The following is a 71,241-nucleotide window of genomic DNA, read 5'->3' on the forward strand; positions in this document are numbered from 1 at the left end:
TTGTCGTCTAATCTCATGCACCTACAGTTTTGCCCCATCAAAGTGGATGAATGACCAAACATAGTGGGCAAATATGACTGATTTTGTTCATTTATATAGATGTTATTGAACGTAGCGCTAACCAAAACAATCACTTCCTGGTATACAATTGTAAAACTAGCCAAATTGTTTTTATTTTTGACTGATTTTCAGTCCTAAATTTCGACTAACCATGGAACTTTTATTGGGTATGATGGTAAGTCTGACATTTAACGAGACCTATATCAATCTGGGTTTGAAAAAAGTGAAACTGAAAGAAGATCATCTTTTTCCAACCCACCGTCAGTGTCCTCTCATTTTAAGATTGATATACGACTTACTGAAAGATTAAGGAACTTGTTAAAAGATGGTGCTAAAATGACTCACTACAAAAACATGACAGACCTCTAAAGCAACCCTTGACACACACTCACAGTCATGGAAGAATGTGAGCTGCCCCTATAATTTACCTGTTACAAGTTAATCGTCTCTCTTGTGGAACATGTTTTGTAGTACATTATCTACATAATAACTGATCACAATCAAATGTAATTTATTATCGTCAGTCCCACGCAGGAACATCAAAGAGAGGAACGCCTCGGCCGATGACAAACACGGGCGGTGACAAAGTAAGGCGAGGAATTAACCAGATGATTTACTCCGGAAAGCTCTGCCTCCTATAATGGGTTGGCCTGAGGGATGACTCTGATCCTCGCACAGAGAGAAAGAAAGGGAAAGAATAAAGACAGTAGAGAGCCTCGATTTCTCTTCATTGTTTTCCTCCGATGTTAAAATCCCTATCTGATGAAGAGGTAAATCCCGCCAGTCTTTTATTCGGGGCTAGATACAAACGAGCCTGAGAAATCCTTCCTACACCTGCACGGGGCGTAATGCCGCCATCCTTCTCCCTTAGGGTCAAAGAGGCGGTAAATCTCTTTCAGCGGCCTTATAGCAGATACAGTTCTTATGAAGCTCAAAACTATAAAGGAACAGAAAGAGAAGCATAAAATAAAGAGGAGGTTAGAAGCAAAGTAGGATCTTTGACGTGGTTTGTTGGTATTACCAAGAAGGAAGTGTGTGATAGTGAAAGCATACATGAGAATGATACATAGATACATCATAGAGGCTTAAGTTATGATCTCACAGCCATTTCCCGCTGGCTAGAAGGATATGTGTGTATACCTTTGTCTGATCTACATGGCATTGTGTTTGTAAGTATAGTATGTGGATGCTTTGTGTTGGATTTGCAGGGAAATGTGATTTATGTTGTATAACGTTGATCCTCTACAAGTCTTTGGGCTCTTCTAGGCCTCAGCTTTCATTCACGATGTGCCTGTTCAGAGCGTCCAGAACAGGTTTTTATTACACTGGTGTGTTGGTCTTTGGAGACCAACGATTGGATCTCATGGGATCATGTTACTTGACGAGAAAACCAGTTCTCTAAACAGCAGCTGAAATTCTTGTTAGGGTTTATTTACTGGAAGTAATAATGCATTTGTATATAAGTGCATGTCTCATTTGCTTGTGTTTACTAGCACCAACACGAAGGACTGCTAACACCAGAAATTAAGGCTGAGGCTAAAGCTTTAAGTCCTGGTAGAAAAGTCAGATCCATGTTGAAGACCTTGAACTGCAAGGTAGAAAAAGGTTGAAGCTGTATTCCAAACAGTGAAGTTTCCAACCAGTCATTTACCTCTTTCTTATTTAATTCCGGATGCTTATATGAAATCATGTCTGCAGGAGTAACACAACAGCTATTAATGTTTGAGACCGTTCCTTGTTTTGTATTTTCAAGTATTGTGTTTACCTTCTTAACTTCATAAGACAGAAGACTAACAGATGTTTGAGGAAAACATAACGTTAGCTTTGGTAGCGACTGGACTGGGGTTGCTGGAGTGTAGTCCACACGTGCATGGGTATTTCTGAAAGCTGGTTTTTACTTCCTTTGTTCTCAAAATAGAACTGTACATATAGAAAACAACATAAGTGCTGTGAAGAGGATGCCACACTAACAGGTGGCATTGTAACTGTCACCATTAAGCCATGTTGATCAATCAGAAGCAAGAAAACAAAACATTAGCACAAAGCTATAGCCTGCAGTTGCACTTGACAAAGGGATTTGTATTTTTATGGTTGATTGCACTTACTCTATAGTGCCTTTGGATAAAAAGTCAGCCAAATGTAATGTTATATCGTGATGAAATGTGTGTGTCTGTGTGAGTGTGTGTGTGTGTGTGTGTGTGTGTGTGTGTGTGTGTGTGTGTGTGTGTGTGTGTGTGTGTGTGTGTGTGTGTGTGTGTGTGTGTGTGTGTGTGTTGGGGGAAAGAGTCTGTGTTTCTCATTATGTTTGGTGTAATAAGAAATGATGAAATCGCTGTTGCTGCCTGCTCTCCAGGTGTGTGCATGTACACACACACACACACACACACACACAAACACACACACACACACACACACACACACACACACACACACACACACACACACACACACACACACACACACATAAACAGCTGTGTTTTAGGATGAGGTCACCGAAAAATGAGAACACACACTCATAATGTACCACATAAGGTTAAGATTGCTGAAAAACAAGTCAAACAAATTCAGATTTCTGAGAAAGGTCAAACACAAATCCCTTTCTCTACTAAAATGAGCAGCAAATCTGCAAAAAAACATCTGACATACTCCTTTCCCATTACCAGTATACAGGTCTGGCTTTCTGTTTAATTTTCTGGTGTCTCATGTTTGACGTAACAAATAGAAAGCAGGTTTAGTGAAATGTAACGGTGGTTAAAACATTTTTGATGATTGATCAAAATTTGATGAAATGATTTAGTCTCTCTTTCAAAATTGTCGAACCAGAATTTTTGATTGTTGAAATGGTGAAGACTAACACAGATGGTTTTGCTGAGTTTTATTTGGTTTCCTTTGGGTTTGAATTAAGTTTTTTGGGCAACTTAAAAGGAGTGTTTATGTCGTTGGAATCTGATGGCTTTGAGTAGAGAAAATGAATTGTATGTTTCCTACATAATACGATTAAATCTCTGTTGATTTAGTTCAATTAAAATATACTCACTTCAATGCGAGTCGACAAAGAATTGATGAAAATGTGTTTCCATCCATTTCTATTTCAGATGAAGCAGATAAAATAAAATGGATTTTAGTAGTGTCATTTGTCCCTGGGAATAAATGCAGATTGTAAACTTCTCTACTGAAGACCAAAGCCAGATGCGAGTGGGTGTTATTGGGTTTTTTGTCCGGTGGAAAATACACTAAAGACATGAAAAACATGGTCATATCCTTTACATAAACAAACATGCATACATAAACTGTATATACCCAATAAGTAGATAAATGCACAACCTCTCTGGTCTGATTCTCCTGAAAAGGAAGTACTTCTGCAGCTCAAGATAAGGACGTGTCTACTTTGTGACAACCATACATATTGTTTTACTCAATTTGTACCTCATCATGTAAAAGGAGACAGAAACATTGAGATTCTAGGCTTTGCAGATCATTTACATGCACAAAAACCTAAATGACATACCACAGGAAAGGGAGACCCCTAATAAGCATTATAAGGCCCCTTAAATCTAATGAAAAGACAGGTTGATACACTTTAATTTCCTCCTGTCTGTCATTTTCCCCTTCGTAAAAAGTCAGGCACTATAACAGAAGAAGAATTCCTCCCTGCAGGCCCGTTGAAATGAACAACCTTGGCCTGTCCATGGATTTGGTTTTAATAGCAGCTCGCGCAAACATTGTAAATTTACAGCTGCGAACCGCTCAATGAAAAGAACCTCAACTTTGCCAAAGCCATAAGTCCAGTCAGCAGTCTTTCACTGTAACCCAGTCTCCATCCTGTTCTCTCTTCAGTGAATGAAGACTGGTTTGTTAATTATTAAGTCTGGTCACTCAAGCCTCTTGACCCTCACATGGCTTCGTTAGCTTAGCTCTGGAGATGGCAATGTTAGTTGGTCCACCACTTTTGTTCAGACAGAAATATCAAATATGTCTGTCTAGTTTTACAGAAATGTACTTGATGTCCGAGTAAGGAAAATCTGAATTTTTTTATTCCAAATCGATCAAAAGCAGGTTAAATTCCAGATTTTCCTTTGCTGGATGATTCAAATGCAGAATGTACGTCTGTGTGACGATTAAGGGTATATTCATTTCTTCTTTCTTCCTCATGTTTTTTGTCCTAATTACCAAACGATAATATGCTAACAGTCAACTAAAAAGGTGATAATGGTCATCTTTATACTTCTGAACATCAGCATGTCATTTTGAGGATGTTAGCACGCTGACGTTAGCATTTAGCTCAGAGCAGCTTTGTTATTGAAAAGAAACAAATAATGTAGTCAAACAACATTAAAGTGATAGCGAGTATCTTCAATAGTTCTAATGCATTTACGTTAACATAGTAATCTTTCTGTAACATCCCCAGTGTAGCACCCTGTCTATACTTTAAAAATATCAACTTTCTAATACAGTCAGTCCCCTGAGAAGAAGACTTTGAACTTACTTACAGATGGAGTGAAATGCAAAATAACTTGTAGGAATCCATCATCACTTAAACAGCCTTGGTGAGAGATCAGAGGTATTTCTTCTTTCCTTTTTCCCCAACTGCTTTTCTACTTTTTGACCACCCATGGTGAATGAAAAAGCGCACCTAATCTCTGTGAATCACTCATACTTTTGGGGTTAAAAGACTCAAGTGTGAGTTTTTCCATATAGAAAACGTGTGTTTGAACCACAGAAAGCCAGCCAGCATATTTGAGCTCCAGAAGGAGTTTTCTCTGTCTTCTCTCTCTGCTGGCAGCTGGAGGTACTCAGCACTGACTCTAACATGGAGCTTTGAAATAGCAATCAATGCCTTTATACTGCAGGGAGGGCTCGTAAAAGTGTCGTTGGGAGGAATATATGATGTCGTAATTCACCCTTTCCCTCCCTGTTTTTAAACGCTGAGTTATGGCTAGAGAAATGTGTACCCATTAAAGGTGATATGATGTATTTTCTGCCTTGTTCAGAAACTCATTCATCACCATGGACCAAAAAGAAAACTGCACTTACTCTTTCACCCCTTCCTCTCCCATCTTCCCTCCACTCCTCACCCCGACACCGTTCTTGTACGCTGTCTCCAGTTATTTACGACACCCCGGCAGTGCAACCTTCTGGCAGGAACTGCAGGAGCAGCTTGCTCTCCTTCCTGGCAACTAAATAAGCTTTTTATAAAAAGACCAAACTTGGCCAAGTCATCTGCTGCTGCACATTAACCAGGACCGAGCCGGACATGTGGAGACAATCCTTCACACTCTGCTTTCTCGGGGTTATCGTGCCGATGTACTGCATGGAAGCAAAGAAAGGCCAAAGTAATTTAAGTTTTATAAACAAATTCTGTTTATAATATTCAAATTATTAGGAACTCAATTTGATTCTTTCCAGAAAGGGATCTTGAGTTTTGGAAATAAACACTTTTTTTAGGTCTATATATTTGTATAAAATGCTGCTGTCTGAATGTGACCAGTAAAACTGACATTTATTGACCTAGACTGCTTTTTGAAAATGTCTATTATTTACTGATTTGGCAACTTTTGTATTTTGGAAACTTGAGTAATTTGTCTGAACTCTGACCCAACACAGTTCAGAAACTTTCTTTTGAGTTAGGGTTAGGGTTGGGGTTGCAAACAATTCTAAATATTGATTTTGAGTTTGAAGTGTTGTGGGTGGTCACATTTAGAAAGGTTGTTTTAAAAATAGATACACATTTGAAATCTGTTGCTACGTAGTCTTTACATTTCTCATGGAAGAATGTAGGAGTGTAATATATCACAGATTACTAAATACTTTACTGAATATTTAGTACCTCGTCAACGTAATACCACTTTTTATATTTGATAACTCAAAATAACTAAATACTAAAGCTAAAAAGTAAATTTAAACCTTTTAAAAGATTCTTTTTATAACTTAAGATTGAACCTGACAGAATTCAATTTATACCCCACATCTTTTTACCATAAATGGTGTATTTGGGCTGTAAACTGAAGCTTTATTTTGTGACTAGTTACGTACATTTGCTTTTCCCCCGACCACGTTAATTGGATTTGAAGCACTTTTTATGATAAAGTGTGTGTGGCCTGGCTTTGCTTCCATACCAGAAATACCATGTGAGAATGCATTGAATACTAAATTACACAGGACCTGCTGTTTTCCTCCACTGTCTGCTCTTTACTCATCTGGGTGTGTGTGCAACATTTGCTGCATGATCGTGCCTCATAGCCTTCATTGCCTGCCATATAATTTATTTTTCCACCCTTGCCTATAAGTTACCTGGCGCTCTATCAATTAAAGCTGAAATAAATCAACACAAGCTGTAATTATTACCACAGCGTTGTTGCCCGTGCTGTTGCTACTGCGATGTGTTGTAGTCACCAGTGTGTGTGTGTGTGTGTGTGTGTGTGTGTGTGTGTGTGTGTGTGTGTGTGTGTGTGTGTGTGTGTGTGCTCCCAGTGTGTGCAGACAGAGGATTAATCTCCCCAGCTGAGGCAGTAGCTAAGGTCAGCAAGGGAAATATTTCATAAGTGTCAGCTTGGCCCGTAGCCCTCGACGCAGAGTTGGAAATGAGAATGCGCGGTCGCATAACAAACGTCCGTGTGTGACTTTGGGAGACTCACAGGGGGGGTGGGGAGGCTGCATGATATATGACTGCTTCACTTTCATGTATTCATCTGAGCCGGTGAATTACTGCCAGGGACAAGCAGGGTGCTTTGTCACCACAAGGACCCTGTTGAGAGAAATATCTTGGCCACGCGAGGTCTGTGTCTGGATTGTGTTTTCCATTACCGCCTGTTCTCCTGCTTTTTTAATTAAGAAAGGAGAATTCATAAAAGTAATTGTTAAACTTCTGCTTTACTACGCTTAGTTAAATTCAATAACAAAACTGAAATCCAAACCACAATTCAAGAAGAATTTGAAATAAAGAAAAATTATGACAGCTGAAATAACAATAACATAGCAAATTTCTATTTGTTATATCACCCTGTTCCAAAGAAAATCCCTAGCCTGACTTTTATAAGCTTCTCTCATATTTAAAGACTTGATGTGTAAGAAAAAAGAACAATATTCACTCACGGGTCGTCCAGTGGTCATTCTCCATAGAGCCCCATGTCAAATGCTGAAGTAAAAAGCAAAAATAATCATGTTTACAGCCTGTAAAGAAAGTCTTTATAGCTATATTTCTTGCGTGGGGTTAACATTTCATTAAACTCACCTGTATACATCTGAGCCGGAGAGTTATGTGTTTTCCATTACTGCTTCTAAAAATCCTGTTAATTTAAGGGGAATGCATAAAAGTAATTCCCAAACCTTTGCTTTACCAACTTTAGTTCAATTCAATAAATCTGTAAAACACTGCATGTATTGTTTTCCATCATGTCTTAAAACTGGTCTTATAAATTGACTTGGTCATTTTCCCTTGGTTTAATTCTCTAGCTGTTGCAGGTTTTTCTGCTCCTGCGGTGACCCAGGGTTGGCAAGCACATGCAGAGAGATTAATGGCATGGGCGGGCCACTTCAATAACCGTTTGTTTGATGTGTCAAGCCTGAAAGGCGCTGATTTACTTACACATTGATAGGCTTTTAATTGAGCTATGCCATCCCTTGTCACATCAAAGCCGTGGCAGCTGACATGACTGGGCCTCACTGCGGGCGGCAATGATTGACGTGCATCGCCGAGCCCCGCCCGTCCCATCCTTCAGCGTCACCCTCGGATATGTTTGGCAGGAACTTTGCGGCTACTGCAACCTCCAGTCACTTCTGTTGTTTATCAGCTCATGAATGTCAGACAGAGGAATTATTTTAAATAGGCTAGCGGGGCTGTGTTTGAGACGTGGATACGATAACACTTAGCTCTCTGATCAAGGATGTTACACATTGCAATGACTAAAGACGATATGTCCAAGAGCCTTCCACATACATTAGACCTTTACATTTGAGGATTGACTGGTGCACAAAAGAGTGCTTCAGTCTAACCGTAGTGAATCGTGGGAGCCTGTATCCGTATTGAGCGACTGTCTTTTACAAAACTTGATTATTCTGATGAGAAATGAATTTCAAAGACAGCATGTACGTTCCCAGCCGCAACAAAGGTTGGTGATGAAGACACAGACGGTGGCCATGGTGCAGGAAGAAGCATTGACTTTAACAACCGTGAGGAATGTGCTGGGAAGATTTTCTTTGCACGGCCTGTTGTTGTTCTTTTCACCAGACCTGTCACGGCTGCAGCTCGTGAATACCTTGATTGTGCTTCTATCAAAATGACCCCCCTCCGTCATGAGGAAAAAGAAAAAATACATCTTTTGATGTCATCTGAAATTTCACACAACAATGTAGGACGATCTGATTTGAGGCAGACGCTGTCTGGCAGCGCAGGCCCATCCTCCCTCCTCTCTCCGTGCTCCTGATAACTTCTCCGTGTGGAGGACAAAAGCGGCTTTTGTTTCCGAGTTTGGAGCAAAAACTCAAGGTTGCACGGGTGTGGGCGTTGTGCAGCCTACGTGCTTGTCTGCGAATGCGTTTCAGGTGTAGCAAGCACGACAAGGTGGAAACCTGCACGGTGTAGGTTTCGGAAATAAAAGTGCCAATCTGCGAACAGAGAAGGCAAGCCTATTATCCCGGTGTGATTATAATGCAGACAGATAGACGACAGGTAGGCAGAGTGGATAAGAGCGTTAGATTGTGATGAGCTGACAACAGAGACAATCCCCCTCCCAAACTGGAGAGATAAGGTTGTCAGCTGCAGCTCTGACACACACACACACATTATGTTGACAGTCAGATAGATGGTATAACAACTACAAAAAAATCACTTTTAAGAGTCCTGTCTGTTTGTGTTTGTGTGCACAGGATGCGTTTCTTCATGAATGTGCACGATAAAACTGTGAAAGGATTAGTATGTGTATGTCAAAAACAGAGGGAGAGGCAACCACAGAAAGATAAACGAGGAAGTGTGAATACAACTGTGTAGATATTGTTTGTGGACCTTTCAGCTCAAGGAAATCCTTGTTTCAACATTCTGTCCTGGCTGGAATGTAGCCTGCGAGGCTCTTTTTAAGTGTTTGGGTCTAAATGCCATGTCGGCTACACCCCATGAAACTGTCTTAATCCACTCTTTTTTCCTCTGGTTTTATTACTGCTGGAGAAAACACTAGGGGTAGAGCAGAGCCCGAGCCTCAGGCCTCTATTCCCATTCCACACACCCCATAAGTCAGTCACAGATAATTAAATAGGAGTTATTTACACTCGTTTTCCCTCCTCTGCCTCTCTGGCGCTTTTATCATTTCTCTCTCCTTCTCTTTGTACAGTGCTGCACGCAGCCAGGCCTTGTCAAAGTCTGGCTGACACCAGTGAAGGCCTGTAGAAGTATAATAAGATGAAAAAAGACTCTTATGAGCTCACATCAATGTCAGCCCCTCATTAAACAATCACACAGAGCATCTACGCAACGCTAATCCTCGTGTGTGCCACAAAACACCTCAGCACTCCCAAACAGAGCCGAAGACAAACGAGCAGATGAGGATTCGCTTGAGCCAGGGTCTGAAGAATTCAGCTGCCTAATGTCAGCGTTATATATTGACTCTGGAGCTTTTCAACACAGGGATGAGTTAGCCCCCGCCACAGAGCTTTGGCGTCCATTACAGGCCTCAACGGCTCTATAAATCACAGGATCACAGGGGCATGTGGGGTCCACCTCGGCCCCTATCAGCCCCGTCCTGGGGGTTTTGTTTGGCTGCTGCTCCAGCCAAACCCACTGCTTTGATACAGCCATGGAAATGTCCCGAGGGCCAGCGGGACCTGGCCATGCTGAGAAGCCTCTTTAACGGCGAAAGCTGTCCTCTTAAAATATCCACAACAGGAAACAGCCATCAGTCATCGACACGCCAAAACAGCTGTTACCAGCCTACATCAAGGGGGCACATGAAAGGAGCTGCTCCCTGTTGTTTGAGCCCTCCCTTGTTTCTTTCTCTCGCTGCCTTTGTCTGGCTTTTCCCAATGCCCTCCTCTTTGGTCTCCTTTTAAACATCCCCCCCACTCACTCTTCCTTATGCAACTCCACCCACGGCGACTTACCCACTCACCCTTTTAACAAGTGGATGACTGTGATAAACAAGAGCGCCATCGGAAACCTCACAACTTAACTAGCGTTGTAAATAAATGTTTGAAATCCTGTTTAAGCTCTCGGCGTTACCTTTAAATCTCACAGTTGTTACGCGTCACCTGTTTATATGTCTCGCCCGAGGTGCTGACAGACATTTTTAAACAAACAGGCGGATTTAAAAGGAGATTGTAGCGCACTTAGCTCGGCGGTGCGCGCGTCTACGTTCCCATATTCCTAGATCTCCGCAGGTCATTGAAGCGTGAGTGGCAGAGCGCGGGTGATGAGTGACAGCTAAGCCTAATGATGACAGGTCAAACAGTGAGGCCGTTGAAAGATGCCAACGTGACTTCATCCTCATCTCAGATGCAGCCATTATAACCGAGAAGCAAGCGGATGGAAGTAGAGTCAGATAAGGCTTGCTTGTGTTGGGAGATGTCAAACAAGTTTACCTATTAAAGCTCAGAAGAAAGGCTTGTTCTGGTTTTCTATAGCCAATAATCAACGAGCCATGACACCACTTTGAAAACACTGAACAGTGTGTTGTAATATTTTGGATAATGGATCACACCATCTGATTATCTGAAGCGGGTTGGAAATCCCCCTGAAGCAAAGCTAGTTGGGCTTTGTGGAAAATCTAATTAAGTTATTTGGCTTCACAAACCAACAATAAAGTGGTTAACATACCAGAAACGATCAAAGACAGTGGATTATTATTTGGACTGTATGAAAGGGATGTTGTTGTTTTTTGCTTCCACATCTCTTCTTTCAGACTGGTTGCAAGAAAACCTCCAAAGTGCATATTAAGGTGTTTATTTTTACTAACTTTTTCTATCTGCATCAGTAGATTTCTTGTTATAAAAAATAAATTGTGTGTTTAGGTACGTTTTTCACCCTAATGTGTGTACGAAATGTATCAATTTACATTAGATGCTGTTTTGTTGCATTCAGTTTTTTATCATATCTTAACCAAAAATCTCCACTTCAGTAGCGCTTACATACGCCAAACTTTTAAGTGTGATTCCTATCCACATTATGAAGGTTTCTGCCCAGAGGTTTGTGTGGATATCCTTTATAGCCTGATTTATATCACCATTTAATCCTAAAAACCTGGCGAAATTATATATTTGTATGGCTGTAGACACTATTTTCCTATTAATGATAGTCCAATGTAAAACAAAAAACATTGATTCTAATATATTAACAAAATGAAACAAGAATTTTTAACCTGGCTTTATCCAATTATCATATTTCTGGAAACTTATGTATACAGGAAAACGATCACATATTTAGTTAGATAATTCCTCATTTGCAAATTTCAGCATTTTATGAGAAAAACTCGAGATACCAAAAAATAATGGCCTAAATGTAAGTATTCACCTGGACGAGTTTCATGGGGATTGTTTAAAATGTGACCCTACGGTGCTCATGGAGGTCAGTGACACAGATTTCCATGATTACACACAGCCCGGGTATGAGGGTGAGGCCAGGAATACAAACCTCGCCCCCTCCCTTTTGTCCCGCCCCTGCTTCTAGATGCAGGCACTTGTGATTGGACCGTGGCTCTTCGCTCTTAAAGCCCTCCCCTCCCGTCGTTAGTATTGGAAGAAGTGAGGCACTGCTGCAGAAGGACATAGAAACACACGCCGGAGGACTGTGACACACCAACCTCTGCGGGGATATTCCTTCACTTGCACTCCGTAATATTTTTCAGGAGCAGCGACTACATGGTGTTTTTTCACTCTTTTTACCAACACTGGATTTATTTAGGAGTATTTAGACATTGAAGAGCCCAATAGAGGATCACATTTGGGCAATTTGTTGTTCTTTAGAGACTGCTTTGGGTCTGACACTGAGGACGCGCACTGCTGCGTACATGCCCTTCCGGATTACCGCACTCTCTTCTGTTTAATTTATCATCATGAAACGTGCTGGTGATTGATCTTTTTTACCCTGCGTCCACTCGTTACATGCCATCGTTCCTCTCCGAGCTCCGATCCAGATGAGAGAAACCCCCGGTGGACCTGAACAGCTTTTACGCAGACAGTCCCCGGAGCGCAGCAGGGATCATCCCCGGACAGGAGCGTGCGTTTTACCCGCTTCTTGTCCTCCTACGGATCCATTTCGGCAGGCTAAAAGGCTTCCCATCCGGATCGTAAAGATGTTGACGGCGCACAGCGGCCACTTGCTGCACCCGGAGTATCTCCAGCCACTCACATCCGCACCAGTCAGCATTGAGGTACATTTTAAAGATTAAATAAAATGTCTTCACATATCTGTTATTATCATCTGATGCCGTTTTCCTTCTGATAATAATCAGATAATATTTAATGCTTGGTGTTGCTCGTTACGATTGTTATTCTGACAAATATGCCAGCATATGCGCCATTTTACGCACAGCGATTTGTTGGCAAGTTTGCCAGGCTCCAAACATTTAGAATTATTACGTTTAGAAGATTATTGTTTCAAGAGTAATATAACTGCTTTATTTGTTTGCCAATCATTTATAATTACGCGTTTCTCTTTTCAAATGATAATGGCATCTTTCTTGAACTTTGACTAAGGTTACTTCTTGGGACTTGTTTGTTTCATCTTGTAAATAAATCTAAAGTTGATGTGGACTTTGCTGTTGTTTCTGGCAAATATGTAGTCCTATATTTTATTTTATTTTTGGAAGGTGTTGAAATTGTACTTAACACTATCAGAAACTATATACACTTTCTAATTTCTGAATATGCTTATAATCAAATGGATGTGATCCTTGAAATCAAAGCAAACAGTTTGTTCACCCTTTTGCTCTCTTTTTCTCCCCCTTAGCTGGATGCCAAGAAGAGTCCTTTGGCCCTGCTGGCCCAGACCTGCTCTCAAATTGGCAAACCAGACCCCCCCTCCTCCTCCAAGCTGGCCTCCCTCTCCTCAGGCAGTCTGGGAGACAAGGAGTCCTCGAGTAGATCTTCAAAGTCTGGAGATCATCACCAGTCATTGGAGGACAAGTCCAGCTTCAAGCCTTACTCCAAGTCATCCGGAGACTCTCGGAAGGACGTCCTGGTGACAAAGGGGTCTTCGGACAAAGCCGCTTTCAGGGTGCCGAATGGAAACTCCAGCAGTAGCGCTGCTTCATGTCAGTCCTTTCCTCCCCATTCCCGGTCACCCAGCTCCAGCCCTCCTCCCCTGCACAGTCAGAGCCAGCCCCACAGACAGAGCCATTCCCCGTCCACACAGTCCCACTCCCAGGCCCCACACACGGACAACAAACCGGGGAGCTCGGAGCAGACTAACTCAGACAGTAATGGCAGCAAAAAAGACTCAGATGCAGCTAAGTCGGGGATGGACGGGGCCCAGTTAGCCAACTCCAGCCACATACGGGCCAGCGCCAACTCCAGCAATGCAAGCTCTGCCAGCAGCCCACGGCCGGAGAGCAAGGCAGACCCACAGGCCTCCTCGCAGTCGGGCCTGAGCTCCGGCCACATTGCCCCCGTCTCCCCTTTCAAACCCGGACATTCTGTCTTCCCCTTGCCCCCTGCCTCCATGGGCTACCACGGCTCCATTGTGGGGGCCTACGCCGGCTACCCCTCCCAGTTTGTGCCCGGTTTAGATCACACAAAGTCCGGTTTGGGTTTTCCGGGAAAGCACCCCAGCTCCAGCCCTCTCACTGGAGCTTCCCCTCCATCCCTGATGCAGGGTCTATGTCGGGACCCGTACTGTCTGACTTATCCCAATGCCCCCCACCTGGGAGGAAGTAACTGCTCCACCTGCGTCCACGACCCGTCCAGCCTTAAGTCCGGTTTCCCCCTGGTTTACCCCTCCCACCACCTCCACTCCCTGCACCCCAGCTCCGTGTCTTCCAGCACCGCCGCCTCCATGTCCCATCCTCTTTACACCTACGGCTTCATGCTGCCCAACGAGCCCCAGCCTCACGCCTGCAACTGGGTGTCCGTCGGGGGTCCCTGTGACAAGCGATTCGCCACGTCAGAGGAGCTCCTCGCTCACCTGCGCACCCACACCTCCCTGCACGGGATGGTGGACAGTAAGCTGTTGTCGGGATACCCTTCATCTATGTCATCTACGGCCTCTTGCCACCTCCACCTGCCCCATCAGAGCAGCCCTGGGTCCATTCCCGGCTCCTTCTCTCTCAGAGGCTCCCCTGGTTTAAGCCTGGCTCGCTACCACCCGTACAGCAAATCCCACATGCCCGGAGCACCAGGACTTCATATGCCATCCATCCCCTCCTCGGCGTATTACTCCCCCTACGCCCTCTACAGCCAGAGACTGGGCGCAGCCTCCGCCCTGGGATACCAGTGATATCAGAAATAGTGTTGACACCCACAGACTGCAGGCTCCAGCTTGGACTCTCCACAAGATGGATGCCCGAGGTGTCAGCACCAGCACCTGCCAGGAACACCACCTGTTTTAGCCTCAGGATTGTCCATCCAAAGGCGAAAGACCCTTTTGACGGATTGTCTGCAGAACTCAACAGACTTTTCCGTGATTAAAGATAGCGGGACACAGAGCTTGAAAAAGATGGAAAAGTGGGATTATTACAAGAGTCTTGATTTTGTTTTTTCTATATCTTGTCTCCCAGAACTGAAAGTCTGTATTTATTTTTCACTCAAAGCGCTTGGTATTCAACTCTAGGGGGGAAAATGTTGCTGTCCAAATAAATTGTTCTGAAATATTCTAACTGAAAAAGATTTAAGTATAGTATCCTTATGCCTATCATACACTCTCAAAATAAAAACCTTGCACCATGATGAAGATGGACTGTGAAGCTTTATTCTGGAGACTTCTTTTTATCTCCTCTCCTCTCTGCTGTTGTTTAATTTTTCCTGCATCTCATTCAGACTCTGGAGAATTGCATGTCCGTGAGAATTATCTTGAACAATGCCATTATTTTTATTTGTAAATATGCAAAGATGTACTATTTTTTCAAGCTTACTTGGGGGTCACTGATGCAAATGGTACAAAAATAAGAAAAAATGACATAAATAAAACAATTAATGATGGCTGTGCTATCAAAACAACAGAATAAAGGTCTTATTTTGTTAAATAAATGGTCCATGATTGCATTTATCTTGTTTTTTTTCCCTTATTCTTCGCTATATATAGTAGCTTTTTTCATGAGGATGGAGTAAATCTTGCTGCACTGCACTTATCTAGATCTATCTATCATTACTGCAGTTACTGCCACGCTATATGTGGCTATGTGTAATAATTCATGGCTCATAACAGTTGACAGGGCTGTCCCAAGGAGGCCAGCTTGGGTCACATTAAGCCTGTTAGCTCGTCTCTGAGGGCATCCATCCCTCCGCTCTCCATCACCCACATTGCTTTTGTTGTTGCGAGTGCAGCTTTTAATTGCTGAATCTTGTTTGTGGGGCCTGGAAACAGCCTCCTCAGCAGAGTGCAGGGGCCGCTGGGTCACTGGGACTTCAATAATGACCTGAGGGAGGTGTCCACCCAGGATCTCCTCACCCTCTGACGGATTGGTCTGCAACACAAAGGCCAGAGCTGACAATGGGGAGGCGGGTTAATAGAGAAATATTCATCAAAGTCATTGACATCTCCCCTGAGGAGAGCGGGCTCTCTTTACAGAAAACCACAAACACAGCGTCCTCATGCGAAGAGCCATTTTCTTCCTCGCCATGATTTCTTGTGCAGTCAGCATCTCGGGCAGTTAGATACTAATCCAAGGGGAAGGAGTCGGTCTATCTTAAAGCCACAGCGCTGCCATTAGAGTGCCTCGGCCTCGATAATGCGTCCGTGTCTCCACTCTATTTGGCTGTCAGGTTGTAGGTGGTGCAGAGTGAAGAGGCTGCAGTCTCCGAGGCGGCTATTGACCCCGACTCCCAGACTCCTCTACTCTCGCGCTTCATTAGCACTCCAGACAGGGGAAAGGCGAGCACAGGTGTCACTTGACAGCAACATTAACAAAATGGATGACCCTCCAAAACCACATCCAGCCCCTGACACACAGGCAAGGTCACGGCGCCCTGATCACCGCTCTGGGGATCTCAGTGGTACCATGCACTTATTTTTCTTCTTTAGAAAGAGGAGCCGTGCACTTCTCTGGAATTGGACTGACTTACATTGCCGTTGTAGAGTTTAAAAAGTATCCTAGACAAAATAGGTCAAGGATATCTGGTTTTATTGCCGTTTTTCACTTTAGTGCAACATATTTATTTGCAACAGCAAAGAGCGATGCGCTGGATTGTGTTGCCCCCTATAGTTTCCTTGTTGAACTACAGATGAAATCAGTGCAAAAAGTGCAAGGTGCTCTCTAAGAAAAAATAAACATTTGTATTGCTTTTAAGATGTAAGAATGTGTATTTTGGTCTGCTGTTTTATAAACTCTAGATCGAGAGTTGGTTACATTGGCTTGTGTGTGACGATGACTCACAGTAGAGGTCACGCAGAGGGGAAAACTTTCAATCTTGTCGGGGAGGTGGAATTAATTCCTCTGTTGCCAGTTTACACTCGTTCATCAAATGCCTCACTATTCTCCCTTTCCCCACGCTCATCAATCTCCTCCATCTATCTTCCCCCACACACACTCAAACACACACACTGGCAGCTGAGTCAACACCCCCACACTCCATTTATGTCGCCTGTGTGAGGCTGTGTAAGTATGTGTATTCAGCAATCCTTTGTCCAGAGAGACTGAATTCTGTGTCTGTAGTAATTCCTTTCTTTAGTTGTGTATCCCGGGGTTTTTATTTTAAACATTTATGTCCGGCATTTTTAGAAAGTTCAAGCAGCAAAACATTTCTAGAGAGCAAAACTGCAATTTGTATCACAAAACATTTCTTAAAAACTGCCTGACTCAAAAAATGAGGTGATAAATATTCTGCAAATATACTAAATATAATACATAAATATGAATGTAAAGGTCTACAAAGGTCACATGTCTTTAATGTAATTTCTTTATCAATGTAACAGAAATATAGACAATATTATATTCCCTTTTACTGTCTTAAACTTTTTCACTAAGCGTTGGATTAGGTGATTGATATCTCAGATGTGTCGGTTAGCTTAGCTTAGCATAAAGAACTGATATCTCGCTTGGTAAAGTTGTAATGTTTGTTAACTATAGTTTTGGGTAATGTTTATATCTTAATGTCTTCAAGTTTTCACAGAAATAATTAAATCATCAAATACAAAATGAATAATTCTGATAAAACATTATGTTTAAAGTATAAAGAGACAAACTTGTTTTCGCTGTTCATAGCTAACGTTGCCCTCGCTTGTGGGTCGTTTTTTGAAGAAAAAAAACAGACGATGTGCGAGACAACTGCCAGAAAAGCTCCTGAGCGTGTGGTGGGTAAATATTATCCTAAATAAATTATATTTGGATTCAAAATGACATGCAATGACGGCTGAGGGTAAGCAGAGTATTTAATTTGGTCATTACAGCGGACAAATATTTACAGCCAAGTTTATTTTACTTTTTGCCAACAATCAGAAGTGGGCCTTGAGTTACGAAAAGGTTGCTCTCCGCTGGTGTAAAAGTCAGTCAAAGGTATGGCGGGAGGCAATCTTAACAACAGCAAAGGTACGAGAATGATAGCAGTAATCAAAGGAATGGTATCAGTGGAGCTAGTGATGGTGATGGTGATGGAGGGGACTAATATTTTCTCCTCCGTGCGTCAATGCCGAGCAGAGTGCCACTGTGAGGTCCTGAGCAGCCGGCTGACAGGCCCCGTGATTAATGACGACAGGGTGTGGAGTTGCTCTTCAATTAGACGCCAGCTCTACCCCGGCTCACCATCCCGCTGACAGCCAGGACACATAGAGAGAGAGGAGAGAGAGGGGGTACTCTCTCCCTCTCTCTCTCTCTCTCTCTCTCTCTCTCTCTCTCTCTCTCTCTCTCTCTCTCTCTCTCTCTCTCTCTCTATCTCTGTCTCCAGAACAAAACATTAACCTCAACTCCATGACTACCACCTCTGTGTTTAACATCGGGACACAATGCAGAGCCCTCGCCGTCCAACAGTGACCGCAGTGTTAAAGCAACCCAGATGGCGTGAACACATCCTTCATCAGGCCTGTCACACAATCTCTGCTTTATTTCTCCACATAAACCCTGTGACTGAGCGCTTTACATGCCTGCTCTGGGTCCCCTGCTCATTCACATCGGCAGGCAGCCATGCTGTAACGCTCTCTGGGAAAACAATACGCACAAAAACAGCAGAAAGTTGCATTTCACTTGAACAACGTTTTTTTTTGATGAGCAGTGATCACGGGTCTTTGTAGGCCAACAGGAAATCTCAAGAGGGCTCCCTCGATGAAAACCAGTGACATTTTCCATTGGATTTCAGAAAACAAGATGCGTGGTGGACACACATTTGTAAAACTTGCCCTTTTTTTTTACAATACTTTAATAACATTTAAAGCATCAATGTGTTGCCAGAAGTTAATAGCATGAACAACATTAGGCTATAAACAAACTACATCACGGTCGCATAACTTCACGTCACTACCGCTAAGCTAAATGTGGCTAATGTTTGCTGTGTAGTAACATTTAGTACTCTCATTTAGCCCCTTTTTTAGCTTCAGAGGTTCACCAGTGTGGTATTTACTGACATATTATATTTTAGAGTCCTTAAAGCTTGTTTTGTGCTTGTGTGGATATTTTCAGACAGAAACAGAATCTGATTTTAAAACATTTATGAGACGAGGCTGACCAGAAGAGCTAAAATACTGACTCATTTTGAGGTTTATGACTCCCTCCTGAAAATGATAAAGGGAAAAAATAAATAAAAGATCACCTCATAATAATTTCAAGCAGCGGTGAACATTTTGGGAAATAATTATCTTCTATAAACAAAATGCTACAGCTTGTTAGCTTAGCTTAGCTCAGGAACAGCTACTAGCACATTATTAAGCAATCTGAGAGTTTCATGGCCACATACCATGACTATGAAATATAATCCTTGACAGAATTTCATTATTAAAGCAATAATTTGACTACAACAATAACTAATCAGTCCTTCCTGGTTAACTTTAGCTGCCACACACTCACGGCTTCTCTACCTGTGGTTTCTAATGATAGGGTAACACCCATGACGGGATCTAAAAACCGCCGTTGTCGGTAACCATGAACATTGAAAGCATACTGAGGCAGTAAACACCCCCTGTAATTATTGAAGGGGTAATAAATTATAATGCTGAAGTTTACAATAACACGTTTAAATGCCTTAGAATTAGGCCTTTTAACCTTTGACCTTCAGCTTTTTAGGGGGCTTAGTGTCCTTCGGGTGCATGTTTTACACCCTCTTAAGCTTTATGTGTGTGTGTGTGTGTGTGTGTGTGTGTGTGTGTGTGTGTGTGTGTGTGTGTGTGTGTGTGTGTGTGTGTGTGTGTGTGTGTGTGTGTGTGTGTGTGTGTGTGTGCGCAGTGGTCAACGAGATCGAGGTACAAGAAATTCATTATATTTCATAAAAAATATATATTCTCCCTCGCCATATATACCTTAGCCCCTCAGTTATTTCCTCCTGGCGCCTGGCCTGTTGCAACACCAGCTGCCGTGTGAGATAATTCTCCTTTTAATTTCACCATGAACCAGTTTATAACAACAGCTCTTGACACATCATTGGCACTGATCCTTAAATAAATATTGAGTGTTTATTTTGTGATGTGAATCAGTAAAAGGTCAATATATTTTATTCTGACATGCAATTGGAACATTTAGAACACCATTGGTAGAATGTAACTAAGTACACAAAATACTGTATTTGTTTGTAATAAAAACAGCTTATAATAATATTATAAAATTCAACATAAAAGAGCTCAATGAGTATTCATATTTCTGATCCTCCATGCTTCTTGCTAATAATACTTTTGTACATTTTGAACACAGGACTTTTGCTTTTAAAATGACTTTTTGAGACTGTGGTACTACTGTTTGTTAAAGCAAATGATCCATGTAGTTTTTGCACCACTTAAGTCATCATCGGTTAATAATATAACAAAACTCTAAGTATTAGATACTGAAGTGCACCTAAAAATGATCAGAATATTTCCTGCTTTTTATGTGATGCATGTATTGATTGGTAAAAGGAAACAGCCCCTGTCAGCACAGACAATCAGAGAGAGAAATAATGCTTGTGATTTCATTTTCATCCAGCCCTGACCCTGGCAACCCTCCCTCGGCCTCGACATGGAGAGCTGCCCGGAGCTGCTGTGGTCTGTCTCCGTTAATAGACACATCGCCTCTAACCACCAGTGGAGAAATGAACGTTTCAATTACAGCACGGTGCGCCGCTAATAGCACTTGGACCAAATCTCCAGCTGGATTCCATTTTGTGGAAGATGCTGAAGATGTCACAAAAGTCGGCATCAAACGTGCCTTGGCGAGGAACGAGGGGCATCTCTGACGGTCTGATGGACAGCTTGGTGTTTTCTTCCACTTGGGGTTGTCTTGTGGTAATAATGTACTCTCCATAAGCAACACAGGCCTTATGTCTGGTGTATGTCTTCCTTGGAAAAGCATCCAGACTCAGAGGGTGGCATTATGATTAATATACTCATGTTTATTTTACTGCAGGCTGGGATACACAGTTTCACTTTTATATCTGCTGCCTAAAGGTGCACTGTGTGATTCCTTAGCCACCTGCTCCAAAGAGATTGGGGAGGCATTAAAATGGGTCTAAATCTACAGTCATCATTTATTTAAAAAAGCTGAGTCAGTTAGCATGCTAATTTCAGCAATCATCTTCAACACAACACATAGAAGTATTTACATAACGTCAACACTGTAACCTCTCCGCGTCCTGTCAAAAATGACATCTTTGATGTGTTATACAAAATTCTGGCTGTATCTCTTAGAATGCACTTAAACATTTATTCACAGACTATAAGAGCCACTTTAAGGCAAATTATAAATAACTATAGTGGGAAAAACCACTCAGATGAATGGGAAGGAGGGTAAAATGCAACAAACATACCGTGGTTTCAGGAAATGATTTACCCATATATAACTATTTATGTGAGTTTGACTTTGCAATAGACCACATTTAAGTCCTAGCCAAGGGCAATTCAATTAATTGCAGACGTCATACTATCTCTCCAGTCCCTTAAAGCAAAGGAGATGTAGTTAAGAAACTGTTTTCTTTAAAAATATATTAAATTTCTCTTTATATCACGACAAGAAGTCAATATTTAAGCACATCAATATCTGGTTTCTGTGGCTTTGCAGGCCTGTAATGAGTCAATAAAATAACTTACTCCCTCACCCCAGTTGTTGTGCTCTTATAGTAGCGTTTGTGAGTTTCTTAGGGAGTGACTTTGGAGAAACTCCTGAAGTGGGGGCGCTGGGAACTTGGATTTTATGTTAAAATCTACTTAACTGTTGCTGGTTTTTCCCAAAGTTTTCTAGCCTGTCTTTAACACACGTGAGATGTTTTGTAGCTGAGTGACGGTCAAACTGTGTTCAGAGTGAGTGTGTGTGTGTGTGTGTGTGTGTGTGTGTGTGTGTGTGTGTGTGTGTGTGTGTGTGTGTGTGTGTGTGTGTGTGTGTGTGTGTGTGTGTGTGTGTGTGTGTGTGTGTGTGTGTGTGTGTGCCAGCATCACTCAGCTGTGTGGTATTCAGACAGAGTTGTCTCACAACTGTTCAAACAGATTCATTATTCCACATGTCAACACATCGCAGCAGCCCAGCCCATACACACACTGGCTGTATACACATTCACTCAATAATGTGGGTAATGCCATCCTGTTTCTCCGCCTGTGTAATGTTGCATTAAAGCTTCGTATAATTAGGGGATATTGTATCAACAAAACAATGTTTTTTTTACACTTGGGACAAGCAATCACTTGTGATTTCTTTTAAATAAACTACTGTAAGCCAATATTTTTGTATGAATGACCTGAAACCTCTGGTGCATCTAATACAAATGTGTACTAACCTTGTTAAACCTGAAGTGTGTGTCTTGACTTGACTCACTTAAAGCTACCTTTTACTGGAAAGAAGTATGTTTGCTTACCCCCAAAATGGCTGTATAGGCTGCAAGCAGATTATTCCAAACCATATTGATGTTTATAGTGGTCAGAGTTTTTATGACGGGAGCAAACGGAAACAGTGAGGTGGCGGCAAAAAAGGTAAGACTTCACTGTTGACTTCCACTCTGGAGATTGCTGTTTGTTATGCGAGTGAATTGTGACTTATTTTAACAGGATGTCAGTTAACATATTTCATTTACATCACATACACATGACACTTAATTTAAGTCACTAAATCAACATATTTTCACTGTGGTGTTGTGTTGATCCTGCAAGATCAAACCAAATTGTTAAGTTGCATGAACCTACTCAAATAGTTTTGTTGCCTAAACCCCACAAAGATGTGTTTTTGCATAAAGCTAACCACTTGATTTTGTTGGCCAGAAACGGACTAAGTCATTTTGTTGTCTTCAACCTCATTTTGTATCCTGAACCTTGTTCTTATCAGTTCACACCTTTAGCCACTGCAACCATTTCCAAACGTGTGCTCTTCAATAAGAATATATGAAGTCTTTATGTTATGAGGACGTGTTGCCTGAAGTTTGAGATCAACTCTATATTGCTTAAACTGTAAGTCTTCCTAATTCAGTTTTATAAAATTCAAAATGAATCCATGTTTTCTTTGGTCGTAGCATTGTGGCTTTGCATATAGGTGGCTCTGTTGATTGTAACATGTTCGAGCAAATGGGCAAACTAACTACACGTATTTTGTGTCACAGCGCACGGTTGGTTTATGTCTTTAAGTTCCTGACAACCTCTGCACATTAAGACGTCCATGGTTAATGTTTGCAGATGCATGAGCTCTCTGTGTTTAATTTAGAGCGTGCACTCACATACACAAGTTTATATTAGCAGAGGCCTTGCGGTTTGTTGAGTGAGGGTGAAAACACTTTTTTTTTTTTCCACAGGCAGCGTGCTTATTTTTACTTTTTTCGGAGAGCCCATTTGCACATTGAAAGGCCCCTCCCTCAACTCCGCAGTCCCTCCTCCACCCACCCCTCCTCTAATAGTGAGTTTGCCTTATGTCAGTGATGGCGCTTGGGGCGAAAAGGAGAAGAAAATAGGGAGGGGACAGGAGGGAGAGCCAGGGAGAGGGTGGGAAGGGAAACAGAGCTGATTATCCAAATACAGTCATTAAAGGGGAAATGTGTTTTTCAAGCTGTCAAGATGATTAATGGGTGAGAGCAAATCCTCACAAATGCTCTTGTTTAGTCTAACTGGCAGACACGATCCTGCCCATTGATTTATGGCAGGCTTGCTGTGTGAGACCATAGTGAGGTTAGAGGGTGTGTGTTTGTGTGTGTGGACGCCTGCTTGTTGTGCGAGTGCACGTGCGTGTTCATGTTTAACTGCAGGTTTGTGTGCATGTATGCGTATGTGTTGAGGAGCTGAGGAGGAAACAGAGGAGAGCAGTGAGTAAATCCTCATCAGGTTCCCTTCCCCAACCCCCCGCTCTCTGACAAATCAGCTCCACAACCCAGAGGAGGGTTAGCTGAGCTTTTTTTATTTATTTCATGATTGAACATCAACAACAGGATCGATATTACATCCAGAATGAATCAAACAGCTGTCCAGAGGTACTTACACTTTCATCTGTCACTCGCCAATATCCCCCCCCTCACAGATGAGATTGGAACAGAATAAGCATTATTCCTCTCCTTGCTCGACTGAAGCTGATGTTTATCTGGATTGTGTTGAAGATAACATCACCTATCAGCCCCTCGTTGTACGAGCAGGTCAAGAGTCAGTTAGAAATTAATAAACAGCTCTGTGTCATGACTTGGTTTTTAATCTGCACGATGTCTTAAAGAAATAGCTTGGATTGTTTTGCAAGGGAAGATCAAAATATCTATATCACTCTCATCCTGATTCTTAGTGCTAAATACAGCCAGGGGGATGAAGCATTTAGTGATTGCATTGTATTGTTGTTGTATTGCTAAATAAAACTATAGTTTAAAGCATAAAGACCACAGTCTGGTCTCCTAAAAATCCCATTTCCATACAATGTTACTGCATTGTCAATCACTTTTACGAGGGAAACATATATTCTCCTGGATTACGTTTGGTTTGTATCATGCACAATATCACAAATGGATTGGAATCAAATGCGCATTAGTCAGTGTGAAAGCAGAGGTCAACGTTTGACTTGAAACCAATGCTCATTTTCTTAACACAAACAAGTAGTTTAAGTATGTATTTGTTTTATTTTAATTTAAACCACTAATTTAAAATGTATATTAGATGTATGGGAGTGTGATTTTGATTGGAAACAGGGTTTACAGACTTACCTTCAAAGAATCAATTTACAGGAGCGTTTGTTAAGGTTCATTAAATATGTCAGATGTCTAATATTAGAACAGGTTGTTCCACAGAAATAAAAAACCTTCTTGGTTTATAATATTAGCTGGAAACTACGCCCATAAATCTATTTTTGTATCATCACTAATGCTAAAGTTTGCACAACTTATCAGTTGCTACAGAGTTTCGGTAACAATCCAAATTCTCTTCAGCCGTAACTGAAGTTTTTCCTTACTGCACCAAATTGGTCCTTGGAGGGATATTAAAACAAACACCATGAATTTATTGCAAACACATATTGACTCTGCGGACGGAAAGCCCCAGTGCATGCTTCCTGAGAAGGCCTATATGTCAGCGTTGAGTGGTCCGGTCCAGCTCTGCAGGCCGGCCCAGATGAATGGCTAACAGCTGCTGGCCCTGCAACCTCTTCTCTCAGCACAACCATTAGTCTTATCTGTCTGCAATTTCCTCATTCTTCCTCTGAAGTTCACTCTGATGGCTTTCCCACACCCCCACAGCTCCGCACACTGTACGTACACTGCAGCATCGCTTGGCCCGAGCAGACCTGAGCACATGCACAGTGCCAATTACCCTGTCCACCCACACATGCATGCCCGTAATCACACACACACATCCTCTAATAAATGTCCCCATGAAGCAAAGCAGGCGGACACCCATGAGGAAGATGTTAAATGGAGACTTCTGCAACCAGCGGAAGATTAATGTAGCACTGCCCGTGACAGAGGCAGGCCAGTTGTGTATCTTTGTGCGGGACATCCTAACCCTCACACAGCAACCGAGGACACTGAGGAGAGCTGAAGGAGAGTGGGCCGCCAAACCTTTAAAGCTAAATCGTATCTTATTGGTGTCGTGACTTGTGTGTGGGGTGCAACAGACTGGATGCATTCGTCACTTTATTCTTACGTTGCTATAATCAATATTTATATATTAAATCTGGTCACAGTGAAATAAAGTTAATACCAAAGGCAGACGAAGTTAGCGACTAGCTGGGGAATAGGTGAAGCATTAAAGCAGCCACATATTTAAATCAGGAGAAGGAGGAGACCCAAACACAGCTACAAAGAGAGTAATGTTGGTCTTAAGTTACTCTAAAAGACTTTGAAACAACTGTTTCCATAGTATCAATACCTTTGAGTTGGCTAATGTAGATGTTTAGAGCGGTTCGAGTTTGAAAGACTTGATTTAGTTGAAGACAATTTCTTACGGAATTTAAATACAAGTCAAACCAAAATTGAGTAATAGATTTAACAGTACTAATAACCATCACGTGTCTTTATGCAAATGAGCATGGTATTATATAAAACCCATTCCTGAGCGGACCCGGGTCTGTGAGGTCCAGCTGAGTCCTGTTGGGTTCAAATATGCAGCTCAGGAATGGACGAGGAGTGTGGGAGCTGGGAGAGGAAGTCCATCTAAATCTGAGGCATGTAGTCCAGCTGTGAGCTCATTGTACATTCAACACACACACACACACACACACACACACACACACACACACACACACACACACACACACACACACACACACACACACACACACACACACACACACACACACACACACACAATCACAATGGTGGGCGAGGTATTCAGATGCCTTACTTTATACCACATTCTAAACATTCTCTATGACGTGAATCGTACTCAAGTAAGAGTTAGTTATTACAATTTGCAAAATAAAAATGTACTATTGAACTTAAAAGAACCCAATGCAGACATATCTAAAATAAAGTTAAAAAAGACCCAAAACACTGAAAATCACTTAGAAAAAATTCCATTAGTTGCTGATAATTTCCCCTCAATTTATTCAAATCATACAAATGTGTGGCTAATTAAATCTATAACTGTTGTAGTGATATAGAAGTATAAGGTGACATGTGAAGAAAATACTCCAGTAAATTACCTTAAATTAATTAAGTACATTGAATAATTGAGTAAGTGTACTTAGTTGCATGACTGCACACACACACACACACACACACACACACACTGTATATATTGATATACATGTTCAGTTGGGTTTACTCCAGCTGTAAACTCAGCACCAAGCCTCATCGCTACGTGTGTGTGTGTGTGTGTGTGTGTGTGTGTGTGTGTGTGTGTGTGTGTGTGTGTGTGTGTGTGTGTGTGTGTGTGTGTGTGCGTGTGCGTGTGTGTGTGTGTGTGTAATATATGTATGTCTGTTCATGTGTCACCAGCCAATGATTAATGACCCGCCGCCCTTCCACTTCCTTCCTCTCCAGTCGTGTCACACACATCATCACGCGTCACAGTAATGGACGCCGGCTGCAGCAGCTCCCGCTCATGGATACAAGGAGACCATAACATCCTGCACATGCAAACACAGCCATACATTTACATCTGAAGCTGCACCGGGACACCCATAATGTGACATCAGTAAGCTGTGTCCTCCTCCGAACTGACGTGGAGGTCAGCTTCATGATGTCTCACTTCTGGTTGAACAGACGTTTTGAAAGTTGATATCGTTAGTGCTAAATGTCCTGAGTAAGAATCCTGTCCAGAAGCATCCTGGGTAAAAGTCCCACATCATTGACCCTTCGAAGACTTAGGTGGATTGAAAAGAAACATATTTTAAATATGTCAAAACCTCTGGGACCTGGGAGTAATATGTTTTGCTTGAAATGTACTTGACAATGCAGATTCAATGTATAAAACGCAACCTTTTAGAGGTCAGGCTCTCATTATGTCCATTGATTAATGTCAACACTCCCATTATAACAGAAAAGTTGGAGATTAAGGGAAATAATCTTACTTGCTTTTGTCAAACAAGAACGCAAAGTTCCTTTAGTTTTCTGTCAGACAACTTTAAAGACAATAATTAAAACAAACATTAAAGGTTGGTTGAATCTCTACCAGTCTAGCTTTGAACTATTTTAAGTAAGCTTTTCCCATGGCGTTATCCTCTGACAACTCCAAAGAATGCATTTCAATTGCTAAATCGCAACCAACGAAAATTAGACGGCTAGTGTCAGACCTTCTAGACAATGGTATGTAATCATATATCCCTGTTAGGAACATGTGTGCTCTTTAAAGTACCTTTTTAATCATCTATTTGAAAGGCCAATCCACATTAATCAACTTTTCTTGCCAGCTGGCAAATCATTTTGTCTTTTGGTGCGATGTTTTCAAACCTGTAAGAGAAGTTAAAGAAACCAAGAAGAAGTAGAAAGAGCAAAAAGCAGCCACAGTGAACACATCTCATCCATCAAACTTCATCTGACTTTCCCAAAAACCCGTCCTGTCACAAAGAAAAAAGTGCTGCCAAAGGCCAGTGAGTGTGTGTTGGTGTGAGCACATGTGTCCTGGCCTGTGTGCTGACATGCTGCAAGTGTGTGTGAGAGACGCAGAAACAAGTGAAGGAAAAGGGAGTGCTACTGACAAAGAAAGAGTGGAGAGAGAGAAAGGGAGATAAAGGAAGGAGCAGTGGAAAGAGAAAAGGGAGCCGCAGAAAGCGAGTGTTGCATGTGTGTTGGTTCCCAGCCTGTCAGGGCCTGTCAGCCGGTGATTTATGGCACCGAGACTGGGAGCAGTCTTCGCTGCCAGCTCAGTATTGTTACAACTGACAGCTAATGAGGCCGGACGGGCTTTCAAGCACAGCACTTAACAGAGGCCTCCATCTTCACGAGTCACGAGCTCTCCTCTCTCCTTTCTCCCCCCTTCTCCCATTTATTTCTTCTTCCAGGGTGGCAGCAGTGTGGCGAGATTTCTGTGGGGTGCAGAGTGGAGAAAATGAGGCAGGGGCGACAGAGATATATGGGCGACGCTCTGTTACTGCTGCACTTCCACTCTCCTTCCTCCTTCCCTGCATGCTATTAGGCCAGAGGCTCGGCTCGTATAAATGAGGGGAGCCAGCCACTGTTAGTGATGTGCAGGAATGAACAAACAAATCTTTTTAAACTAATATTTTAAGTGTCTCGTTTGCCTGTCGAAAAACCTGATTGATCAGCATTCCTTATAGTGAAAAACAAACAAACCAGTCATCTTTTATTCATTTAAACTTACACCTGATGTTTTGTGATGTATTGAAGAGACGTTTTATGTGCATGAACTGTCGCAGAGAAACTACACTATGCAAAACATATTCAAATTTGTTTACATGGAAAAGGAGAAATAGCCTTTTTATTACCTATACAAATATACTAGTCAAAGCCAAAGTCCACTTTATTGTCAACATTTCCACGTGTGTTATACATACAGAAAATTGAAATACCGTTTCTTGCAGTCCCACAGTGCAAATATAAACATGAACATATAACATAAAAAGATAAGAGCCTAGAAAAAAAGGGGGAGTAAGGGCCTAGATAAAGAGGTATACAAAAAACTAAGTAATATATATATATATATATACAGTATATATATCAGACACAATCAGCACAATTTGACAGTAGTGCACGTAGGTCTTTAGTGCCAATAATTCTTAGGCTTTGAGCTTTAATGACTTTTTATACTGCCCTGTATATTCATCTATAATAGAACATACAATATTTGCTTCCAAATTCCTGAGAAGTAGAAGCATAAAGTAGCATGAAATGGAAATGCTCAACTAAAAGTACAAGTATCTCAAACTGACTGTTCTTTGTACTCATGTATCGTCTTCTTCTGTGGTTGTGAGTGAGGTCTGTGTGAGGGTAGCTGAACTTTAAAGCCTCGGCTGTGGTGTATTTTAACTTCAACACCCGTGGCCCTGGCCTGCTTGGACCCCGCTCTGTAATCACTACCAGAGTCTCTCTGGCAGAGCCTCCCTCCCCTCTCTCCGACTCCACCTCCCCCTCCACCTCCCCCTCCACCTCCTCCCACGGCCCCTGGTTTCTTGTCAGTCGTGATTAATGGCACTAGGGCCCCGGCGCGGCTTACGCTGCCAGTTCCAGCGATGTTCCCTTGATACTTAATGAACTCTGACAAACTTCTTTTCCCTTGCTCTGTTGTTCCTTTCCCCTCCACCCTCCCTGTTTAAAATGCACAGCACAGAGCTGCCACTGCAGCACCTAGGGGTTAGCTCTGGTCCTTTACAAATTTCTCAAGAGACCAGCGTCTAAAAATAAAGGGCCTCAGCCATTTTAGTGTCAAGACCTTTAGTTGTGTATCACTTCCAGATGATTGTTGTTGATTCCCAAGTATAATATGCCTTTATTTTGTCAAAAATTCCCTCTTGTTTTTTTTTAATAGATTTCTGGCTAAATAAAATGTTCAACAAAATATCAAAGTTCATGTGTGTTGATAATACTAACAGTCAAACCTATCTCCTGAAAATTATTGAAATAAATATCGCCTTTAAAATAGCAGAATAAATACTGCTAAATGTTAAAATAATGGCAGATAAGTTGAATAATTGAACCTATTTTAGTTTTCTTATGAAACTGAAGCAGTGGAACTCAGCTGGTCTCTGACGTCCTCTGCTGTTCACAGTAAGGAAGTGAAACAATATTTCCATCAGCCTTTAGGTAGGATAAATGAATGAGGTGAAGATTCAAGAACATGCATTATACCTTATTCTTCAACCAACGATTTAATTAACATCACATTAAATAAAACCAGAGGAAACGACAAAAAAGATCACCTGAGATTAACAGTTTACAGGTAGCAGTAACAGAAGGTTACTAAGTGCATTTACTTTACACAAAAGTACAAATCTAATGTACCAAATTAAGTATTATACCATAAATCCTGCTTTATATCAGTACTCTTCTACAATTCAAAGGCAAGTATTCTACTTTTTATTCCACTTAATAGTAAGGCCCTACTTTAAAGATTCAGATTCATATAAAAAACAACAACAATGAACTTTATTAATCTCTTTTTCAAAATGAGTTAGTATTTATTTAAATATATGCAGGTCTTTTACTAGTAACAGTATTTTGCAACAGTTGCAACAAAACAAACTCCAGTTTTGCTATGAACAGACTCATGAAGACTTGACTGCAACATTTCAGGGTAACAGAATCAAAGAGGGTGTCTTTCTTTCTTTTATAAATGATATGCCATGGATTGTATCTGTGGGATTTAAGCCTTTTTTTTATTACATTCAAGCAGCTGAGAGATGGCAAGAAATGATAAAGAGGGAAAGTGATGCAACAAAGATCCCCAGCTGAACTCAAACCAGGGTCGGTGTTGCGTTCATGGTCAGCAATTGTCATCCTCAACTTCATTTGTTGAACAAAGTAAGCTGTGTTATTTTCTCTCTGTGCCGAGCTGCTGTTGGCTCTCTGCCCTGTAACCAGCTGCTTTGCATTTGCCCTGTAGCCGATCTAATTTGGTTTGCAGTTTTTTCATACTGAATTTAATTTCTTTAGATTTGTTTTAAGCCTAGTCAGTGTATAAGCCCTTTCTACTTCACATGCAGCTGGTACAGTACTCGCATGATGAAATAGCCTGGGTAATGTTGTCATGCATATCAACCATCTGCTCATTATTTTGCATGTGATTTGCGATGTGAAAAATACTACACTCACAAATGCAAATGGCCTAAAAAAACACACCCACATAAAAAGAATACAATATTAAAACATATTATGGACTGGAGAATAAAACAAGTATAACTATAGACATGTTTTAAGCCTTAAATGTTGTTTATTTAATTACTTTATATCATGTTACATGGCATCTGCTATGTATCTAGGAGGCTTTTTAAATTTTTTTGGATTTGGGGCATTTTTCTATGATTTAAAAGTGATGAAATTCATAATAGGCTTCATTTTTGTTCATGGGGAAAAGAGACGAAGAGATGGATTGACTCCAACTCAAGTTTCGGTCACTTCTACCAAGTTATACAGCAATATGGCAAAACGACTTTTTCTTCGTTTTTGTTTTTTTGGTAATAAAATAAAATAAATTACAATTGAACACAAAAATATAAACAAAATAAAAATAAAAATAAATAAAAATAGAGAAGCAATACGTCCACCGACCACAACGAGGCGCTAATGCGACAAGTGTGCCGCCAAACGGTCAAACTCCACCGTAGTAGAAGAAGAAGGTTGCAGGTGCCTGTGGAGGTGCCTGCTTGTTTCTTGTTTGTTGGTGTCCTCCTCTCTGTTGAAATTACAGGTAAGGCTTTCTAATCAAAAACAACATTGTTTAACCATCTTTACAAACAAAGACTGTGGTTTCATCCGTCCTGATTAATGCTACATGGGAAAGTCGATATTTGTACCGCTGATTGTACAGCTTTTACGCCGACAGTGAAATGTAAAGTAAGCTTTGTTGTGAAATATAAGTAACTGATAATATTCTTAAATTGTCTGCAGTTGGAAAATACTCCGTTTTAAAGCAGCACTAACATAACTAACTATGATATCAGAGTCTCCTCCCAACGCCTCACAACCAAACTCCCCTCACAGGTGTGTATATTTAAAGTTGTTTTTCGGATAAGTGATCCATTTCTATCTTATTTCTATAGTTTTACGACTGTATACACATTTTAAATTCCGCTTTGTAATTCGGCATACATGTACTGCCTAACAAATATCTTTTTCTTTTATAACTTTGGACTTAGATCTGCCTGAAGCTTTCGTTTCCGTGTAGCAGGGGAAGCTGTTTCCGCTACTTTGTTTTTAGAAACTGACAGGTTTTTGTTTGGTCGATTATTTTTTAATCCGGAAATGCAAGAAGATAATTTCTTTCCGTATAAAATTTAACTCTTCTAACTCAACCCTGTTGTGCCTTTTGCCAGGATTTCGTTACCAGATTTCTGAGTAATAACTTCCTCCCGTTTGGTCCATGTAGGATGTCAGTGCTGCAAAGCTGCATAAAGAATAACGTTTGATTATTATAACATGCATTTCTTGTTGCAAATGTAGATTATAAATTAAAATGCCACTGTAACTTGGTGTATTTCCGTTTATTTAGAGACCCCACGAAACATATGACCAGCATAAACACAAAGAGTTGCAGACCAGTGTTTTTAAGAAGAACAAAATCCAGAATTCACCAAAAAACGATTCAAAAAACGACATTATTGAACTGAATCAAACGTAGAAAGCGGGGTTGTAAAAGCACTGCTGTCTCTGAAGGTCACCAGATTATATTTTAGCAAATCCCTCACAACCAAAGCACCTTTTCAACTCTTTCAGTTTAACCTATCTTAAGTAAACATTATCACATCTATGTGAATGTATATTATTTTGTACACCGTACCAGCAGATTCACTTAATGCCTAACATAAGGTTACAACGTCTCCACACTTTAGCCGCAATCCTCTTTACGTGTCATAAGGCCACACAAAGTCCTAGCTGATGCCTGGTTAAGCCTGCGCTGAGAGGAGATAACCCAGAGAGTGAGGAGCCAACTGCACCTGTTACTGCAGGACGACAGAGGCTCCAAGATGCAAGGGCTTTGTTTTCATATTCACGGGTATTTTGGCAATAAAAGTCCCATGCCCCTTAAACAATGCAACCTTCGCTCCACAATTAATTTAAATGTTAGTTCAATGGTAATATGGACTACAGTAATATTCACAAAGCACAATAGCAGTTAGTCAAAATATGTGACATTTTGAATTAAGTATTGTAATGTTTGTTTACGAATCCCTCAATTTCTTATATATTTTTTAATGGTAATGAGACTAATGATGCTACATTGATAAATTCCTCCAATATCAGGCATCATCCCCCATTTGCAATGTCAGTCAAAAAATAAGATATTTTTCCAAATCTTGCAGCCCTAGATACAACATTCAATATAAGAAATATAAATATTAAATATTGCAAGAGACCTTGTGGCACATCTAATGAAAAATATAAATATAGCATGATGAAACAGAAATGAAATTACAGTAGAATTAATACTGTATACAAAGCATCTGTCTGAGGGTAAATCCACAGTTCATTAGTACTTGTAGCACTAAGCATTTGCTTGTAATTAAGGCAGGATATGGTGTACACCGTAAAAGAGAAACTTTACTCCCACCTGCTCGTTTTCACATGCTGTCTTCTTTTTCCACCTGTCAGCAGGATGGCACAGTGGGGGGCCATATTATCGATAATCGCTGCCCTCGGAGGAGCGGCACTGTTAGCCTCCGTGCATAAAATCGACGAGGGACACACTGGAGTTTACTACAGGTGAGACTGCGGCACACATTTTTTATTTTAATAGCTTACACATTAGGGGTAAATTTCTCCGTAGTAAAACAGCCTATGAAAAAACGAGCATCTGCTTGAAAGGTGTTTGCCGTAAGCAAATTGAGACTACTATAAATACCTGGGTGTTAAGATTGCAAAATAAGCCAGCTGTGGTTCTGTGCCTTGGTGAGTGTAGAGTATTTAAAGTGTAATTTCTTGCACGGACACGCAGTAAATATGACCGTTTTCATAAAATCAAGATAGAAATCAGTGTCTGCTTTTCAGCTGGGCTCTATAAACAAAGTTTCCTCTCACGATGGTGCAATTTACGAACAAAGATATCAATCATGAATGGACATTGTTAACTTAAATATCTTTCACGCTGATAAATGAGTTGCTGCAGTATGTGGGCGCAGTAAAGGAGGGTTATCTGTACTAACATCAGCAGGAGCATGAAGGACAATGGAAGCAGTGCTGACTTAATACCATAACTGCTCCTCTTTATCTCTTGAATAATCCACAAGCTTTATCATGTTGGATAAGACCTGGATCTGTAATTGGTCTTACCACACATTTTAGAATACAGTTTTAGTTATTATAAGATACAATTCCTGTAGGTGAGATTTGTTTTGAGATGCAGGCTCATGGTGATCCTGAACAGATAGCAATGCTTTTATTTTTTGACTTGGATAACAGCGGATTGAGTTTCACTTCAATAGGAAAGTTAACATTGAACTGTGTGTGTGTGTTACAGGGGAGGGGCTCTGCTGACCACCACCAGCGGACCTGGTTTCCATCTCATGCTTCCCTTCATCACCACCTACAAGCCTGTTCAGGTGAGTCAAGTGGGGTCCATTTTTAAAAATCCCAAGCCCCTAATAATCTGTCCCTTAAACACACAACATCCTATCTCCTTAGATCTTCAAATTATGTAAGTTGAAACTCCAAAACCTAGAAGTTTAAAATAGCAAATATAAATTATAATATACAGTACGTTAATAATCATTTAAGTTCTACGTACAGAATCATCTGAACCTTTAACATTAAGTGGGTACTACACAAAGATAATGGAATAGAGATGCCAGAAGAAATTGAAATATAATTCCAGATTTTTGTTCAGACCTGCGGCAGGAAGGTTTTACGTTGGTCAGATTACATCACGTTTGAGTGAACAAGGACTCTTATTCAGGTCACAGCTGATCCAAACTACAGATAAGACAAATGAATCTCCAGTGTGATGGCACCTTGAGTACCCTGAAATATGAATAAACCTCTTGTCTTGGATATTTCCTGGTCTATTACCATATCCCCTAAACTCAGCTCTTTGATATAAAGCACCTTTGTGAAGCTTTGTAACAAAATGTGTGTTGGCAAATGTCACAGAGATTCTTACTCTGCAATTTCTAATGTTGGAATGCATTAACGATACTGACCAGGAAGTAAATCTATGTTTCTCTCATTGATTTTACTTTAAGATTTTATGAATTCCAAAATTGAAGTAGGATATAAAACACTTTGGATTCACCAATCATGAAATTATTCACAAAGCATACATAACAACATAAACACATGTAGGTACCTAAATGACCTACATAACAGTTGACAAATCCGAGAGGAAATACTAGTAATAATAATAATACCAATAAAAGAATGGATACAATATTAATACCTTAAGTCTTGTGTTCTATACTTTACCCATTTGTCCCATCTTTCCTCAAAGACATGCATCTGGTTTCTCATTCTCACACCAATCATATTTTCAAGTCACCACACATGGAAGTGAATTCCCTTTAAAGCCGATTAATAATAGTAATGACATTACAAATTATAAACACAGTATACTGGTGATATGATTCACTTTAAAACATAAGTGTAATGCCCTTCTACAACTTAACCTGAACATATTTAAAATAACTGACGTATTGAATCTGATTTCGTACTGTGTCGATTGATTTATTCCCAGTCCACATTTCTTTATTGTTTTTCAGACCACGTTGCAGACAGATGAGGTGAAGAATGTCCCATGCGGCACAGGGTAGGTCTACTGTTAATTCATTTTTCCGAGTAGTGTGATCATGTGTGGTCTCCAGCATGAATTATGTACCTTACACACTCCCCCCACAATGCATTGGGTGGAGTATTGCTCTTTCTCTTGTGTAGTTAATGGTGTGTACTTGCTTTCTTTCAGGGGAGGAGTGATGATTTACTTTGACCGTATAGAAGTGGTGAACTACCTTCATCCATCAGCAGGTAAACAACAGGACAGAAAAAAAGAACTTTAACTTAAGATTGAAATTGCATTGAGATAGTGTTTAATGTGTGTAAAGTGGGTGGGTTTTGGAAAGAGCAGAGTGGAGTTGGTTTAAAAACAATACTCTGGAGCTGGGAGTTCTCTACAGGCCAGAGGTCAGGTGTTGTACAGATTTATCGCTGCTGTCAGGGAAGACTTCCTGTGTCGGTCATTGGTACAGAAGGAGCTCCGGTTACAGACTCAGTATCTGCTGGAGCAGACGGTCAGGATTGTGGCCTTACTCTCAGCCACACATCTAATAGTTAGGGGACATTTTTGGGGAATTTCTTTTCCGTCAACGCAGCATGTGAACAGGGCATTGCACCTGATGTGAAAACAAAAAGTAGAATAGAAACAAACAAAACCAGTAAATATAAAGGTGTAAGAATTTCAAAATAAAACAAAGAGTGAAATATCTACATTTTGACAGTGAAAGATGTGCATCTGTCAAATATATTCAATTCTGCACATTTTATTCCAATGTGTATTTAACTTCTACGTATACACCTTTATTTCAAAGTAAATATTGCTATATTTTTAACATTATTATAGTTATCTGATAATAGTTTTTTATCACAGTTCCAATTGTGGTGTATGTATATGTATGCACCGTAACACCAAGACAAATTCCTCGTATGTTTTAACCTACTTTGCAATAAACCTGTGTCTGATTCTTCAGTCTGATTTCTGGGTACAGATCCTGGGCAATAACAGACTAATTGTAGATTTCATAATGTGCTTCCTTCTCACATCTGATTACATATTGGCACTGTCCGACAAATTAGCCGTGCTTGAGTTGCAGCCGGCTCCATCAGACCTGCAAGCTGTGCGGTCTGTGCTGTATTTTCTAAATGAACTGAGCATTCCTTTCCCCTCTGTGTAGTGTTCGACATTGTGAGGAACTTCACGGCCGACTACGACAAAGCTTTGATATTCAACAAAGTTCACCACGAGCTCAACCAGTTCTGCAGTGTGCACTCGCTGCAGGAGGTCTACATCGGGCTGTTCGGTGAGTCCTGCAGGCTGGGAGCTAGCTCACTGCTGATTTAACACACTCGTTCTCTTCTTTTATGGTACATCTTCATAAACAGCAGGTAATCAGCCTACATGGGAGGGATTAAAAGAGACAACATCTTTATGCCTTGTCTAATTAGGTGCCACACACAACACCTGCTCTGCACATGCACTTCATTTAAGTGAGCCCACTCAGTTACTACTATCAGTCTTACAAACGTCCACTGAGGGTAAACTCAGGATGTGTATGCATGTGTCTCATCATTACACCTCGCCTCATGATGCAGGATAGAACACTTTATTTACAGTATGCAAAATAAAGGTTACTTCAAGCTGTGTTACAGAGAATCAAAGGGACTCATTTTCAAATACTGAGCAGTAGTTCAGTCTGTCAGACACCTTGCAAAAGTCTTGAATTTGATTAAATGGTTTAAAATAACCGTCTTCATCACGTTTAATGATTTTCTTCTTTTATTTGCATCACGAGACTAAAATATATACTGGTCTGACTTAATTTACAACATTATAAACGTGGTTTTCCTAATCTAATGTCTGTCTGTTGGTTTTCTTTTTCAAAAATACTGTATATTGACATTTTAAATGTTCTTTTACAGCCATATAATCTAGTATTGATGCTTATAACCGCTGTGGCAGAGATAAACTGACTCATGTTCTCAGATTTTTCATTTTAAGTCAGACATGAAATGTGTTTGTACTCTTTGTCAGATGATTGGAAAATGTTTTGTGACTTAGACTCAAATTTGACATGAATCCATCCAAACCAATTTGACCAGGATATCTAATCCTCACCAGCTCACCTGCATGCCTTCTTTCTCTCCTACTTTCCCCCTGCAGACCAAATCGATGAAAACCTGAAGCTGACACTGCAGGAGGATCTTACCTCCATGGCACCTGGACTCATCATACAGGTACACTGAAACCCCAGAAAAGCTGCAGTCAAATCCTCTCGAAAAACTGATGTGGCTTTATATTGAAAGAAGCTGCACGTCAGCACTTATTAATTATTAACATATAAGCCCAAAAGTTTGCTTAAGGGGACAGCCAGGGGTGAAAGTAGTTTTCATTTCTTACAGGTGCTACAATGTCCGGTGTGTCACTCACTGTATTATTTTTTAACTCCATCTTACCCGGGGGTAGGCCCACATTCTTGTGGGCCCACATTCTTGTGGGCCTACCTAAGTGTTCTATGTGAAAAAATGACATTACAAAATATTTCAGTTTGTAAATATTTTACTGTGAGTACTTTATTTTCAGTACATTTGGAACTGGACTGAAAAATGCAAAATGATGGAAAAAACTAAAAAAAATATTTTAAAAAATCAAAGTAGGCCTAATGGTCTTCTTCAGGGTGCTGGTGAGCCATGCCACATGAACAATTCAAAATGGTGGATTCCCTCCATCCAAACATATTAAAAACACATTCCAGATTAGTAACTTGACTGAAAAATACAAAATGGTAGAAACAAAAAAATATATATAAAAAATCAAAGTAGGCCTAGTTGTCATCTTCAGGTTGCTGGTGAGCCATGCCACATAACATGCAAAATGGTGGATTCCCTCCATCCAAACAAAATATTTAAAACAAATTCCAAACAGGGCTGAAGTAGTTGTCCTCTTCAGGGTGCTGGCGAGCCATGCCAGATGTGGAATGTGCTGCTCTTCTCCCTTTGGCAAGCCAGGTCTTCACATATGGCAAAGGATTCCACTGGTTGGTTGGGGGGCCAACTGTACTGATGAAGAGAAGGTTTGCAGCATTTTTGGTCGTCAGTTTGCTCCTGTACTCAGTAATGATATTGTTCATCGCGCTGAACCCCCTCTCACAGTCTGCATTACTTGCTGAGAGGGTGTCTACTGCTATGCACAACTTTTTCATGTTGCTTGGAATGCTTCTCCCCCCACTTGCCTTATATTCAACAAATCCAAGGTGTGTTGTTTTCTCATTTACATGTAGAGTATGACACAAAGCCCTCACCTCATCCTCTCCATGTCTGGGATTGGCATGATCCCATTTCTTTGGGTCAAGGGCTGCCATTTGGTTCATCAGTGTGGTGTAACTTTCTTTTCTTTGAGCTGCAACACTGGCCTGTGCTCTGTTGGCTGTGGTTGTGAAGAGCCTCTCATTCAAACTGTCTGCCACTGCTTGGATGAACTTTGATGCATCAATGATGGGGGACCTGCCGACTTTTAAATCTTCTTCCTTGAATTTCATGTCTTTCTCGGCCTGACTTGCCTCAACTGCATGCTGTCCTGGGTATGTGATAAGGCTTCCTATCCTCTTGGTGTATGTTAGCATGATGTCATGAGCTTTTGGCAGAGTGATCCCCCTGTTCTGAAGTATCTCAGAGAGATTCTTCAGTTCCATCAGGACATCAGCCATCAGAGCAAGATTTTTCACAAAGTTGATGGAGCACAACTTAGAGAGCAAGCCTTGAAATTTGGCCCTCTCTCTGCCATCTTTTGTGCGGTCTTCTGATGCTTCACGGAAGTGCTGTGCCAGTGCTCCATAGGAATACCAGACTGCATTAACAGCTCGCCATGAGGAGGCCACCCATCGGACATTGAAGACTCTTCCGATTCTTCTCAATGTGATATGGAGATTGTGGGCGCACTCACTCAGCTCCCGCATGCTTTTTGGGGACTGGCTGTATAATGTGTACAGGGCATCAAGGAACGCCTGGAAGTCCTTTGTCCCTCCAGTGGCTTCCAATGCCTGAGCCACCGCCAGCTCCAGCCTATGATTCAGGCAGTGCCATAGAACTATATTTGGGAAGTCATCTTGGAGCAGCTTCCCAACGCCTGACTTCACTCCCAGCATCACATTGGCCCCATCACTGCAAAATCCAATAAGCATCTCCTGCAGGAGCTCCATTGTGAAGCCATTGTTGAGGAGACAGTGCATTATCTTGCCTTTGATGTGAGCAGCAGACAAATTGTCCAGCTCAATCAAATCTAAGGGAAAAGCAATGGGCTCCATCTCGCCGTCAATGCTGGCCTTTAAAAACACAATCAGTGTCGATTTGTGCCCCACACTGGTTGACTCATCAGCCAACACAGTAATTTTAATTTTATTTTCAATTATCCTCCTCACAATTTGATGTTTCATTTGAGTTGATACATGGTCAATTATGTCAACACAGACTGTCTTGCTGTGCAGAATGCGACCTAAATTGAGTGAATTTGCTTCTTGAAGATCAATTAATTTCTCAAAATCTGTAAAAGGCTTGTCATGTTTGGCAACAAAATAAGCGGTCCTGAACACTTTGGCAGTGGCCTCAAACGCAGACTCCTGGCTGGTGGCATTCATGTTTAAAAGGATCTCTTTCTGTGCAGTTTTAAGAATCTTAACAGCTTCATTGTGGGCTGCAGATTCTCTGTGCTCATGAATTTTTTTGCGGAGAGATGACAGCTGCACGGTCCTTGAATGGCCACATGGGGCGATATTCCCCTCTGCCCAATTGCTTACGATATTAACACCTCGAGATGCGCTGACACCAAGGCCCTTAACATCACGGCATGAGATGCAGCCAAGCATGCCATTTTGGGCATACAACCATTCGTTTTTTGTTCTGAACTGTTCAAATTGCTCCTTTGACCAAACAGGGGGGTAAGCGGTAGACCTACTTGCAGCAGGCCCAGCATCACTTGTTGACGGTCCTGCACCTGCAACGTTACTCTCATTCACACTTGCGTTCTCATTCACTTCCTTCGCGCAAGGGACTGCATGCACCGAGCCATCTGTTTTTCTGACTTTTTCCTGATTTTCATTTTCAATAACTCGGTCCTTTCTTTTAAATAGCTCGGTTATTCTTTTCTGCATTCTTTTATCTCTCCGTATCACAATGCTTTTCTTCACAGCACGCACTTCCTCAATCAGCTTCTGAAAACATTCCCATATATTGGGTGTCTAGTTGATACACTGTAAATATTTTAACACGTGATAATGTAAATATTACAGGGAGTGAGAGGGCTCATATGAATACTTTTTAGGGTGTCAGGAAAACGCTTGCTTACTTTACAAAGCATGCTCACATTTAAATCACAAGCTTACGGTCCTGTAGCCCACTAAAGCGGACGCTCTGCTCAGCTGTGCCCCCGTTACAAACAGCGTGAACAGCCTATTTGAAGAAGAGTAATTTATTATTTGTCCGAGTAGAAGACATGTCTCAGTATGCCACCCAATCACAAAAACATGAAGTTTTTGAAAAGCCGATTTAACATTTCGCTGACACAGTTTTAAAGACGAGAGTCGAGACGACTTCATTCACTAGAACTAACTGCGGAGCAAGCGCGGGCAGGAGATGAAATCAAACGGAACGCAAGCTCCAGAAAGGCACCAACAGAAAGACCAAAATATATGGGATATTTGCAGACGTTTTGAAAACTGATTACCATAGGCTACTGGATGGCTTTCCCATTAGTACAATTTAGTACCATTATTTCCAAATATTTTTTGTTGGGGTCTGAATAGGGGTGGATTTGAAAGCGTCAGTCGATGCAATTGGAAGCTGCGCACGCAGGAGATCCTTTGACTAATGACTATTTTAAGCAAGCCAAGCTGTTATCTTCATCGGAGCTGGTCAAAAATGACATATTGTGGGTAGCCTAGATATGTTTTCTTCTTAAAAGGCGTGCGTTACTGCATTTTTTGGATTTAAAAAAAAAAAAAAATGTATTCAACATAATAAACCCTTATCAAATCTTACCGGTGCGCCGCACCGCCGCGAAATCTTTTACAGGAACGCAGCACCGCCTCGCACCGGCTTACTTTCACCCCTGGACAGCTGATCCGACATGGTGTTAAAGAAAAGTGGGGGAAAGACAGCCATGTACCAAAATGTATAGCCTTCTTTATAGAGCCACCTTTGTGCACTTCTTTTCAAGGGAACAAGGGTTTAGAAGAACAAAATTACACCACTTTTTAGGGTTTAATTAAGAGGAAGAGATACACATTTCTGAACACGCATCAGCCGTGATCAAATAGAAAGCATCAATACGGACACAACGCATTTTTTTTTTTAAATATCTGTTAACTTTGCGGCCATCAGACTTATTTGGTATGTTATCTGGTCCCAGAGTTTCATTTTTAACCTGTGTAATATAGCATTTAATCATAGAATGTAAAGGAAAAGATCCATCCCTCATCAATACCCAGTTATTGCTATTTGAGGCAGTGTCCGCTGCGGTGTTTCTGTAGTCATCCCTGCTTCATGTGTCTCCTCATCTTTTATTGGCAGCACAGCCGTCTGCACATGCTCTGTTCTTAACAAAAAACTCTTCATCACAAAGAGGGAGAAAAATCACAGAGTTTCATCATAGAAATACTAACACTGAAAACACTCAGCACTCATTTCTTATGTTATCTAAACATTAGTATTACAGAATGGAATTTCCTACTCAGTTATTAACTGTTGAAGCAGAATCTGTGATTTAATCCAAACTGCACTGAGAAAAGGGCTAAAAAAAAAGTGGGGTTTTGCTTTAAAAAGATGGTTGCTGTGTCGTCTCTCTTCAGATTATTATCTTCACGGTCAATGGTTATATTCCACTCTTTCAGTCCGGTTTTACCTTCTATTATGAGATGTTTGTATTGTGTAATTGTTTATTTTCTACTTAGTTTACATGCTGCTACAACGAGAAAAAAATATCCCTATTTGGTATCAGTAAAGTACATCTTATCTAAAAGGTCTCTTCAAATAAAAACGTTAAGCCATCCGAACTCTTACTAAACTGTGGTACAGTAGCAGGGTATTAAAGTTATAAATAATAACAACAAACAAATGAAACACTGTTTACAGAGTTGATATCAACCGTCTTTCTGTAGCAGTTTGCAGCCTTGGCTTCCACAGCCCTTGAAAAGGCCACATGTCCTGCAGAGTTGATCACAAAACACAAGATGTCTTTTTATAAAAAACAATATTATGACTGACTTTAAAAGGAGCCTGACTGCCCCCCCCACCTCCCGTTAAATCCTCCCACGGAGATACACACTTCCTGGCTGAGTGTTGAACGCTCTGCTGGGCTTCAATGCTCTAGACTAATGTTTCCTGCAAATCTGCATGATGATAGCTGTTTCTGGGAAACCGTACAGGTCAGAGGGACTTCAGTGTGCAATACCACTTTAACATTAGGACTGTTTTACACGAGACGTTTGAGCAATAATCAGATTTTCCTTTAATATTAACACAGTATAAATTGTTCAATGCATCTTTTATTTATTATTTGTATTTTTTAAACTTTATCCTAACATGAAAAAGTTTACAGGGTAAAATATTGAGTCCAAGTATAGGTGATTTAAAATAAAATATAATACAATAAAATGTAAGAATATCATTTTAAGAGAAAGCAATATTGTTTTGTAATAGGTTATCAAAGAAAAAAGAAATATAATATAAAGACAAATAAATGATATGTTATAGTAGGTGAGATAAGAAAAGTCACAATAATAATATTTGCTTTAATTTAAGGGATTTACTGTTTCAAAATTCCCTATTAAAAGCAATTCTGGTCCTTGGCTTCTCTGAACTTCTGCTCCTCATTCTTCTGATATCTCCCCCAGGGGTTTAATGTTTCTATAAATGTTTTCAGTTGCCTGGTTCAGAGTCAACGTTTTTCTTTCTCTTTCTTTATTCGATCCCAGGCGGTCCGTGTCACAAAGCCTATCATCCCGGAGAGCATTCGCAGGAACTACGAGCTCATGTGAGTTTTTATTTGATCCCCTTGCAAACAGAGGAATGTTCCCTGACCCCCATTGCTTGGTTTGTGCAATCATTTCCCTCCCAAGTGGATCCTTCTCCCTGCCAAGTCCTGTAAGACTTTTCCGTTTCCTGTCAGTCTGTGAACATTGTACTCATACATTATCAGCATGTCTAGCGTAACAGCAACTGTGATTAAGAGAGGAGGCTTTTCAGTAAGTGACAGGCTTCAGAGAAATGCCATGTTTATCCATTTTAACTAGAGGGCTCTCAAATTCTCATTTGCAGGTTCATACTTGTCAAAAAACCAGACTCTTATGAGCTAAAATACATGCTAAAATAGAGTAGAACAGGCTCAAAATACTAGGATAAAAGTAACAGTGCATTACTACTAACATTTAACATTTTGACAGTAACTTGTGGGTTCATAAAAGCACAGTGGGGAACCAGCCACAGTCTGCAAATAATACAAGGGAAAGAATGTAGTTGTTGTTGTATAAAAAGTAAAGCACTGTTACTGACTTCTACCCCTAAACCCACACAAAGCCTGCTAATGCATTACACATGTTTCAGCAGATGTGTTGAATTCATCTATTGTTTATTGCATCAGTATCTTCTTTCCCACGAGTGTCTTTCAGCTTTTTTCATTATCAGGTATCGGCATGACTTACGTTCCAGAAAAGCAATCACAGCTTGCTGTCTGTTACTTAAGTGGACCATTTCTTAATCCTCCACATAAGCTAGGTGTTTGCGCAGTTTACCGATGATTTCTGCTGCGACTTCACAGACTTAACAAAAGAAGGGCGAAGCTTCTGCCGTTCATTCAACCTGTGCAAACAAAGGAAGAAACTGAGAGCACCTGTAGATAGATAGTGAGCCAATAACAGCAATGGGTGCTCTGGTGAAATTGGGAAATTTTGACATCCTTCCCCGGGTTTATGGTAACAATTACTCACTAACCCAAATTGCGTAGCTCTTTGAAAGCAGTGCCATCATTTACTGTAAACGGGGGTTCAACATGAGCAGGCAGAAATGGTCATTCCCATTTTAAGGCCCCAAAACTTTCCTTTTAGCAGAGCTACACTGAGACTTAATCTCTGTCTTCTGTGAATACTGTTTTTGTCTATAATTGAATCCGGCTGTGGACAAAGAGACATTGTATTAGGATACTTTTACTTTCATTTTCTCATAAGCAGATCCAGAGATGTCAAGTTTTGTTCTTTCAGGCTGTGGGAAAGTGTGTGTGTTTACTTGACTGAAAGCCAGTTATATAAATGGATCCCATCAGATATTTGATCAGAGATTGCCCTGGTTATGGAAATCAGCCCGAGGTAATGAAATAAAGCCAATTTCCTTTTAAACCAGCAGTTGTGTTGTTTCAATTATAAGAGGGATTTACTTGAGAGATGAACAGCCTTCCGACACTGACTGATGTGGTTCATTAAGTAATAGCAGTGGTGGGCCGTCAGGGCCAGCAAGGCCTTCTCTGCTGGCCTAAACATCATCAGAATATAAATTAAATGTTGATATATTTTTTCCACAAATACATATTGAATTATTCCCCATAGTCTATTCTCTTCATTTTATAGCGTTCGTCTTGGCTGCGCTGCTTCCAGCCTCAGAACGAGATTTGGAGGGCTGGCCTTTATGTTAGAGCTTTTATCCAATCATATTTCAGCCATAATGTGTTGCTAGGGTCAAAGAAATCTGCCCTTAGGCCTTCAGAATCAACAGTGCGGGCGGCTGTAGCTTAAAGTGAACGCAAACAAAACTGTGGCGTTAACCAATCCGATTCCGAGGTGGCGACAACGGGCCAGCTAGCAGGCGTACGCTAACGTTAGCACGTGCACATCTTCTGATTGGATACGCACTATTGAGAGGCAGAGCCATACAGTCTATGGGCAAAGCTAGCAAACAGAACTAGAACTTGAGCGAGCTAATTTGTGTAGATTTCTACAACACAATACTCCCACAATGGCTGAAGGAGGAGAAGAGATCAATTTGGCCGCAGATATAATTACAACGCCATTTTCAAAACGAACTTTTCAAGTAAAGCTACACATCTTGAAAAGGGAACGACCAACTCCAACGCTAGCGAGCCTAGCACAGCAGGGAAACTACGGGCGGTACCCCTGGCTCACAGCCTCCGAGAGGCACTGCAAATTGTACTGCCGGGAAGGCCTGGTATTTGCAACTGATCGATTTGGTGTTTGGAGCCACACTACATTTGCAAACCTGAGTTGTCTAACCAAGGCAGCAACGAGACACCAAAGCACGGCTGGGCACTTGGAAGCACTGGTGCTTTTGAAAACCTTTGGGGACACCCGAGTGGATCTACAGCTCAATGAACAAGTGCGCAGGGAAACGGAGCTCCACAACGAAAGGGTGAACAAAAATAGGGTAATATTGAAAGACTGATTGATTGTGTCCTGTTTTTGGGTAAACAGGAACTTTCATTTAGGGGACACGATGAAAGCGCCGAGTCCAGAAACAGAGGAAACTACGTGGAGCTTCTTTCTTTTCTTGCTGAGAACAACACAGATTTGCATTACCACCTGTACACAAACAACACGTTTACTGGGACGTCAGGCAAAATACAAAATGACCTGATTTATGCTATTGCTGAAGTGATGGGAGAAGAGATCAAAATGAAGATTAAAAAGCACCCTTTGTCGCTGTTATGGTGGACGAGACGTCAGATGTGGGTAATGTAGCACAGCTGGCACTTGTTCTGCGTTATGTGACAGACACAGGTGTCAAGGAGCGGTTTGTCAGATAATCTGATTAATTAAGTTAACTGTAAATGCTGATGTATTGATTATAAATGCTTCGGAAATATTAGTATAACTCTGTTGTACTTGACTATGTTAAGGTGATGCAACGCCCGGTTATACTGCGTTTCTGTCTAAATGTATAGTTTCTAGAGCCATGGCGTCATAATGATGGCATTAACAGGTGGAATAATTCAGGTAGGACTGTGTAGGACATCACTGAAGGCCTAGGTGTGAAATGCACGGCCCGCCACTGAGTAATAGGATGTCCTGACATGAGGATGCAAAGCCAAGATTTAAAGCACAAGCTGAGCATTTCCAGTCAATGTGTCCTGGTGGCACAGTGTTTGGCAGTGACTCCTGAAAATGTTATGCCCGGTCCAAATGTCTGCTCTTACAGGCTCAGACTTTCCCAAACGTGGTCCAAGTCTCTCTGCTGTCTCATGGTTTATTTGGGCATCTCTCTGCTCTTCTATTAAAACTGCTTTGTCGGCTCTTCTGTTTGAGTGTTGAGAAATTATGTAAGGCATATGTAAAAAAAACACTTGAAAAAAAAAGCTTCAAGTTTCCATGCAAACCTGATTAAACCATGTCCTGATCATCTGAATAGAAAACCGGTCAAAGTGCAGTTTGTTATGTTCACTGTATATTGAAGATATTGCATTTTTGACTATGAATAAGTACCATTCACTTCAGCATCCAAATCATAATTACAAATGATTACAAACTATAATGTATTAATGTGGATCCCAAGTCCAATTTTAAAGTTAATGTAATGCAAATGTAATGGATATCATTTTTGTAAATGCACAGTATTTTATCCTCACATTTCCAACCCTACAATCATTAAATGACCTTAGTTTGTTTACGGTTAACAGATCATCCGAGCTCATTGAAACCCTTCACACTTCTGAGAATGAGGTGAAAAATCAAGGGCTTTGACCTTTCTTTCAAAAGACATTGGTCGTTGAATGTATATATTATAACAAATATATATAGCTATTATATTCATATGCTCAATTATAGAAAATAAAGTGATTTGCTATTTAATGTTTCTAAGGCACACTCTCTCGTGCGTGTTTCTGTCCTGCAGTTGCGTCATTGTTTAAACATGGCTCATGGCTCTTTAACCTTGCCGTTGTGGGTCCTTATTATTGAGGAAATTAAGCCTGAAAAGTCTTTGAAAAGTCCTAAATCCCACATCTTCTTAATTGTATTTAAGAACATGTGGGAACTTAGAGAAAGGCAGGCACACACCATACAAAAAATAGTTGTCAGGGAATTGGAGAAATGATCAATCCGTCAAACTCTTGCCCGAAAATTGATGCCGTCTATCTACAGTTTTTCTAATAATAATAAAAAAGCTTTATTTATAAAGCACTTTTCATACATGACATGTGCTTTACAGAAAGGCATACATCACAAGTTAAAAACGAACGACAAGAACAGATGTTTAAGACCAATTCAGATACATGCAGCATAACAACATGTGTAACATTTTAACTGACTAACAGAAACATGCTAGCAAAGGTATGGTAATATAATAATAAACGGTACCATTTTTAAAGACCAACTTGAAAGGAATGTTGCTATTAAAACTGTTACACAAAAAATACAAATTAAAACCTTTAAGACCAATAAAACACTATAGAAGTAGGTCAATAATAAAGACTGAAAGGCCATTTAAAAGGAGTGCGTCGCTAATAAAAGGCTAATCTAGTCAAATGTGTCTTTAGCTGTCGTTTAATTTCCTCCAAGTTGGCCTCTGATATTTCCTAATGAACACTAAAGTACATGTATATGGTGTCATTGAAGCATTTACTTCTTCGTCTTCCTGTTTCCTCACACACATCTAACCCACTTGCTCCTCAGTGCGCTGTGTGGTCTAAATACAGATGCAGTATGAGAATCATGACCAGATTTCCATCTTATCTTGTGATCCTGCATTTCTTGGGTTAACACTGAAAAACAAACACTTTTAACATACATTTCACGAGCAAAGCATTAACGTCTGATAAAGTAAACTATAGAAGCGTGAAGTAGGTCCAGGAACTTAAACATAAATACCCATAACATCCAATTTAGAATGCTAATTAACTTCTAAGGATGCATGGAAAATCTGCAGACCCACGAAGGTGACGCCTCTGCTCATGTTGAGGTTGGGAGGAATTATTCTATAAATGTAAACACACTCCAGAACATAAAAGATGTCCTACTTAAACCGTGTAAAGACTGCTCTGTACATGCCTAGATGTGTGTGTGTGTTTAATGTTAGTGTGTGTGTGTGTTTGTGTGTGTGTTGCAGGGAGAGCGAGAAGACGAAACTGCTGATCTCTCAGCAGACACAGAAGGTTGTGGAGAAGGAGGCAGAGACGGAAAGGATCAAAGCTGTGATAGGTGAGACACAGAGAAAGAAAGACAATGAAGAGAAGTTCGTTATACAGAATATTGTAATCACAAAATGTGCTTATTTGTTTTATAGAGGCTGAGAAAGTGGCACAAGTGGCAGAGATCAAATACGGACAGAAAGTCATGGAGAAGAATACGGAGAAAAGGATCTCTGAAATTGAAGGTTTGTATCCAGTAAATTCCAAACCTAAAAGGAAAAGTACTAAAGTATAATCAGGAAAATATTCTTAATGACCTAAAGTAAAATAAATACGGGATCTCAGTTGAAAATATTGTTAAAACTGACTATCTTTTAGCAATGTCGTTCATGTTTTAAAACCCACTGAGACAAAGGTTTTTAGTGAGACCGGGTTGTATAAATAAAGTGAGTTAGAGCCAAAACCAACCCTGAGCAACCTTTCTGTAACAGGTCCCAAATCAACAAGAGTGGGAAGGCGGGTTTTAGTCTTAACATGGATCCCACCAAAGATGAAAGGCAAAAAGCTCCCAAAACATAACTTATAAAAAAACCCAATGTGAATTAATACCCTAAAAAATCAAGCAGAACTGTCAGATAGGAGTACAAAGTACAAGATGTGCATCTAAAATGAAGTGTTTCCATGACCTAAATTCACTTTCCTACAGTTTGTATCTTAGTCAGTCTTCACAAGTTATAACAGGAATAATTGCTGCTTGCTAATTCTCTAAACACTGTGCATGTAGACTCCGTGAACAGGTCAATGAATCAGTTATCATCACATGTGTTTTCCTGCTTGGGCAAGTCAAAACCCTTGTATGTCTTACTAACAACTATACAGGAATACTAACCAGCTGAAAAGCACCTAACCTCTAACCACGTCTAATTACTCCAACCCTAGGCACTGAATGGTGCCAAAACCCATTTGAATCAGCCTAAGCTTTGGTTTTGAAAACACTTATAAATGACCAAGGGAAAGCAATAGTACAAATGAAATGCATTTCAGAGTGGAGTCACATGTTTAGAATATGTTATATTTTGTTACACACCTGCAAACTAGTCGCTTTTTGGCAAAATTGACCGTTTTGATTTGAAAATGTGCCCCCATTTTTGAGTTTGGGGGCTTGCAAGTGGCCAGCACCATACCTTTTCGGCTGGAGGCTGAGGATTGTATTGTACAGGCCAAAAGAAGGAAGACATTAACTCAGTTTGGAAAAGCAGTTTTTTGTTGTTTGGTTTATTTTCCTACCCCCAGACCCCGGATTGGTTTACAAACATTTCATCTAAGCTGTTTTTAAAGACATTTTTTTAGGGTTATTAATCAAACCTCTGCAAACCACAATAAAGCTTGTACATTTTCACTGAAATAAAGACAAGGTGGAGATGAGAGAGAGCGTCAGAGGTCCATGCAGAGAGAAACTATTATCAAGATAAGGATTAAATCCTGAGCTTCTCAGCAGTTGTGTACAATCAGTTCAGTTCAGTTTTCTGGTCTGGGAAAACAGTTGTTTAGATGGGCTCATGTTTAACGTTTGCAGTATTTACACCAGCTTCCTCCTTTCTGAAGCAGCTCCGACTTATTACAACAAACTGAGAGTGATAGTTTCTCATTCACAGACGGCGCTTTCCTCGCCCGGCAGAGAGCCAAGGCAGATGCAGAGTTTTATACGTCACAGAGAACGGCAGAAGCCAATAAGGTAAATAGAAAGCATTTTTTTATCTCTCACACACACACACACACACACACACACACACACACACACACACACACACACACACACACACACACACACACACACACACACACACACACACACACACACACACACACACAGGCTTCACTTGATTCGGGTCAATGTAGTGGAAGAAACCGGATAAACGTATTTGATTTCACATTGAAAGTCCCGGGTTATAAACCTTTCTGAAATATTAGCAGTCTTACCTTTGTTGATGAAAAGCCGCTAACAAAGCTCCACTTATTGTGTGATCACATATTTAATTTCCTATAAGTCACTTGTTATTTAGGCAGCAGGAAAAACCAGGAAACACTGTTTTTTAATCCTCAGTGACAGTGAGACAGTGTAATGAATCAGACAAAATCTAAATAAAACGGGCCAAAAAGTACCAGGATTTCCTTCTGCATCTGGTCACAGTCTGCAGTTTGCATACAGCATGCTATTTGGGTTTTTCTGACCCACAGTCCTTTGCACAGGGGCTATACTGTATGATCAAAAGGCTTGACAAAGAGCGACAATGTACCTAAAGCATGCATACTCCATGGAAGTGTACATACTTGATAAGGACATACAAAAAGTAAAAATAACAAGTGTGGTTTTTGGAGCGCAGCCTGAACTCCAAACCATGAATATTCAGTTTAAAGCTGCAAACATGCTGAGAGCTACACATACAGTGTGGTTTTCCTCTAAATAATACTAAACAAAACACAAAACAAACTGCTGCTGAAGTAGATTGTAGTAAATCTTGTCCAGGCAGGAATTTATTTTGTACATTTGATTTTTTCTCAGTTTCCAGCAAAAGCAAAACAAAAATCAATGGCTTTTAAATCCTCTGCTGTTAAAAAAAATGTGCCTTTTAACCAATGAAACCCCAAAGCAAGAAGCTGCCTTGAAAACAAGTGCTACTCAAATCAGCTGGGAGTGTAGTCACTACCCACGCTTGATTTAGGGGAATCAGGCTGCGGAAAACCCCTCCTCATCAAGGTCAAACTGAAACCAGACAGTCCAGCCTGCTCTTCTGTAAATAACATTGTGTTTCTCCTCTTGCAGGTAAAGCTCACACCGGAGTACCTGCAGCTCATGAAGTACAAGGCCATCTCCTCCAACAGTAAGATCTACTTCGGGAGCGAGATCCCGCACATGTTTGTGGACTCGGGATCTGCAGGGAGCTCCGTGAAGGCGTCTGCAGCCATGGACATTGTAGCCGAGCAGATCATGGACCTGGATTAGTAAAGAAATACCTGGGCCCTCAGGACCACCCAGAGGTGGAGGACTGTCTGCAGTGGGGGGGGGGGAACTCTGCTGAACAGGGCCCGTATTTCTCAAACACCTCAGAATAACCACTAGAAATCACACTGAGGGTTTTACTACGACGTTTTATCATTCTCCTACAGCAGAGGACTGGAGTTATTTAAGAGGTTCATTTAAGACTCCTGCTCCGTTCTTAGAGAAGGTCTGGAATCAGATAACCAAGATCTTTTCATATGTGCATCAAGTGTACACATTTCATAAATCAGAAAACAACAAATATCTGAAATTCATGTGTTTGTACCTCGGCTGCAACTTGCAACAGATTTTTTTAAATTATCAATTAATCTGCTAATATTTTCCTCAATTTCTCAAGTCTTAACTCTATAAACCATCAAAAACGTCCACAAATGTCTTGTTTTGTTTGACCAAAATACCCATAAATATTAGTTTTCATTGATTTCTGACAAACAAAGCAGGCAACCCTTTTATTTAGAGGCTGGATATTTAAACATTTGTATCACTATTTTTGCTTTAAAAATTACTCAAATGATTAAAAGATCAAAATTATTTCTGTAGATTGTAGACTTTCTATCGACTATTGGCTATATTTTGACAAATATGGACTCTTCAGGTCCTGTTTGTATTTGAGAAGCACCCACATGCATGTGTCCTGAGCATTAATTTGAAGCGGGTGTATTTATGTAGTCATTATTTTAGGTGCAATGAATCTAATCAGTAGTTGTTCTTTGTTGTTGCATGCATTTGCTAAACCTGTCCTTTAGTTACCTTTGTTAAATTGCAGATATAATAAGTCTAGACATTTATTGTCAAGATCAAGAGTTATTAAATGACTGATCCCTGCTGCTGAACAGAACGACAACATGTTTGTCTCTCTGAGGACAAAGGGTTCTGAAGTGCTTGAAAAATATGAACCCTCTCGACTCATTTCACCTTAGACGATGCACAGGAAGGATGAAGCTGCTGTGTGCAAGCTGCTGCCTGTCAGATGTAGCGTCATCGCTCTTTGTGTTTTTTGTGTCTGCTGAATATTACCTGAGTTTGTGCAGCTGTCTGAAGTCTGCTGTATGTGTGTGTGTAGCACATCTCTCCGTGCATTCAGAGGGGAGAATGTATCGTTGCAGCTGCTTAAGTTCACTGTTAATATTTACTTTGCATCAGCGCCCACTTTAAAATGATTTATGGTGGATTTATTAATTAGATCAGTGATTTCACACTTTTGGATTTGGTTTCTTGGTTTGATCTGGACCAAACATGTTCTCTGTCTTAAATGAGTTGGTCTCCCTGCATTTAGCAGATTCTGAGGGTGGTGGCGTTGCACAACCAGGAATATATGGTTATGAGTTACAACCAAGCGATGCGTACATCAGAGGAACCCATTGCTTCAAAGTTTCATAACGTAGCTTCAGGCTGAGAAGCTGCATGTTCAGGCATCAAGTCTGCCACTTAGAGCAATTTTTTCGTGGTTTAAAGCTGTTCCTGTGACTAAAATCAACCTCCACCCAACTTCTAAACAAGCATTATGTGACTATGTGTTGTTGGCCCCGCTCTTTGTTGTCCTTCATCCCTCCCCGTTTTTATTTTAATATGAACTTCTCTTAATTGATTCAGATTGAACATTGACTTGAAAAGCAACGGTTTTTGCACTGATTTCAATTGTAAATATGCAATCAAGATATCAAGTCATTTGGCAATAAAGAACTGTGGGTTATACTTGGACTAATTATTGCCATTGTTAAGAGTTTTATTTACAATTTAAGTCAAATGGGACTAACACAAACATTTCGTATCTAAAGAAGTGTTGTAATTGCATGTCAGATTTACAAAGAGGCCCTGTTATGCTTTTGGGGTTTTCCCTCCCCTGTAGTGTGTTTATAGGTCAATGGTCTGCAAACACTTCCATTGGACTCCTTTTTCACTTCTGTGACATAGTGACACCTCAATGTAACACTCACTTCTATTGGCTAGTGCTCACAACAGAGCCGGCCAGCTAACCAATCAGAGCAGACTGGGCTCTGGTTTCAGACAGAAAAGAGGTGCTGCAGGACAGGCAGTAAGAGAAAAACAAAGAGCTTTCTGACAATAGAAATGCAAGAAGGTGTTTTGAGTATTAATTTAACCAGTTTTAATTTCCCCAGGCTTACAAATAAGTACATAGGCTAACAACAGTCTGTTTCAAACACAGTAATTATATTAAAAGTTGAGGGGGAAAAAAAAACGTTGGAGCAAAACTGAAGCCTACCGTTTGCATTTATCACCATTACTTCTTCTTCTTACCTTGAACAGGATTAGTTACTTTTTCCAGGCTGTAAAGGAGAGTGTGGAAGTATAAAGAGCTCTTATTTGACACACATGGTAAGAGAGTAAACATTAAAAAAAATTCAGATTGAGACTAAAGATTGCGCCTGATTAAACACACACCTTGATTTGATCAAACGTTACGTAGCTCTGACTTTACTCATGCTTTATTTCAAAGAACCGCGTTTCCTATAAACCTGCGTCTCCTTTATCAATGTTAGTGGGGACCGGGAAAATACTTCATCAATGAGTCACAGAGAGGGATGTGGCCATATTTGGTGTGCTTCATTGAATAATTGTGTTTTGCTTCACTGTTTATGAGTCGCTTCCGACTTTTAATAAGCAACACCCAAAATGAATGATTTCTCATGAATGAATTGGTAAAAGCATCTGACTCCAGGGGTCTGAGGAATTTCTAGTAACCCTCCTTAGTTGATCGTTATCGTACTTTAACTGACGCTTCTGTGCAAGGTTGTACCCTGTAACCTTTATTATATATGATGTATATTTATGTATAGACATTGTCCACAGTTATTGGAGTAACTGTTATTATTTTACTATAATAACTGTAGTGGCAAATTGCTGTTTTCTGTTCAGATTCCTAATGTAAGTGTTGATGTGATGATGACTGTAGATGAGATGATCAGGTTATTGTAAACTTGCCACTAATTAGCGCATTTAACTACGGTATATTAAAACTTACATACAATACACAATCAAATATATTACACGTTTGTAGATTAAAAAAATCACCAAAGCAATTTTAGTTTGAGAGACAAAGCAAAGAAAATCAACCTAAATATGTTAAAAAGACCAATAGAGCCAAAACATATGGCATTAATTTAACATTTAAATGCGAATGTGTGTTTTCAAAATGTCCTAACTGACTAACTTCAAAACTCCTTTTGCGTAAAAATGTTGCTGCAATTTCTTCAGTTTATGCGAAAACGTTATTTTTTTTCAGGAAAGTTTGACTGAGATAAACCGTTGGGTGTTGAGAGACTTGCTTGATGGCGCTTCAGGGTTGGTAATGTGGACGGGACAAGCTTTGACTTTAAGGTACGCAACCATATTTGTGATGTCAGTCCCTGGGATTGTTTCTACCAAGATGCACAAGCATTTCTCAGCTTTGGATCAATAAAGAATGTCTTTCTCTTTCGCTCTCTGAAGGAAACATCTTTAGCTGCTAAAGGCTCCACGATGTTCACCAGCTAGTTGCTAACTGGCACTTTTAGAGCTTTTTAACTAAAACCAGCTGCCTGATGCAGCACAGAAAAACAATGAGCTGCAACTCAAAACGAACCTTTCTGAGGTCAGATAGGAGCAGCTGCAACTTCCTTCACATTGTGACATAGTTTTTGGGTCACTGTTAATATAAAAGAGTTTTGGTGATTGCTGCTTTAAGTCTTCAGCTATCATTTGACTCATGACGTGGAGGATTACTCCCACAGTTTTACTTATAGTTTACAGTGAATTGACTGTAAGGAATGTGGAGGTCTGAGTGCTAAGTCAGCCTTGATGGTAATAATGACTTAGGTAATACTACTGAATTGGATAGTTTATTATCTTCTGGTAAGAAATGAACAAATCTACAAGTTTAAACCAAAGTGTTTTTATTGAATGAAGAATCAAATACTTTTTCATCAATTCATTCCCAGCTGGAGGGCAAGACAACCCCTCAGCAATGTGTGCTACAGAAATCTGAACCTCCATCAGACACTGAAAAGCAAGAAAACAGAAGCTGGGAAGAGGAACAGCCCATCAAAGCATGAACACAGTACAGTCTATCGACATGGTGGGGTCAAGTATAGACATGTTAATCGTAACAGCCAACATCTGTATGACATTTTGCCTGACATTGGTCATATAGTGACACTCTTCTCTCTGTTGAATAGAACCCAATCTTTTGTATTAAAGATGTGAAACAAAGCCTCGGAGTGACAGCCGCATCCAACCACTGCAAAATCCAGTTTACGTGGAACTGAATGACATACATTTCCTCGGTAGATAAGACCTTGGGATAAAGAGTTATTTTGAATGGCACAGTGGTTCGTTCAGCTTCAGTCATTTCTATTTCACTCTTGCTTATTTTTTCTCCTTGAAACTTGTGTTTATGAAGACGCAAACAAAGACAGACATTTTCAAAATGTAATCCTTTCTGGCCTCTTGATTTGTATTCCTTGTTTGTACTTGACATCAGAAGAACAAGATGTAGTACAAGGAGAAAAGACGCAGCTGTGAAATCGAAAGAAAAGTAAGACCAATGACGAGAAGGTCATTGTTCAAATGTTTTCTAATCCCACTGCCTCATTCATTCATATTCTGAGAACCATTCCACTTCTGTCCCAGTTCCTTTGAGACATCATCCACATCTAAGTTGGCATGATCTGCAGCCAGCAGTGTAATCAGACCTCCCCATCACTGAGACAAAAAGGCTCCCAGAAACCCCCTGTGTTTCCGACAGCGTGGCATGGAAAGGGTTCGTAAAACTGATACTGCCGTCAGGGGGATTCTTTCTTGTATCTAGTGACCTCAGAGTCAACATTCAAAAGAAATAGGAGAGCAAGACAGTTAACGTGTCCTTTGTTTATTTGCACGAGTAAATATGTGCACTCAGTTTTCTTAATTGAGTAAAACTGGCAATATTAAAGATAAAGTCCTGCATGAAAAATCTTAATTAAGTAAAAGTATCGGCATCAAAACATACCAAAAGTAGTCATTATGCATAATGTTTTATTTACGTTATATATACTATGATTGTTAATTCATTCATGTGTTCACAGCAGTTGTAGTTGTAAACTGCTGTGGGATATTTAAACATATGTTGGTTTATTTATTGTTCATTTATTGTGTTTGTTTAAGCCAATACTCTTAATCTGTAATGCAGTACAATGCAAATGTGCCTTGTGTACGACAACATACAAGACATAGGCGAGCTGAACACATGAAATCTGCTTTGTATATTTGAAGAAGTGGACTCAAATGTAATACTTTAAGCAATATTCAATTGTAAAAAATACTACAAGTTAAAGTCCTGCATTCAAAATTGTACTTAAGTAAAAGTGCAAAAGTATCAGCATCAAAACTCAAGTAATTACTAAAAACGGTACGATGTGTAATGGCCCATTTAAAATCAAAACATTTAAAATGCTGTATTATTTATGCTTTATCACAGCTGGTTAAGAGGAGGTAAAGCTGTCAAATACATGTAGTTTAGTCTAGAGTAAAAGTGCTAAACTATAAAGTAGTATTAAATGAGAATACCGAGGTGAAGTACCTACAGTTGTTAGTAAATGTTATTTGTGTAACACTGATAGGCGATCTGTAGCCTACACTCATAAATCGCTTTGTATATTTGTGGAGGTGGGGCTCCTCCTCCTCCTCCTCCTCCTCCACCTCCTCCACCTCCTCCTCCGAGTAGAGAGAAAGACCTCCAGCAGCAGCAGTTCGTCGAGGCACCACTCGAGGAAGGACACCTCACTCACATTTTTATAAAGTGCATGGCGATAAATGAGATGTTATCAAGGACTCGTCTTTATGGGAGGACATTAAAAGTGGAGATATGAGGATACAGCATTGACGGGATTTAAAAACAGCTTGTTTTAAAAGTAAAAGTAATCCTTAACGTACCTTTTTATAAAACATGTATGGCTGAGATTTTATCAGGGACTGATGTTTCTGGAGGGACATTAAAGGTGGAGACGTACTGAGGATATCGTCAGTAAAAGGATTTTAAAAAGCTTGTTTTAAAGGGATCCTTTTATAAGACTTGGAGGACCCTGGAGCTGCAGCAGCTCGTCAAATAAATCCGTCATGCTCGTGCCCCCCGCAGAGGCTCCTATCCTGCAGGGTCTGTGGGAAGCGGTACGGGTCAGGCAGCAAGAGGTGCTTCTCTCCCTATACCTGCCCGCCACCTACGCCTTCCTGACGCACGTGCTATTCTGCACACCTTTCCTCGCGCTAGACGTGCTAGGCAGCGTGTGTCAGCGTGTGCGCTCCTGGAGAGTGTCTGCAGGCTCCGGTGCCCCGCCGTCACTCCGCCGCTGGGGGGAGTGTTTCCTCCGCGTGCTGACCAGATACATACACACTGTGTTGCCAGCCACTGCGCTGCTGCACGCGCTGCGCGGTCCCGCAGTACTCCCTGCGCTCGCTCCCTCCTGCTGGCAGCTGTGCGTGGAGGTGTTCGCATGTCTGCTGGTTTTTGACACGCTCTTCTTTGTAAGTCACGTGGCCATGCACAGGTGAGCAGTCTGCAACATCTTGTTAGTTACTCCAATGTGGATCCATGATGCTGTCTGCAGTTTGGATAACTATCTCTTTACCTCAAAGTGATTTATTCTGGATCTGGGGTTCCTTTTACTTTACATGTTTCCATCCTGCCAAGTATAGAAAACAGAGCATGTATGTACCTGCAGAGGGGGAAATACTCAGACACTCAAACTTAAGTTAAAAAAAGTTCTCAAAATGTTATTTTTAATATCCTGAATTGAAAATGTTATTTAAGTAAGTAGAATCACCGACAAATACAAGATGCCGTTGCAATGTTTAAGTCTGAGCCAATTTTAGTCAATCTTTTTAATATAACAAATACTTGTGTTTTTATTTGTATGAAGTGCGAGTGTCAAATAAATGTAGTTATAGAGAGCACACCATGTGCCTCTAAGATGTTGTAGAGTAGAAACATAATGTGTATGTAAATAAAATGGGTAAAAATGTTATTCAAGTACAATACTGAAGTAAATGTACTTAGTTCATCAAAGCTTGACACCCACGAAATAACTTAAACATGTAACAACCTGCAACTAATTTACCAACGACTTAAACTGTAGCACTGCCCTGCCAAAAAATATATCACAAGCCTGTGGGGGGCAGTGCTGTGATCTGGGGTTGCTGCCGTTGAACTGGTGTAGGTTCAGCAGCGTTATGTGTCCAAAGAATGAGGTCAGCTGACCACCTGAATATACTGAAGGACCAGGTTATTCCTTTAATGGATTTTTTCTTACCTGACCTGAACCCCATTGAAAATCTTTGGGATGTGCTGGAGAAGACTTTGCGCAGTGGTCCGAATCTCCCGTCATCAATACAAGATCTTGGCGAAAAATGAATGCAAGACAGAAATAAATGTAGTGACGTTGCAGAAGCTTGTGGAAACGATGCCACAGCGAATGCGTGCCGTAATCAAAGCTAAAGGCGGTCCAACGAATATTAGAGTGTGTGACCTTTTTTTTGGCCAGGCAGTGTATTTGGCCTTTCAATTTTATATGTATATGTATTTAACCTATTCATATTTATTCATAAATATAGATGTAAACAGTTGAAGTATTTAAAGAAAATAAACCAAAAAAAAGCTAGTGGAGAAAAATAAACTTAATTGAGATGTCTTCCTCAGATACACTGGCATTATGGGAATGGATTATCCCCAGCAGAGAGAGTTTAATCGGTTTGTGTGTTTCTCCTCAGGGTGCCCTGGCTGTACCGTAGCACCCACCAGCACCACCACCGGCACCACCTTCCCTTCGCCCTGGCTGCGCAGGACAGCTCCTCTCTGGAGCTCCTGTCCCTGCTGCTGCTGGCCCTGAGCAGCGCCAGGTTGGTGGGCTGCCACCCACTGAGCGAGGCCGTCTTCCACCTCCTCAACAGCTGGTTGGCGGTGGAGGACCACTGCGGCTACGACCTGCCCTGGGCCCTGCACCGCCTGCTGCCCTGCCTTGGAGGAGCCCCCTGCCACCAGGCCCACCATGCTCTGCACAACGTCAACTACGCTCCCTACTTCACCCACTGGGACCTCCTTTTCGGTACATACTGCACATCAGAGCGGTATCTACGTAAATAGACATAAAAGTGCTGCATATGTTGGACTGAGGAGTGCTCCGGAAAGCTGCCACGATGCACAGAAGGATGTTTTCTGCAGATGTTTGTTCTTTTGTATAAGCATTTTATACGTACAATTTCTAATGACTTTTTATTTGAAATTTGAAAAATGGCATTACACTTTGTGAAAAGAGCAATACTTGTGAACAAAAGTAGTTTTGTAGCAACAGTTGTTTGAGACTTACATGTGACTTGGAAAACAATGACTGGACCCCCTCTGCTCACGAGTCAATAAGTTCATGGACATACATTGAGCAGAATCTACAATGTGAAAGCCATCAATGGCGTTTTAACGCTCACATCTACAGCTGTCTTGTATCGAGTGAATGCACCACGAGATGAGGAGAGTGAAGGAAGGACACAATAAATCTAGACAATGGAACAATGAACAAGTGCCTGAACTAATGTCCAAATAATTTGCCCTTGCAACCAAGGAGTGTTTTTTGATGGATTTTTGGACTTTCATTTTTTAGGCGTAAGGCAGAGAGCACATGCCAGATTTGTTTCAGTGAATTCTGTTCTTGTGTATGAAAAGTATAAAGAAGGAATCTGTCTGTTTATATTCTCAGCGGGGACTCTGGGATGGGACTCAGCACATAACAAGGAGATGTACTCCTCTGGCTGTAGATTATTTTACTTGTAAATATCAAGCATAAAACTCTGTGTCTGTAAAGTGAATCCAATTTAAGTTCCTTAAACCTGTATTCTCTTTAACAACCAGCAGGGGGCGACTCCTGGGTTGCAAAAACAAGTGCAATTGTATAAAAGTCTATGAGAAAATTACCCTATTTCTATCTTGATTTATGACCTTAGTAAAGATTTTCCTAAGGAGTTTTATGGTCTCAATCACCAGTTTAAAGTCTCCTTCAGTGAACTATGAGTAAAATACACATTAAAGCAGGGGTTTGCTTTATGGCAGGACTACCTTGTGACTGACAGGTCGCTATGTAGTTCCTGTTTTACGTCTTCAACTCTAACCCTTTCACTTTCCACTTCATGAATGTTCATTTCAAAGTCACTTTAAATGTCCTCTTCAGCTTCTGTTTCCATCATTTGGAGATGCTACTGGTGCCAAAAACATACATCGCAAAAATGCCAAACCAGGAGGGGACTTAAGAAGTTGGGAAAAAAAGTATGTTTCCCAAAATGTGAAACAATTTCTTTACCATCTCTAAATTACTTCTGAATCATTCTGTCCTTTATTGCAAAAGGCAAGGTGTATCTTGTGTAAAGCTTTTGTTAGGAGAATGTCAATATGTAAGGTAACACTCCTCTTTGAGCCAAATCTGTTGTATAGTTTGTATACATTGTAAAGATTCTCTAAATGCTCGTTTGGTTGTTTGTTCATGATCAAATATATGAAGGCACAGTTTTGTCATGTTTTCTTGTTCGCTTTACGGTCAGGCTTCTGTTGTTTTGCTTAAGTCTGTGACTTTTAAACCGGGGCCTCTCATGTGACTTTTTCTTTTTAAAACTAGTTGCATGGGTATTTCACAGAGTAATCAAAACCTCATGTTGCTTTAGATGCGAAGCCCCTTCACTCACTATTTACAGTTGTAACCTTTGCAATTAGTTTTTAAAGTGAAGTATTGTCATCACCTAACCGCACTCTTGGGGTCTACTTTCTAAAGAATTCTGCTGGGGCTGTGCCAGATGATTTGTGGCTAACTCTACATGCTTTGTGCACATAAAGGAAGGATAGCAAACAGCTGCAAATTGCTCAAGCCTCCTACACTTCATCACAGTAAGACACATCACATAATGACTCACAGGGAGCCACATGCAATTACATTAAAGAGATAAATGGTAAACATCATTAGCAGCTATGATGTGCCTTTTGGAGCATAATTTCAACAGGTAACAACACTTACTGTTTGTATTCTCACGCAGCAGCCTTCCTGATAACAGCTTGTAATATTTTTGAGGGTCTCTGGCAAGCTCTAGTGTTACTTTTAGTGAACACAGTGTTCTGAGAAATCTGCCAAGTCACCATATGAACTATACTCAAAACATCTGTTTTTCATTTCTGGCTCTTTCAATTGAGTTCATTCTCAATTTCTAAACATCTGAGTTACATGCAAATTGCTAAAAGGTGTGTGAGCATTTGGAGGTACATTTATTGTCATCGAGTTTAGCAGAACTGCACTTTTCCTGGGAAAATAAAGAGAGCTGAGGGAAGAGCGAGAGACGAGTGCTGGGTGGTGGTATTGCGGAGAGATGGCATGATAAATATGTGACCCAAAACGGAAACAATCAGGCCTTATTACAGACCCCACGTCAGAGCCGGGGCGAGTCATGCAGCTTTGGACGACACACACCAAAACACACGTTCACAGCGAGACATGCATCTACAGTACATAGTGCAACGTCATGATTCCAGGCATTTCCAAAGTGGTTTGTACAATAACTTTGAGCTCAGTTTGTTTACTTGTTTTTCGGTGTGTTCCTAAATTAAATCACGTAGGCCAAATCCTTTACCCACAACTTTGGCATTACAAAAACAAGAACGATTCAAATCCTTGCAACATACATGTCAAAACCAAGAGGGATGAAAAGAACAGAGCTCTCCTACAGTCCTTAACAAAAGGGCAAACTGAAAATAATTCTCATTTGTATCATATTTCCTGAAAGTTAGTGAGTCAGTGACAAAGGCCAGATTCAGATTTCTTCCACCATTCTGTAAATATTCAATTAGTGAGCTTTACATAGTCTGAGTCCGTGGCTGAGGTTATTGCCCCCTGGTCTGTTTCCATTTTTAGATGACCCCTACTTTCTGAAATATCTCACTGCACTTGTCATTAGTGGGCTGCTGCCAAATCATTTTTTAAGGAAGATTTAAACAGCCGACATAGTTGTTAGAAGTTTGCAGAACCGCAGTCTTTGAAATGACACATAATGTTTGACTGTATGGGAAATCAGTGCAGCACATCTTGCAGCAAATAAGAGGTAGCAGAAGTGTTACATAAAAAAAAAACCTTTGGCAACAGAGATTTTAGTGTTGCAGCCCCCACTCTCTGGAACGCCCTCCCCTTGATATGTGGACCGCTGACTCCGTTGATATCTTCAAAAAATAACTCAAAACACATTTTGAGTTCTTTCAGCCTCAGTTAACTCTCTGCATCTCAGTGACCAGCCTTCACCTTTCTGTTCTTCTTCTATCTTTCATTCGCTTTCCTTTTTCGAAGAAAGCTTCTTATTGACTTAATTACTGAGAATAAGATGAAAAGATTGATACCAAACACATATCTGTTTAAGTGCAGTGCTACAGCTAGACACACAGTTAGCTTAGCTTAGCATAAAGGCTAGAAACAGCTATTCTCGACCTGTTCATTCTTCAAAAAGTCTACCTACAGTTACCAATAAAGATCAACATTTATCCGCCTATTTTCTTAAAGGACTCAGTGTCAACAATACTTTAGGACAGGTCTTTTTAAAAACGTATTTTGAAAAGCCTGACTTTCACATTTACGATGTATGAACTCTACATTTAAATGTAGTTGTTCTTCATTAAAATAATGATGAGAAGTTGTCATACATAATTACAACAGACATATCTAAAACTAAATCTGCCATTTTATCCTGGTCTTGTTATTTATGCTAAGCTAAGTCTACTGTATTCAGTCTTTATATTTTTCGTACAGACATGAGAGTGGTGTCGTTCTTATCTAAATCTTTGCAAAGACCTAACATCTCCCTTTCAGTAAATACTTCTATCACCTACTTAACAAGTTAGTTTACACATTTCAGAGCGTGAACCTGATCTGTATCTTTAACTATCTTCAATGTGTGTTGGTACCCAAAATGAAAAACACTATGCCCTTGCAATGTAGTTCACAGTCATTATTGAGAACAGAAACTGATACTGGATCTTTGTTTTGTTTTTCGTTCACATTTTCCCTTTTACGAACAGGTTTTCCATCACAGCTGTCTGCATCTGCTAGCTGTCAGCCATCCGTGTTGTTCATTAGCGAGCCGCTCCACTCAGCTTCCCATGGTTCTTTGTTTGTGTGTCATGTATGAACTATGACCCGTGAGCTGATACTGTTGTACTAAATGATCTGAATGTCAGCAAGGCATTGTATCAGCTTCTTTCTCAAATAATACAAAGGGAAAGTTGACAGGCCAAGATGCTTTGATTGATAATGTGAAAAAATAATTGAAGAACAACATTATCGTGGCATTTGACCCTCAAATATTTACATTCACCTTGATGCAACACAATCCTAATGACATTTTCAGGGTGATTTCACTTAAAGAAACAGTAGGGATCAGGGTTTAGTTCACAGTTAAGGAGACAGTTCATGTTGGATATGTTAAATATTTATTGTTTTCAGAAATTGTTACCATTTCTCTTCCCAACAGAATTCAACTTGTGGCTGCAAAAGCATTGTCATGGATAAAAAAAACAACCTCTTATCATTAAGTAACTTACAAATGTACATTCAAAGGTATCTACTCTGTTGTAAAAATTAATAAATTAGAACAATAAATAGTCGTATTTGACACAAGCAGCAGAGGTATCGAAAGGCTTTTAAACAAAGTATTTCTGTGACTGTATTTCCTTCGGTTTGTTTCCATTTCTCAAGTCCACTCTTGAGTTTCACGGGCAGATAATGACTGTCCAAACAAGGCAATTTCACCCTAAAAGTGATGGATGGGTAAAATGAGGAGTTGGAGATATGTTGGCGGCACATGGTGCAATATCAGAGAGTTGCATAGTGTTTGTTGCCTAGGAATGTGGACAACCCCTGCCCCTTTGTCCTGCCCGACTCCCCCATCCCACCATCTTAAAAGTTGTCCAGAATGCTGTTCAGTTCTCAAATTGAGTGTGGCATTTATTTTTCTCAACCCCCCACACCTTGCTATCGCTGTAGCTCGGGGGAGTGGAAAAGAGGCATGTGAAGTGGGAAACGGGATTGGGGTTGATAACCCTGCCAGTAGGAGCCCTTGCACAGCCCCTACGTATCAGGAGGCTGCAGGAGGCAGAAGGTCGGACTGCAGAGTTCATCTCTTGTCAGGTTGCCTAAGGGGGGTCATTTCACTGCGCCAGGACACATGAAGTGCTGATTAGTGTTTGCATCGGGTGGGGAGGCCAGAGATAAGTACAGAGGAAGACAGATGTCAGTGGAAAAGAGAGGGAGGGGTATGACTGGCCCACTGGTTCCCACCAGGCCGCCTGACTGTAGGATGTGAAATCTTGTGAATTTTCTTTCTATGACGACGCACCTTGGCATCCCTGTTGGCAACATGTTGACTGGTGATCTGCTGGTCTTTGTTGTTTCTGTTTCTGTTGAGCTTTTTAAAACAAACACCTTCCACAATCATTCATTTGGGAGCACACATAGTTTCATAAATAGTGAATTCAAGATTCCAGTCTCATTAAGTTACTCCTGCAGGGATTCCAACAGTCCCTTTCTCTTAAAGACATTTTTGGCTAACCTCCCTTTTCAGCTTATTGTTGTGTCTTTCCTCTTATTGTAAGACTTTACGACGAGTAAAACTCCCTCAAACCACAGACTATCTGCAGCCACACTCAGCCACCGCCATGCCCTCAAACTTATACTTGTAGGTGACTACGCCTGTGTCGTCCAAGTACAACAGGGAGATGGGGTCCAACTTGGTGGGCACACAACAAGCCGTTGCAGCCTTCTGAGGACTGTTGATGTTGATCAGAGTCTGGACTATGGCATGCTTTGTGGGCGTAACATGCTTTGTCAGGGGGAAGGAACAAACACCAGTGCACTCAAAGGCATCGTAACCACTGGGGGCGAGGATCCAACTGTCCCATCCGATGTCCTTGAACTCAACGTACAGCGATTGTTTCTTGCAGTGGTTTCCCTTGGCATTTCGACGAATGCGAGATGCCGTGTCGTAGATCAAATTGGAGCGCATTTGGATTAGGTCCTCTTCATCTGGCTCTGATTCTTCATCCCCCTCATCCTTCCCCAGCTCCCCCCACAGTTCGTTCAGGCCCAACCCCAAGTCATTTTGAAGAACCATGTTTGAGGTTTCGTGGACGATCATCTCGTTCAGCTCGCGTTTGTCCTCCCGGTGATCGGTGCTTTGGTCGTCAGAGAAAACAATCAGCAAAGGTTTGTGCTTCTCCTCAGGGCTGGTGTCGATCTTCATGTCCCCCTCAGGTCCGTCTTTGTTGTCCTTTGTCATGCCTTGCACATTTTCCTCATTAGCCAGGCTGGCAATGTGCACCTCCAACCGATGCGTGGTGCCATAGTCCAAATTTCGCCAACGTTGAACAGCAGTACTGAGGTCAAAGGCCTCCCAGCCGTTATCAGTGTCGTAGACCTGTCGTGAAACCAACTCCACCAAATGTATTCGCTCGTCTTCCTCTTTGAACACATCTCCTCTCAAAGTGTTGTCATCAGTCATGTTGTCCTCCACTTTATGCGAATCCAGCTCGTAGATTGTCACCTTTCGGTCGACACCGGCATAGAGGTGGCGGTCAGTCTGGACAAGGGTGTAGAGGCGAAGCTCCGCCGCTGTGATGCGTTCATGATAGGGGACTGACACATTGAAGAGGAGTGGGTGACGCCTCACTCCAACACCCACAACACTGGGAGATGAATCTAGGGAAGAGTAACACATTGTCAAAGTTGAGCTTTGGTTTATTTTGTTTTCAGCTGAGCAAAATATCCTAACCTAATTCCATTCTCAATTTCATCCGCATTTGGAAAAGATTAAACAATGATATTTATGAAATTGGAAGGTGTTCCATTTCAGAGTAAGAATTCTGACATGTTTTGACATACTTCTCAGTGCAAGGACATTGCTTTGCACTGAGATCTAACAAGGAACAGGATCATGACTAAGGCTTGGATTTAGGAACTTAACATACACAAGAAGACATTTTTCTAAGTGTCCTACTACGTGTGATGAGGAAAATGTGCAAATTGCAACGAAGAGGCTCTTAAAATGACTCAATCAGTATAATCAACAGGGTTATTATCAAATGCATCTTTACCTTCATTTTTGAAGCTGCGGATAATGTTGGCAGTGGGCATAGCGGTGCGGTCATTAGCGAAACGGTTGTAGAGCTCCATCATGTACTCAGGTGGCTCTTCTCTTGTGCTTCCAGGAGGCAGGGGCTGAGGACCCAAGCCAGACAGATTAAAAGTCCGCAAAAACTGTTCCTTCAGGCTCTGCAACAGGCTCTGCATGCTTATGTTGTTGTCCTGCTCCAGCAGTGATGTATCCACCATTCCTTCATGCCCGTCCGCTCGATGCCTCTGATTGGTGTTGGAGATAGGGCTGCTCAATCCACAGAGCCCCTGGAGCAGCAGGATGGAAAACAACACGAGCAAAGTCTTGGAGCTGCAGATCGTTCCCAGTTGAGAGACCCAAATGCTCGCCATGGGAAAATCTGCAGCTTTTTCTATCTTATACCCTTTGGGATTGTCTATGGATAAGCTGATGCAACAGTAAAACAAAAATAATTGTGTTGTCTGAGCACATTAATCCAAAGGTTAATTGAAATTGTGGTCAGTTCATCTGTAGGCAAAGAAAGTTCTAGAAGCCTGGTAGTAGACAGGAGTGTTGTTGACCCTTGCACTGACCGCTCTCCTCCAGATCTCACAGCATTTATTCTCATGCACACCTTTTGATGTCCTTTGCAAAAGGGTTGCAGTTCCGGTGACAGGGTGGCCAGGGCTTGGCTTTGTCCGTCCGAGTCATCTCTGTTGTGTCTTCTCCTGTCTCCGTCTCTCTCTGTGCTCTGATCTGTTCTTCCCAGCTCTTTCTTTTTGTCCCTTATCTATGATATGGTGGGCTCTGCATTGCTCAGTGCTTATAGTCTCTTTTGCTGGTGTGTGTGTGTGTGTGTGTGTGTGTGTGTGTGTGTGTGTGTGTGTGTGTGTGTGTGTGTGTGTGTGTGTGTGTGTGTGTGTGTGTGTGTGTGTGTGTGTGTGTGTGTGTGTGTGTATGTGCGTGCCTTTAACTTTGTGTGAGGCACATGAGCGTGTGTTATCTCACAACTTCCTTAATGAGGATTTTGTAAACACTGTCCTGTAGCCTCTGCCTTGTGGAAGTGCTATTTTGTTTGGGTGGGTGCTCCAGGGTTGATATTCCTCATTTGTTTATTTGCTTTGTAAATGGTGGAGTTCTGCGAGCTTGACCATTTCTTTATGACAAAATACATCTAGGCTCTGTTGATATCGTTGAATGTAACAGGATGCATCTATTAAACGACACTTGTCCACATTGAAATGGAAAGGCAATGAGGTGTGAGGCCTTAATGATCCAGGCGGAATGATACAGAACTGACCGTGAGTCTGGAGTTCATGAGCACAACACAGTAGTACAGAAAATTAGTTTTGTTCCCCAGTGCATGCTGAAATGTTTTGTGTTTACTTCCTAATTTGGTAAAGTGACTGTGTCTGGGCACCAAAAGTACTCATTAAAAAATGCAGAAGCTAGAACGTACAATGGAACTCGTTTATCTATCGAAATGCTTAGTTCTTTTTTTTAATGTACCTTTTAGGCCGCACTTTATGTTTCTGAATTGTTGTGTTTCCTCGCTGAGATCACTGAAGTTTGTTGGCCTTTAGACCAAAATGTTGGCTTTAAAGAAGGTAAGGTATGTCATTTATCACTCTGTTTTATCTTGTGCCATTTGATATATATTGTAATTAATCCTGAATTTATTATGGCAACATAATGTTCCTGGACTTTATCAATCTCTGCCTTTTTTAATTTGTTTTTATGTGTTGGATATACCGTGCCTAGCGTTGTTGGAGGTGCCTGAATATGACAATAAAGCCTTCAAATCTTGAACTAAATGTGGCTGTTGCAGCTGTGACTTTCACCCTTTGAATCCATATTTTTCTAATTGTAAAAAAAACTGTCAGTCGATAGTGTTATGAAGCAAACTCACGTTTCCTATGCACGTTGTCCTATAATGTTGCATTCAGTGAAGATTTAACAGGTTTTTTATTGCTATTTCCTGTTTAACTTTCTCTTTTTGTAAATGTGTTCATTACTCACCACCTTGTGACAATGGTTCTCAAAGCCACTTTATAAATACACGTTCCTCACTTTCACTGGAGTCAAGGAGCTGGTCAGATGTTTTCTGATCAGATTAATAAACGATTCAAATAACTCTTCTCATCGTCACCTGAACCCTCATCCCACTACACAACTGTCGTTCATTCCTGAGCTTCTTTGCGTGACCTGCAGATACACTCCTGATTGCGGCGCGTCACAGAGATGGGAAGGAATGAGCTTTTCCTGCCGCTGCCACCCATCTGCCAGGCTGACAGTTGACAGACGTGCTGTTATCTGTCACTCTGTTAAACACATCTTCCTGATGACCGTAAGAAGGCTGGATAATGGAAATGTTCTTTTGCAAAAGCACACACACATTCACGCAGACAGTCCCATCCATATGGTCTGTATTATGGTCCTAAGGGTGTAACAAAAGTGGATTTATACAGGAAAGAGCTGCTATTCTGGGACTGATCCTTCTCACAGAAAAGGGTATTATGTGCTGATACCAAACTTCTAACTGTTATGGTTTTGATCTGTTTCCCGACAATGGTATGTTTTTTTAGGATGGAAATTGTGTCAAGTCAGGTTTAGAATTTAATTTCCTGTCCTTATCAAGTGGTCCCCATCTCTTTAGGAGACTGTAGCGCGCCCACGTCATTCAAACTGTCAAAAATATAAGCTAATGTTTGCTAACGCCCTAGCTATTAAATCTCCATAATGATAAATAAGCATGTAAGCTCTTAAATATCTGAATGTGAGCAAATGAAATATAAATACCTTAGACCGCTCCCACTTTAGAGACAGGAATGGTAGCCTAAACCATTTTGTACCTTTGGTGCTGCATGTTATGCATTAGGCCTACGTTTAGTTTCAGAGTATCTTCTGTATTAGCAAATGTTAGCATGCTGACACGCTAAGCTAACATAATACCTAATGTTAAATATCAGCATGTCAGCGGGATTAGTGTGAGGCAAAGGTGTGAGACTGTTAGCTTGTTAGCAGGCTGATGCTAACATTTAGCTATAAGCTGCATAGACTTAAAGTTATGATGTATCACCTGCTAGCGCTTTCTACACGCACAATATCCTCTGCTCTCAGGTGTCTTCATGTGCATGACAGAACATAGCGTAATTGTTTTTCTTCCATTATTTCTGCTTTTTGCTTCATATGTAGGCTATTCAGTTTCATCTCAGCAAAAGTACAATTTGTAAAACTACTAAACGTTTTGTTTTCATGCATCAAAAACAACATGTAAATGTGTGTTTTATTAATTTACGACTGAAACAAATGGATTTTTCACTTATGTGACACACTCTGTTCACCATTATATCCGCCAACTTGACCTCTTGATCAAAGTGTTCAGTCTATGCTGATGTCCAGCCTTTCATTTTCGAGGACAAACCAGCAGTAGCAGTAAAGTCGTTTTTGTAAATAGTGATATTATAGCCTATTCAGATTGAAACTGTCCTCACAGGCACAAACAAATGAGCCAATAATTTATCTTAAACCGAGCTCAAATGGAAACAATCCAGTGGAGGAAAATATCATTTCCCATAACCAGTTCATACAAAATTAGCCCTGTTGCCAGAGTCATAAATCCTTATTTTAGTAAGTCGTAAAATAAATGTTAGGTAGGGTCTTGTGGTTTTTTGGGAATGCACTGCTGAATGTCTCGTTGTAGCTCCTTGTTGCGTTTCTGGGCCTCGTCTCGGCTTCGCTCAGCATTTCTCAGGCAGATCTCCAGGGCGGCCACTTGGCGGCGGTCTGCCTCCAGGGCAGACTGGAGCTCTGCCATCGTGGCCTTCAGCTCCTTGTTCTCCTGCTGCAGACTGCAAGAGACGGTGAGAGACACAGGGGGTTCAGACATCTATTCTGGACACAATCCAGTCTCAGTAACTGCAAAAACAAACTAATCTGGTCCAAACATATTGAGTAAAAGCCCCTGATTTAATTCACCTGTTTTCAATTTAAATCAACTTGTAAAAAGAGTTTGCTGGAAGTGCGTGTCATTTTCTTGATTCTAGTCCAGTCATCCGTCCACATATATCTCTCATTTTGGCAAAATTCCCCAAACAAGAAATAGCATTTTTGGAACGAAATGAACATAAAACACCATTAGTTGTCAATAGTTCAAGACACTTCCCGCATGAGCTATGCACTCTGCAGGAACTGTATTGTGAATATAATTTGTATTTCAACCATGTGCTTCACTTCAATCTTGGTGTTTGAATTAAAGGGCCCTGGTGCTCGTTTGGGATCCAAGTTTTGCAGGAATGTTGTGTTAGCAAAACTGAAAGTCAACATAGTGGATCCCATGATGAAAAACAAATGGATTTATCCCCCAGTTTTG

The 71,241-nt window shown here is 40.8% G+C and overlaps 5 protein-coding genes across 10 annotated transcripts in view; 3 read left to right on the forward strand and 2 right to left on the reverse strand.

Annotated features, from left to right (window-relative positions):
• The first annotated feature begins 11,796 nt into the window (after positions 1–11,796).
• Positions 11,797–14,925, forward strand: znf703 (zinc finger protein 703). Its single transcript, XM_063898228.1, has 2 exons — positions 11,797–12,413; positions 12,992–14,925. Exons 1-2 carry the CDS (start codon positions 12,177–12,179, stop codon positions 14,474–14,476), a joined length of 1,722 nt encoding a protein of 573 aa, XP_063754298.1. The 5' UTR covers positions 11,797–12,176; the 3' UTR covers positions 14,477–14,925.
• Positions 14,926–31,417: 16,492 nt separating this feature from the next.
• erlin2 (ER lipid raft associated 2) lies at positions 31,418–53,435 on the forward strand. 4 transcript variants are annotated; one of them, XM_063896855.1, is made up of 13 exons: positions 31,460–31,552; positions 31,753–31,845; positions 33,454–33,564; positions 34,319–34,400; positions 35,553–35,599; positions 35,753–35,814; positions 36,738–36,863; positions 37,724–37,797; positions 43,527–43,585; positions 48,658–48,749; positions 48,835–48,924; positions 50,335–50,414; positions 51,504–53,435. In XM_063896855.1, the coding sequence occupies exons 2-13, from the start codon at positions 31,796–31,798 to the stop codon at positions 51,681–51,683; spliced, it is 1,053 nt and encodes a 350-aa protein (XP_063752925.1). In that variant the 5' UTR covers positions 31,460–31,552; positions 31,753–31,795; the 3' UTR covers positions 51,684–53,435. The 4 variants fall into 4 exon arrangements, with proteins under 4 accessions (XP_063752928.1, XP_063752927.1, XP_063752925.1 ...); XM_063896856.1 differs by having other exon boundaries at positions 31,462–31,552; positions 33,457–33,564; XM_063896858.1 differs by lacking the exon at positions 31,753–31,845 and having other exon boundaries at positions 31,418–31,552; positions 33,457–33,564.
• Positions 53,436–57,475: 4,040 nt separating this feature from the next.
• ch25hl3 (cholesterol 25-hydroxylase like 3) lies at positions 57,476–61,269 on the forward strand. The gene is made up of 2 exons (XM_063896859.1): positions 57,476–58,261; positions 59,481–61,269. Exons 1-2 carry the CDS (start codon positions 57,834–57,836, stop codon positions 59,851–59,853), a joined length of 801 nt encoding a protein of 266 aa, XP_063752929.1. The 5' UTR covers positions 57,476–57,833; the 3' UTR covers positions 59,854–61,269.
• Positions 61,270–64,189: 2,920 nt separating this feature from the next.
• On the reverse strand, positions 64,190–69,981 carry bmp10 (bone morphogenetic protein 10). Its single transcript, XM_063896906.1, has 2 exons — positions 66,871–69,981; positions 64,190–66,475 (listed from the first exon to the last, which is right to left on the reverse strand). Exons 1-2 carry the CDS (start codon positions 67,259–67,261, stop codon positions 65,409–65,411), a joined length of 1,458 nt encoding a protein of 485 aa, XP_063752976.1. The 5' UTR covers positions 67,262–69,981; the 3' UTR covers positions 64,190–65,408.
• A 160-nt stretch (positions 69,982–70,141) lies between these two features.
• arhgap25 (Rho GTPase activating protein 25) overlaps positions 70,142–71,241 on the reverse strand; it is a 16,508-nt gene continuing 15,408 nt past the window's right edge. For all 3 annotated transcript variants that reach the window (XM_063896905.1, XM_063896904.1, XM_063896903.1), the window contains exon 11: positions 70,142–70,720. Coding sequence is in view for 2 of the 3 variants with exons in the window: in XM_063896904.1 (XP_063752974.1) it covers positions 70,519–70,720 (202 nt within the window). In the remaining variant the exon portion in view is untranslated. The remainder of the gene's footprint in view (positions 70,721–71,241) is intronic.

This window comes from Eleginops maclovinus, chromosome 12 (genome assembly GCF_036324505.1).
Source record: "Eleginops maclovinus isolate JMC-PN-2008 ecotype Puerto Natales chromosome 12, JC_Emac_rtc_rv5, whole genome shotgun sequence".
NCBI lineage: Eukaryota > Metazoa > Chordata > Actinopteri > Perciformes > Eleginopidae > Eleginops > Eleginops maclovinus.

What these genes read in the sequence shown, in the direction of transcription:
- znf703 (XM_063898228.1), top strand. Translation starts at nt 12,177, where the DNA reads ATGAGAGAAACCCCCGGTGGACCTGAACAGCTTTTACGCAGACAGTCC. An exon ending in CCGCACCAGTCAGCATTGAG is followed by an intron (nt 12,414 to 12,991) that starts GTACATTTTAAA and finishes TCTCCCCCTTAG; the next exon opens with CTGGATGCCAAGAAGAGTCC.
- erlin2 (XM_063896855.1), top strand. Translation starts at nt 31,796, where the DNA reads ATGATATCAGAGTCTCCTCCCAACGCCTCACAACCAAACTCCCCTCAC. An exon ending in CCACCTACAAGCCTGTTCAG is followed by an intron (nt 34,401 to 35,552) that starts GTGAGTCAAGTG and finishes ATTGTTTTTCAG; the next exon opens with ACCACGTTGCAGACAGATGA. An exon ending in CACCTGGACTCATCATACAG is followed by an intron (nt 37,798 to 43,526) that starts GTACACTGAAAC and finishes ATTCGATCCCAG; the next exon opens with GCGGTCCGTGTCACAAAGCC.
- ch25hl3 (XM_063896859.1), top strand. Translation starts at nt 57,834, where the DNA reads ATGCTCGTGCCCCCCGCAGAGGCTCCTATCCTGCAGGGTCTGTGGGAA. An exon ending in AGTCACGTGGCCATGCACAG is followed by an intron (nt 58,262 to 59,480) that starts GTGAGCAGTCTG and finishes GTTTCTCCTCAG; the next exon opens with GGTGCCCTGGCTGTACCGTA.
- bmp10 (XM_063896906.1), bottom strand. Translation starts at nt 67,261, where the DNA reads ATGGCGAGCATTTGGGTCTCTCAACTGGGAACGATCTGCAGCTCCAAG. An exon ending in CCGCAGCTTCAAAAATGAAG is followed by an intron (nt 66,476 to 66,870) that starts GTAAAGATGCAT and finishes ACTCTTCCCTAG; the next exon opens with ATTCATCTCCCAGTGTTGTG.